Source organism: Thamnophis sirtalis, unplaced genomic scaffold (assembly GCF_051295495.1).
Source record: "Thamnophis sirtalis isolate CommonGarterSnake01/CBP01778 unplaced genomic scaffold, rThaSir2_p1.2 scaffold_1, whole genome shotgun sequence".
NCBI classification, from domain to species: Eukaryota; Metazoa; Chordata; class Lepidosauria; order Squamata; family Natricidae; genus Thamnophis; species Thamnophis sirtalis.
The window spans coordinates 123,930,193-124,002,281 of record NW_028261381.1 but is presented as its reverse complement, the minus strand read 5'-3'; the positions used below and the strand labels follow the sequence as shown (position 1 = coordinate 124,002,281).

Here is a 72,089-nt window from a genome sequence, read left to right as displayed (position 1 = left end):
CCCACACATTGGGGTGGGGTAAAATGAAGGGAGCTAGCCAGTTAAATTACTTTGAGATCCTGAAAAAAATTGATACATTAGAAATGCATCTAATAAATAAGAAAGTAAGCACATCAAAATCCACTGTAACTGGATAGTGAATGAAATGTTACTGTACAAAGCTGGAAATGAAAATGATACAACATTCTAGTATCTAATATCTTTAGTGAGAACTGCTTTGAGTTAATAACATCTCTGAATTGAAAAAAAAATAAACTTACATTATGCATTTCTCTTATTTCAGTTGAGTGTACGGGGAAAAAATAAGAAAGAGAAACTTGAAGACTTTTTTAAAAACATGGTTAAGTCTGCTGATGGGGTCATTGTTTCAGGAGTAAAGGTGAGCTTTTAAAATCCATTGCATCATTTTTAAGTATTGTTAAAAGATATGAATTTAAATAATTTGCAAGACAGGAATATATCTCAAGTAATTTGCAGAAAACTATTGTATACAAAGAGTAACTCTTTCCAACATACCATTGGTTTTGAATCTTTCTAGTGTTAAAAATTTCTGGGGGACTTTGCTTGGGACTCTTGCGGGGCTGGATCTTTTTAGCTTTTCTGAAGGAATTGACACCTGGTCTCTATCCTGGAAATAGAAATTGTAGAATGATTCTTGTGGTCTGTTTACTTCCTAGGACTGCTGCAGAGATGAGTCATAAATATGTAGCATATTTCCATATGAGATCATCTAATTTTGAAATGCTTGCCAAAGTAATATAATTTCAGAATTTTCTCATTTTATACCTGCAATTTAAATTATGTGGGCTAAATGGCATTCTCAGTCTAAGGACCTCCAACTTTGACAGGTCATTGGAAATAACTTAGAATTTAAAAGATACAGTATAGGCAATCTCACACAAGTGGTATGTTCAGTCACAAAGTACTAATACATTGAAAGTTGTTCTCCATCATTTCCTCTAGCCTTCTATGCAAGTGGGTACATTTCCAAACATTGTCATTCAAAAGTGTTCTATTTATACCATTCAATTGGTGCATGACTCCTTTAAGACAAAATGGATTCACATTTTTAGATGTGAACTGTAGAGGAAACACAGAAAAGGAGAAAAATATTTTCATATTTATCCTTCCTATATTTATACATTACATAGCTTGCTGGATTTTGTTACTTTTCCCAACTTGGTGTTCTTCAGATGGGTTGAAAATTTCAGGCTTTCAATGGTTATGCGGGAGTACAATTTTGAACAACGCAATTCCATTTTATCAGAATTGTTGCATCTGGTGTTATTTATCCGAGCTTTAGAAAAAGAAATCACCTAGAAATATATCAGTGTGTTGAAATGCTACTATAGTAGAATTTTGAGTTAAAATTATGGATATGTAACTGCTGTTTCTACCATTGATCTTTGTTTATCCTGAGGCAGTTACATTTTAACTTGTTCAATTAAAATTAATTGCTTCTCTTCAAATTATTCTGCTTACTTCCGATGTGTCTTGGCATGCAGGATGTAGATGATTTTTTTGAACATGAAAGAACATTCCTAGTAGAATATCACAACCGTGTCAAGGATTCTTCTCTCAAGTCTGATAAAATGACAAGATCCCACAAAAGTAAGTTGCCTGCTGATACCTAGAAAGTATTTTGGAGCCATTAGGATAAATACCATTAAGTTGTAAAATATTATTAGTTTGTAGATTCCATTTTATAGGATAAATCTGGAATATATGACAAGGATGGTTCCACCACAAAATCGCGGAGGACAAAATCGCGCTCGACGAAAGCGCGCATTTGACGTCATCACAGCGCGACGAAAACATCACGCTGTGATCGAAAAATGTAAAAATAAAGCTAAAACCTTACCCTAACCCCCCCAAACCTAACCCTAAACCTAACCCTTAACCTAACCCTAAATCTAACCCTAAACCTAACCGTTAACGTAACGCTAAACCTAACGCTAACCCTTAACCTAACGCTAAACCTAACACTAACGCTCTAAACCTGACCCTAACCCTTAACCTAACCCTAAACCTAACCCTTACCTTTATGTGAATCGGCTTGCTTTAATTTTAATTTTATTTCAATTTTTAATTTTTTTCGTCGCGCTGTGATGACGTAACATGCGCGCTTTCGTCGAGCGCGATTTTGTCCTCTGCGCTTTTGACGGGTCACGGACAAGGATAAATTTTGGAAAAATAGTGACAATGTGGAAGTGACAAACTCTGTTTTGTTATTTTTTATTTGTGTTTTCAGAATTTTCTGATGCCAAACAAATATTGCCTGAACTTTTGTTTATATCTTCCAAATAAGTTTTGAGATTTAAGACAGGTGTGACTTTAAAGAAGAATATGAATCACATGGCTGCTCTCAAAATTGTGGATGTACTTCATATATAAATATGATTAATGTAGAAAATCTAACAATATAAAATGAATTTAATGCCACATCTTTTTCTTTTCAGATGTTGCAGATGACTACAATAGAATTGGTTCTTCATTATATACATTGGGAACACAGGACTCCACAGATATATGCAAGTAAGTCTCTCTTAAAACATACATAGCTTAAAAAATGATAGCATATAATTTTGAATGTTTTTAAATTGATGTACATACCATGTAGTAATTTCAGCTATTTTTCTCTCAACTTTGCACTTGGCTTTATGAAAATCCCTGCCATAGTTCTTAACAGATTTTCTAAGTAGATCTTACATTTAGAGAATGTTACCTTTACAAAGTGCTACTTCTGTACATTAAAGAATTTATTATAAACAGGATAGCTATAGAGCTAAGTTGAAAAATCTTATAAAATAAACCAAATTATGTTTTTTAAAAGTAGTATACTATTATTTTCTTTTGTAACATCTTTTAAATAATAGTGACTGCTTAAATCAATTTAGATTAAATATCCTTTGTTGCCATTGCAAATACTTGAGAGATGTCTCCAGATAATAAGCTCTTGGTTTGTTTCTTTTTTAGGCTAGGTTTCTTTGGATCCTATTCCAACTACACAATATGATTTAGCAACAGATTCTGTACTGTAGTCTTTCTCTGCTCTAGTTGTTGTTTTGCTGTTTATGGTTTATACGATGTTTGAAAATGCCCAATGTTCTGTGATTAGAATTATTTCTCAGTCCATCACATATTGGGTCTTTGCTTCCTGCTTGAAGCTGATTGCATCACAGCATTGCTTTCTTCTTCCCTCTGCCAATTTGATCTTTTTTATTTCATTAGACTTAGAAAGTTTGCTTTCTCAGTTTTGAGTTCTGCTGTCTTCAGTCACCACCACTGCTACTACTAATTTATTAATTTTACATGCAGCTCAATTCTTAGTGACTGAGTGGTTTAGAAATTGTTAAAAACTTTAAAACAAAATAACAAAGCAAAATGGAACAAAGATGATAACATAAAAAACAAACAGATGGTTTGTAAGGTAAAAGGTAAAATAAAAAACAGTGTGCTGCAGTCATGCACACCATAGGCCTGGACAAAGAAACAAGCTCTTCAAAACAGTAGAGTAGGGGTTGCTCAAATCTTGAACTTCATTCCAGAATGCTGTAAAAGAATATAAAGATTCCAACATTTAAACTTTCCCTTTAAAAAAAAAAAATCTGTTCATCAAATTTATTACTTTCTTTTCCAAGATAAAATTGCAGTTGTGAACTTTTAGAACTGCTTGTAATCCTGACTAAACAGGTATAACCCAAATAGTGTGCTGTCTCATGTCTGTGTTGAACAGCTTGAGGAAATATTGACCTTTTTTAATTGGAAAAAGTATGTATGTAATAATCTTAATACAGTAAACTGAGCCAGATGGTCCAGTGAGATGTGAGGCTCCATTTTTTTTAAAAAAATCTTTGTTTAGTTATTTAAACATTTTACATAGCCTTGTATGATTTACATGGTTATCATCTTAGAGTCTGTTCTTCAGAAAGGTTTACAGAGATGAATTCTGCCCCCCAGTAAAAGCTTTTTGAGGGGCTTCAGAAAAAGATTGTTAATGCTTATGAGGCAACAACCATAAGTCATCCGAAGATATGTGATACTTTAGGAGATTGAAAAGACCCCAGAGCAAACAGTAAAAGATCTGCAGGCCATGCTTACATTGTTTGATGTCAGTATTCCTGATTCGATTCTAAAGAATACACTGAACATGAGTTGTGTGCATGGTAGGATGAAAAGCACTGTTGTCTAGATGGCACATTGCTGCCTATTTGAAGTTTGTCGAAGATGACTTGGATTTTCCAGCAGTCTTAGAGGGACCACGGTCTTCAAATTATAAAGTGCACTGGATGACATTCGCTCATATTGGATGGTTTCTCCCTATTATTTAGAGCTATCTTAAAGAAAATTGGGGCAGTTAAATAACAGTGTATGCCATCTTGAAGATTTGGGAAAGGGGTAACTGTAATAAATATTAAGGAAGTTACTTTGATAACTATTGAAAGTTAACATGATTCAGTAGTTTCTGTGTATCATTGATAATGTGATTCACCAGGCAATTATTAAAATGGAATGATCCCCACCATATACTACAAACAAAATTATGACCAGAAAACTATTTACTATATTTACTTTTCATTTACAGATTTTTCCTGAAAGTATCTGAATTGTTTGATAAAACAAGGGTATGTATTATGAAAGATTGCAAGATTTCAATTTGGTTAACTTACAGGTTCTTCAGATGTTGGTATTTTTCTCTGGTTTGGGGTCCTGTGACATCTTACTATTATTCTGTGTTACCTATGCTTCCAAAATGCCTCCTGTCCAAACCTCTAAAAACATTATTTAATTAACCAACAAAAAACCACAGACTAATGACAAATACAAATATAATAAAGACCATAAACTTCTACAAAGTAGTACCTTTTGTACCAAGGTGTACCAAGGTGGCGCAGTGGTTAAATGCAGCACTGCAGGCTACTGCTAGATCAGCAGTTCAGCGGTTCAAATCTCACCGGCTCAGGGTTGACTCAGCCTTCCATACTTCCGAGGTGGGTAAAATGAGGACCCAGATTGTTGGGGGCAATATGCTGACTCTCTGTAAACCGCTTAGAGAGGGCTGAAAGCCCTATGAAGCGGTATATAAGTCTACTGCTATTACTGCTATTACCTACTTTCAGTTTGATCAGAGGAATATTTGTGGGATCACCACTCTCAGTATTTTAGGAAATAGCCAGTCTACTTTATCCTCACCATGCATAATGTTATACACCTCAATCATGTCTCCTTTTATTCAACTCTAGATTCTTCTAGATTAAAAAGCCCAAAATGTCACAATCTTTCTGATAGGGAAACTCCTTGCTCACCTTAGTTGCCTCCTCTGAACCTTTTTTAGCTCTACTATATACTGTTTAAGTTGCAGTGACCAGGCATTTTAAGATGTAGACAATAGCTTTTTGTAAATGTCTGCTTTTAATAAATAAAGTAGGAGCATGCAATTGGGACACTATAAATGGAGATGGTTTGTACTACCTAAAATATTATCTCTGATTTGCTTTTCTTGTTTAGAAAGTAGAGGCCCGTGTATCTGCTGATGAGGATCTTAAACTCTCAGATCTTCTAAAATACTACCTAAGAGAATCACAAGCTGCAAAGGTAAACTGAGTTTCTGGTTGGAAAAGTGTCTTGTAAATTTAATGTAACAGAATAACAGCCTGAAAATATTCAGAAAGTAGAATTCAATGGAACTAATATTTGATGTGCTAAAGTGTTTAGATGGTCCCAATCATTGGTTTGTACTAAGCCATATTTGCTAAAAACTCATAACATATGATCCTTTCAGTTTGGGTGTGTGTGAGGATGGGGAAATGAAACAAGCATAATGGAAACATAAGTATTCTTGTGCTGTAGTTACTTTTTTTAAAAAGACAGGATGATTGATTCAGTTGGTTACTTTAGTAGTTACTTGTTTTTTGATATAGTTCCCCTTAAAGAAACGAGCTTTCATTTTTATGATAGGAAAATATTGTTTAGTTTTGTAAAATGACTATCTTAATAATAGATAGAGTAAAAATACTATTTGAGTAACATTGAATCTTCCATTAAAGTATTATTTGCAAAGTTAATACACACAATTGGATTTTATTCCTTTTTTATTTATTACAGGACCTTCTGTATAGAAGATCAAGGTCATTGGTGGATTATGAAAATGCTAACAAGGCACTGGATAAAGCAAGAGCAAAGAATAAAGATGTACTGCAAGCTGAAAATACTCAGCAGCTTTGCTGTCATAAATTTGAAAAAATATCTGAATCAGCAAAACAAGGTACCAAACTAGTTTTGGAAATTGTCATATTTTACAATGCATTAATTTCCAGAAGAGTAAGTCCTATGGCACCTTAAGGCTAATAAGTTAATTATGGTGTAATACATTGTGGACTACAGTACACTCCCATCAGACTTCAATCTTCTGAAATACAAGAATAGGCAGGTAGTCCTTGACTTATGGCCATAATTGAGCCTGACAATTATTGTTATAAATCAGGATGATCATAAAGTGGGTCATTATGTGACTGACCTGATTTTATAACAGTTTTTATGGTGGTCATTAAGCGAATCTGGTGATCATATAGCAAATACAGTGGTGGTTAAGTGAACCCAATGGTTAAGCAAACTGAAAGTAAACACCAATTTCTGGAAAAAAAATAAATTGTGGTCATGTAACTATAGAATACTGCAAATGCCTGTGGATGTGAGCTAGCTGCCAAGCACCAAAGTGCAGTCATGTGACTGGAGGGGCAGGGCAGCGGAACTTTGGAACCAGGTCTAAATAGTTTTTGGGGGAAGGGTCGGCCATGGTTTGAATGGTCAGTAAGTGATCAATTTAAGTTGAGGACCAAGTATGTGTATTTACATTTTGAGGAGTGGTGAATTTCTAAGAATTCAGAGGAAATGAAATGCAGGCTATATGGACAGTGGTAAGGAGTGATAATAATGAAATATCTCTATTGCATTTGATTTACTTCTAATATTGTTTACATTTCCCCTTACTCCCAGCCCCCCTGCCATCCAATACTTCTGTAAATACTAGTAGCACCATAGCATGAAATGGACCGAAATTCACAAAAGCTAATACTTTGTTAACATTTAAGATTCTGTAAGATATGGAAATTGTTTTTTTTAAATGCACTTAATACCTGTATTAAGTATTCTTCACTAGTCTGTATTCCTATAAGAAAATGCTTTTGTTATACATTTGTTAAATTGTCCTTGTAATCAGAAATTGTAATGCTGATTGATAGGTTTAACAAAATTAAAGTGTTTAGAATGGTAATTAAATCAATTTAGGGTCACTGAATGTTTAACCAGATTACCTGGCAAAAACTCACTCTGTTAATATCTGAGTTCCTTCTCAGTAGGATAGAAGACTGCTAGGCAATTGTAACTAGAAAATCTAAACCAGTTAAAATAAAAGTAAGTTTTTATCCTAGAGTGTCCAAATATGATGATTATGGATTGTAATATTGTTAGAAGTTTTTTTATCTATTACACAAAATATGATGACTTTATGATTTAATTACCATATTTTTGGAGTATAAGACACACCTTTCCCCCCTAAAATAGTGTGGAAATGTTGGTGCATCTTATACACCGAATAGAGCCATTTTTGGCCTCCTGAAGCCCTGCCCCCGCATTCCATTTTTGCGAAAAATGGGGTGTTTTTCACAAAAACAGGGCCTTTTTTTGCCTTCCCTCAGTCTCCAGCAGGCTTCAGCAGGGCTAGGGCAAAGCAAAAACAGGGGCGTTTTTGCTTTGCCCCAGCCCTGCTGAAGCCTGCAGTGCTGCTGGGGGCTGAGGGAAGGCAAAAAAAATTTTTTTTCCTTTACTACCTCTTTGAAATCTTGGTGCGTCTTCTACACCAGTGCATCTTATAGTCCAAAATACAGTATATAAAGTCACTTGGCTAGATTTAATGCTGTTAGATCTAATATTGTTGGACTTGATATATCAAGCTTATAAAAGAACTGCTGGATTAAACTTTATGTTTGGATCTAAGCAGAATTCTCTTAAATGTTACATTTTTATGACTGAAATGCCAAATCTTTTCATTTCCCACAGAACTTATAGATTTTAAAACTAGAAGAGTTGCTGCATTCCGGAAGAATCTAGTAGAACTGGCGGAATTGGAACTGAAACATGCTAAGGTTATTGTGTTTTTTTTCCTTGTAATTTAAATATTGTGCAATGTAGAAGCCAAAATAATACACAATATATCTTGATTTAAAATTTGAGATGGAAATTAAATATGTGTGATACATAGTTTATAGCCTTTTAAGACAAAGGATGAGAAATCTCAATTTGAATTAACATTTCAGGGTTACCTCTAATATAGAATATTTTTTTCTGAATCAATTTTGATAATTGAAGCAGCAAGTGTTGGAATTAATGGAAGCTCTGGCATCAGTTATATTTGCATCCTTCATATGTTGCAAGTTTGTGTGCTTTTTCTATTTTCCAACTCATTAACTAGAAGTAACTTTTTTAATTGAAAAAAAGGAAGATGGGGTTGTGGTTTTCATAGCAACAGTGAGGTACTTTGGATAGATGTTTTAGTGAAAAGGAGTAAGAGATGAAGTTATGTCTCTTAGATAAACTATTTTGTTTAGAGCAGATTATTAGTTTAATTTTTTTTCATAAACCCCTTTTGTAAATCGAAAAATAAGTCCATGCCCAGTTCCTTTTTTATCATTTTGTCACCTTTTTTCATCTTTGTATCATGTGTTTTCATTCTATGATACCTCTCATAACCCTTAATTTCTCCCCCCCCAATATTTCTCTATGAACTAATATTTGTATCCCATCTTCAACCTGTCTATCCATATATTATCCCATAGTTTTGTCTGCCACATATTTCATTTCTTCTTTATAATCTTCTTAAAAATACATTTTCAGGTACAGCGATAATTGCTTTCAGATTGGTTATAAATTTCTTTCACAGTTCTTAAAAAATATTTTAAAATGTGTCAAATGTCATATCTTTATTTCTCATTTTTGAAGATTTCACTTTTCTTTTTCTTGCCTGAAACTTTAATTCTCTCTAATGGTCCATCTCTATATTTAAATCTCAGATTTCATTACTGTTTCATTTTTAACTTATTTTTTCAAAAGGACTTTAGGAAAAGTCCTAATATTCCAATTTCTTTGGTCCCTTAATCCATTTAAAACTTTCCTTAAATTCTAATCCAGCATTTTTGCCATCAGTTTTATATTTTTAAAATTATTTAAGCTTCTAAATGTCAAGTTTTTAATGTTTTTTTTCTTAAAACAACTTTGAAAGCTGAGAGTCAACTTTGATTGAACAAGCGTAAAAGCCTAATAAGTAAAAATAACTACACTCAGACTTCCCCAGCCAGGGTATTCTTTTGCTGTGTGGGTTTTAATTATCACGATTCCTGAAAAACAATATGACAATTGCTGAGAATTCTGGGATTCTGGCAGACACTAATCAAATAATGTGTTGAAATCATTGGAATACTCAGAAAATGATGGCAGTAAATTTATTTTTAATCTTGTACATCTTAATCTTTACATTTTAATTGGTAAATTGAGTTATAAGTGTTGAATTTATTTTTTATTATATATTATCATTGCTTTCAGTGCCAATTTGAGACATTAACAGAATATTGCAATTTAAAAAATGAACATCAAATGGCTTCCACTTGCACTTTAGCTGAAAATGTCAGTGTTAGTAATGGGTAACAACAGTAAGAGCAGTTTATGAAAGTCTAGAACTACTAAATCCCAGTATGATTTGTTCAGAAACTGGATTATATAAAATAGTCTTGTCAATTCATTTAAAATGATGTGCATCTTTAATAATATTACTAGTTTGAGAAAGGAGGAAATCACAAATTAACAGTGACCTTTGTGTTTTTTTTCATTACTACAGGGCAATTTACAGCTGTTGCAGAGCTGTCTGGCAGTGCTTAATGGTGATACATAAACTAGAATCTATCATCCTGTTAATAAGGGCTGCCTTCCACTGGAGTTTACGACTTTGAGTTAATATTTACAACTGGGTGGATTTGGTGACAAAGGATACACAAACACGTTCCTTTTTTTCCAAAAAATAAAAACAAAAAACACATAAGCGTATCAGAATAATTCCAAATTATATGAAGCAACAATATATTTGCTAGAAATATTCACGTTAATTTAATCACTGTACACTCTTATTGTCCAAGAAACCAAATGTTCTGAGTCTTTCTTTTGTGAAAGTAGCCAATAGAATTATGTTTTTGTTTAAAGCTAGTGTTAAATATTGCTGCCATTCTTACTTTACTACCTTTGTAATGTCTGAAGCTGATTTGAAACATATGGTTTCAAAACAATTAAATATTGCCACTAGGTGTTTGGATAATGTTACTGTAAAGCATTGTTTTGGTTATTTCACATATTGTTATCAAGCATCTTAACTTTTTCAAATAACATTTCCTAGAAATTTTGGAGCAAACTTTATGTAATCTTTATAATACAACCTCAGAAAAAAAAGCAAATGCATTAGTATATTTGCCTTAACTTGTAGACTAATCCCAATTACTGTAAAATAAACAGCGCAATCATTGAATTTTTCTAAAATCACAAGTCATTGTATCATTGTAATTGTTAAGCCTGATGTTCTGATAATTGTCTCCACTTTATACTTTTTAATTATGTTTGTTTTTAAATAAATACTTGATTCCCTACTAGTACATATATAAATTGAGAACACATGTTTAGTGCATCATATAGAATACAGGGCTGGAAAAGATTTGGGGTCTTAAGTCCAGTCTCCTGCTCAGAGGAGGAATCCAAATTAAAGAATTCCACACAGATAGCTTTTAGTCGCCACTTGAATATATTCCACAAAACAGAGTCTATCAATTGGGCTCTAATTACTGGGTAATTAATTTCTCTGTCAATCTGTTATGTTAAAAAGTATTTTTTTTAAACATTCAATTAGAATTTGGCTTTCTACAATTGCTTCTGTATTTTATACCTTGGAATGAGAAAACACCGATCTTGACATCCTTCATTTCTTTCCTCAGTTGTTTTTTAAGGTTAAACATTTCCCAGTTCTTTCACTCTCTTCATATGGCATAATTTCTGGTCCATTGAACATGTCTTCCTCTGAAACTGTTCCAATTCTTCTAATTTTTTAAAGTGTAGGGTCCAGAAGTGGACACTCTTTAAGGTATGATCTGATCACAATATAGAGTAGTTCATTACTACTCTATGAACCACTTTAAATCATTATTTCCCATGATTTGGAAATTTCTGTTGACACTTGTAAAATTGCATTGCTTTCTTTGGAACATCATCATACTGCTGACTCAGGAAATTATTTATAAGAGGAATTTGCTGAGAAGTTAATTAGTAACAGAAAAGGCAGAGTTACTCAATTCCTATTCTGGTTCAATTATCTTCAACAGCATTATTTGCCAGTAAGAAACTGACAAAGAGAATGATTGGCCTAAATATTACTAGAAACATGATAAAAGTAGTCTTTGGAATCTCTAAATCAGTATGACTAGGATACTGAAGGAACTAATGGTCTGATCAAAACTTTCATTATCTGAGAAATTGGAATTGGGGTGACTGAAAAAGCGCTTATCCTCCCCCTCTTCAAAAAGGAGAAAGGGAAAATTCATCAAACTTCAGAAGTACTATTATAGGAATAAGACTGGAGGGAAAAAGAAGACATGTAAATGAGATTAATATTTTAAACAGTATTTCTAAATCTAGACTTTGAAATCTACTGTGTATGTATCTTAGAACTAACAGTACTTTGTGTTGCTAAACTCCTTGTAGTTGTCATACAAAATTCCCCATGCTGTATGATCTTTAAAAGTACCAAGGCTTAATAAAGCCAAGAAAAAATGTTCATTTCCCATTGTGCACCAGGCATGAAGGATTGCAAAAGCAGGCCTACCTTGAAAAGGAACTTGATTTTCATGGGTCCTTACACCCAGCATGTAGAAAACGCAACCATGAGCAGTGGTGGCGCAGTGGTTAGAACACAGTACTGCATGCTACTTCTGGTTGCTGGCAGTTTGAGTCTCACTGACTCAAGATTTATCTTTCTGAGATTGGAAAAATGAGAACCCAGATTGTTCGGGACAATATGCTGACTATAAACTTAGAGGGCTGTAAAGCAGTGAAGCAATATACATGTCTAAGTGCTATTGCTATCCAGCATCCTTCTACATCTAATTAAATAATCAGAACATGGTGGGAAATCTGGGAGTCCACAAATCTTTAAAATGCTGAGCTTGAGAAATACTGGTATGAGAGATGTTACATGTAAACGGCATCTTTATGTGCTGTTAGATGTGTTACAGCATCTTACTGGTATAATATAGAGGCTAGAATTTTTTGAAACACATTTATTAAGGAAAACACAAAATAATTTAAAATTGAAATGATTGATTACTCCATACCTAAGGAGTTAGAAAAAAACCTACCAGCATCCATATTCAGAATTGTAAGACTTAATAGGCAAACCCGTATTAGGCGATGTAGGAAAAACTCCCTGGGTTCTTATTATAAACCCAAAACACTTTTTCCTGTTATAAATGGGAAGTTTCCCCTGTTGAATCACATAGTCTGATAACTCCAGATTTTAATAGGGGAGCGCATTTCCCTTCTGCAAGTGTGGAGAGTTTGTTTCTCTCTTTTTTTTTCTCTTTCGAGCGAAGGCAGATTCGGCTTTTTGGAAAATTCGCGTCACTTTAATTGGCTGTTGTTTCCTTTTCCTGGTGTTTTTCCAAGATCAAATTGTCCCAAAAGTGCTTTTTCAAGAGGCAACTGGACTTTCTTGTTTTTTTCTTTGAAGACGTGCAAGAAATATAAATCCTTCTATTCCCCATCATCCAATCAGAGCTGAAGAAGCTTCCTGAATAAGAAGCGAACCGTCTTCAAAGAAAAAAAACCCAGACAGTCCAATCGCCTTTGGGACAACCACGACCTGGATGACTGAGAATCTCCATAGACACTTCCAAGATCAGGGATTTTGGATTGTAAACCCGGATGAGCACAGGTTATAGGGACAGAGAGGCAGATACGGGCGCTTGAACTTTGAAGCCGGAACCAAATGTTTTGCGGGTTTCTTTGCGGAATCAGGAATTGGTGGGACCAACCATAGGGTTAGCGGAACAGGAAGTGACGAGAAGGCGTTTTGTGTTAGTTGGGGAGGGGGGAGAGAAATAGACCAGGATTGTTTACTACGACGAGGAGGCCGGCATGAGTTCCCTGCGGGAAGAAGATGATCCTTATGTGGTCGAGGAGCCCAGCGATGAGGACCCAGCGCAGAGCAGGTCTTTTGGGTTTGGGAATGCAGCCGGCAATAGCTTTGCGTTTTCTTACGCCTTTGTGGGGTTGGGATGTTACGCGATCGTCAGCCGAAGGCGAAATCAGGAAAGGTCCTTTTAATTAGTTAGTGTCGAGAGATCTTTAGTTGCTTTTCTGAGATCAAGTGAAACTGCTGTGTATTGCAACCCGCAGCTTCATATATTTTGCAAAAAACAACAAAAACCAACCTTGAGATCTTCACGTTTTTCTTTCCGTAGTTATATCTTAAACGGCTTTGTAAATTTTGATTTTGAGAATCGCTCTTACTTATTTTTAACTAATAAATCCTAACTGCCCCTAACCTGTTTTGCACAGTGCTATGCTACTTTAATATTAGTATTTGAGTATCCCATATTGGACAACCTGTGCTCCTTTGGGTCATTGTTTCGGAAATATTTCCTTACCTGAACAGAGAAACAGAATGACCAGGGTGAGCAATAAAGCAGTGGGAGCAGGAGCAACGTTGGACTCCCTGCTCCTTGGCAGGGAGCATTTGAAATCTTTCTCTCTCCCTCCGTTCTTACCTCTTCCCGGCAGGCTGGCTGGGGGGAGGATGGGACTGTCTGGAAAACTGTCATGGAACATTGAAAATAAAGATCATGTCAACACAGAAGCATCCAGTAGCATTGAAGCAGGGATGTCTTTTCCAATTTCCCCAATATAACCTCATAAATAACCACTCCTGGATTTTGGACACATTCTGCAAGTTATCCCATTTGAGCTATCTTGGTTTAAAAATTGTTGCTGTATTATATCCAGTTTTGCCGTTAAAGGTCATGACAAGAGAGTATTAGTGATATAGATTGAAATACAATTCTGTTGTGAAAGGGCAGACATAAATTTACTTAATTACTTTTCATAAATGTTTTTTCAAATAATTGTCTCTCTGAGGTGAGATGAACCTTTAAACTCACTTTTTTTTCTTGTTAGCTGATGTTTCTAGCCAGTTGCTAATTAAAAAGCTACTTAGAAATACTTTAAGTAATGTTAAACAAGGGCAACCTGTGTCGTATTTATCTTGAAATAATGATCTCTAATATTTCATCATCTACATCACTGTGTAGTTCTGAAGATGAAGTGGATGTGCTTTTATATGGCACCCCAGACCAGAAGCGTAAACTGATACGGGAGTGTCTCACAGGAGAAAGTGAATCTTCTAGTGATGATGAATTCCAAAAGGAAATGGAAGCTGAACTTAACTCCACCATGAAAAATATGGAAGGCCAATGGAAGTCACAACTTCCAGGTAAACATTTTTCCAAAATTTAAAAATATGAATTGTCTTTCCAGGTTTTTTCAATCCTGATTAGTTTTGGGAGATCAGCTCATCTCAACTAATTTTGCCTATTTGCTGTAACCATGAGGGGATACTTAACTCTAAGTATTGAGGAATATGAAGAAACTGGATAATGGAAATGTAGTCCTGAGTCCTGTTGGGCTACAACAATAACAACCAAAATAAATCAAAGTGATTGTTTTTTAATTTATGCAATTATAAAATATGAGCAGGGTAACAGGACTCAAGATTGTATTTCCATATCCGGTCTCTTCACATTTTCTATCAATCAATGTAGAGAATATTAATAAAATTGCTAATATCCATTTCTATTTTACAAATATTTTTAATAATGCAGCTACATTTAAAATTTTAAACAACAGAAATCCCATTCAGACAGCTGTACTTTAGAGATTGAAAGATAATTTGCTGTGATATTTTTGTGTCAAGGCACTCTAAGCATTTGAGGCAGATTCCTGCCCACTTAAGATTTTAAGTCCAGAAGATATAGGGTTTCTCATATTCACTGAGAAATCAGTTTAATTTGTGCAATCACAAAATCATTGTAATGAGAGGCCAGGATATTTACTTGAATCAAATAGTTTCTCTTTTGTATAATTAATTAACAATGCAATAGTATGCTGGGATTTACCCCTGAGTGCATTTTGTATAGGATTGCATTCTAGGTAGTTTGAACAAATATATTCTTCCAACATAATCACTCACAGTATTGTTGGCAGGCTGATCATCTCGGTTTTTTTTTAGAGATGTTGGAATAAAGATTAATACATCATTTGCCAAACTATTGCTTAAAAAGGAACTATTATTAATGAATAATAGTTGCTGAGACCGACAGTCTGTTTGGTCCCATGTTCGGCTTGTAGGCTCCTGTAGGTATTTGGTTGATTACTGTGAAAGCAGAATGCTAATTGGGCAAAGTACAGTTGATCTTATATGTAAAGAATATAAACACAAAAGCAATTACAGTTGCATGGAATTTCTTTGTATAACTAGGAGGATATATACATATTTGCATATGTAGGGTGATCTCATAATTTTATGTTTTTTGTAACTTAGGTGATGCTTCTGTTGCTGGTCAGTCTGGAACTGTTTCCACTTCTAAGTATTATGATGACATTTATTTTGATTCCGATTCAGATGATGAAGATGTAGGAGGTAAATAACCAATAATTTTATAGCCTGTCTAAAAGCATAAACAGTAAAATTCCTTTGTCTTCCAAATACAGAATAAATTCTCAAAATCTGAAGTGCTAGTTATATTTTGTTTGCTAATTTTTAAAAAATGAAATGAAATGAACACATATACATCTCCATGCAAATTTAGTATACAATTCTATGGATGCTATCATGGATGCCACTTATTTATTTATTAAATTTATACATTGCCCATCTCACTATCCAAAAAGAAACAGTGAAGGCAGGTGATTTTGTGTGTGTGTGTGTGTGTGTGTGTGTGTGAATAGGGCTACTAATGTGTTCATCTTTCCTTAAGGATTACAATATTATCTTTAATCTATGAATTTGATCTGCACAAAAGTTGAATTTGTATTTCCCACTTCCCCCTCCAATAAACACACTTACAAGCCATAGCAAAATGGCGTTGATTTTAGCCTGTGAAAGTTGATTCTAGTTTTGTATATTTTTAACAACAATAGTAAATTAATACTGTGGATATATATTATTAATTTATTTTATTTATTAAACATTCATATGACTTCCCATCTTAACCAATATATTCTGGATGATGAAGATGAGCATATTATAAGCCATCTAAAGTCACTTTGGATGGTGAGATGGGTGGTATATAAATGTGATAAATAAATAAAAACACAATGACCAGACACAAGCAAATTGAAAATCTAATTCAAATCATTCTTAAACATTTTTCTAACAATATAAAACAAAGCACATATGCACCAAACTCATAGCCACTTGTGATGCTACATTTGTAATTGTAGTTTCCAAGTAGTCTTCAAGGAGAGCCCTATCTAGAATGCATTGTACTAATCCATACATGGGGTGCCCAGGTATTAGTACCTGAGAAAGAACTCTTAGTTCAGAAAATAGTATATCAAATTTGTGCAAAGGTCCTTCAGGCCACAGCTGCCACCTATTGAAGCAGGAACTAGCAATAGCAGGTAGACTTATATACTGCTTCATAGGGCTTTCAGCCCTCTCTAAGCGGTTTACAGAGTCAGCATATTGCCCCCACAGTCTGGGTCCTCATTTCACCCACCTCGGAAGCTTGGAAGGCTGAGTCAACCTTGAGCTGGTGAGATTAGAACCGCTGAACTGCGGATAACAGTCAGCTGAAGTGGCCTGCAGTACTGCACCCTAACCACTGCGCCACCTTGGCTCTTATGTTCAGAAGGAGTCCCAAAGTGTGCATCAGCTTGGAACAGAGAGTGCAACTCCATTAAGAATCAGTGATGGAAAACCACCAGCTATGTAGCCATATCCACTCAGTCTTGATAGGACAGAGTTTGTTTCTCCCCCAACCACATACAAAAACCTCAAACAATCAGATATGATCTTGATATCATAACTTGTTCAGTCAGGTATTGAAATATGTAGCTGAGTCTCATTAAAATATTGATGGTATCTGACACTTTGATGAATGACTTTATTCAGCCGTTGAATAGGGTGGCAATAGCATGAAACCATATAGTACCCTATAATCAAGGGCTTTTGATTCTTTAAAATGAAGTCAATTATAATATAGTTTTAAGACACATAATTGATAAAATGCTCAATAATAATCAAAAGACAGGAAAGTTGTTTGAGATTCTTTTAAATTGCAGCTATGAAACAATGTACTTTATGTCAATATTATTATTATTCTTTTTCACTGAAGTTACCTAGGTTTACAAAAATATAATACAAGGAAACTATTAGAACTGGGTGCTGTGTTTGACCTGAAATGTCAATGTAAAACTTTGCTATGTCCTTTTATACATGGAATGAGAAAGTATGAGCTTGAGATTTGTGGCCGCTGTTTATGATTACATTTCAGTGCTTACCTGAGGGCCATCAGCAATAAAGAACTATATACTGGGGATTTTCTGTGCCTAGCATAGAAATCAAATTGATTGCTAGAGAAAGACAATTGCTCTTTCTTGACTAACACAAGTATGTACGTGAGATACACTGTATAAATAAACTCTTATCCAAAAAAAGTCAATTCTCATCAAATGATATCAGTTAAAGATTTGGAAAAATTCATGGAGTGGCAGGTAGCCATGCTTGTTTTTGGCAATATATACCCACATCGTTAGATCTGGCAGAAGGAGTCCCCGTCCATGAGGAAGTTTCATCTGGCAGGACCCAAGGAAAGAGCCTTTTCTGTTATGGTGTCCGAGCTCTGGAATACCAGACTCATCATCCAAACCTTGCTGGCTTTTCAAAAAGCCTTGAAGTCCTGGTTTTCCCCCCCCCCTGTTAATTTTTAAGCACTTGTTATGTTCTTTTTTTAAAATAATGTATACCTCTTTGTACTTTGTTCCTTTTTTGTTTTAAAAGCAATAACAATATATAATTTTAAAAAGCTTTGAAAATCTGGTTTTGCGGTTGAGCCTGGGATCCTCGTACTATGTTTCTTTGTAGTATCTGTATTGACAGTGGATGTTTGTTATGTTACTGCCTGGCTGCAGTTTATGTTGCATATTTTAGATTATTTTTGTGTGTATGTTTTTAATTGTTAGCTGCCCAGAGTCATACAATTTAAATGAACAACAATATAAAAAACAAATAAACTTCTGCATATCAGTCCCTAGAAAATAAAGAGGTAGACTGTTGCTGTGACGGTTTTTGGCTTCTCAAGCTGCCAGACTATTGAGGTCTTTCCTTTAATCTGTTAGGTTATTTTATTCAGTTCTTCAGGTGGCTACAAAAGAACCTATACGTAGCAAGCTTATATCAGGTTTTATAAGGCTAATAACTCTTAATAATTTATTTAGATGTCAAGGCTGATCTTAAAACATTTAAGTCTGATTGAATCAGTATCCACTGATTAATCATTTTCTAGTCAGAAGGTAAGAAAATATTCTAAATGGGAACAAGCATTCAAAAGCTTACTGCTTGTGTTTGAGAAAATCTAGTGTCCATTTAATTATGCTAAATAATTATGCTAATTATGTCCATTTAATTATGATTTGTTTTAACAGAGATGAACAGTCATTGTTCTAAATTACTATACTTTGCTGTGCTTTGTGAAAACAGTAGCAAATTAATCTTCTTGCTTATGCTGTGCTAATTTTTAAGAGGCTTTTTCATTCTATATATGTGACTATCACATCAGACTGGGTAAGACCAAATTTAAACTATCACATTTAGGAGATACCTGTTTGGAATATTTTTCATAGATACCCATCCAGGAGATGTTAATTCAACAGGAGCTTCCGTTTTTGAGTTATACATTTTGTGTCATGACTACAAATATAATCTTGTCTCAAACGTGACAGGTTCTGCAGAAACCAGGAAAAAAAGAAAACATCACCAACGACGAATTCCAACTAATGATGAGTTATTTTATGATCCAGAAGAAGACAATAGAGATCAGGAATGGGTAGATACGATAAGAAGGAGGTAAGAAGAATGGTGAAACTTTATTGTGTGATTAAAACTAGTTTATATTAAAACTCAGAGCTTTAAAGTTATGCACTCAACTGGATTATGCCTTTAAATTTAGACACACCTAAAGTTTCCTGAATATGGTGGAATATAAATGGATACAGTAAATAAATAAATTGCATTTCCACCACAGTTTATGCATTCCACAGAGCATCTTATTGCCTTAACACCGCCTTCCTTTCTGAATCCCCAAGATAGAGATTAAACCTACCTTTTTTTTCTTAGTGTGAAGTCTTAATTTTACTTAAGGATGTTTAAATTTGCTTGTGTGCCATCAAATCATTTTAAACTCCTAGTGACTATATAAATATTCTTCATTGCAGTCTATCTCTAATCTATTCTTTCAAGTCTCCCCATGGTGCACTCATCTTTGTCACCAAATCCACCCACCTGCTGTTGGCAGATTTTTTTTAAATTTTGGAATAAATTATGATAAGAGTTTTACATATTTCTGATTTCCTGCCATTGTTGCAATTTTGTGTTTAATTATTGGTACATCAAAAATATATTAGACTCTGTCCTTTCTGCACATTCAGTTGGGGAAAGATATGCCAGTTGGAATCATATTTTGAGCTAGTTTAAGGCTGGAAGACATTTCATTTGCATTGCTGGATTTTCTAGTAATTATACAAATGTGCCTATGATAGAATTGCATTGAAATACATGCACCAGAGAGAATGTAAAGAATCAGATAATAATATATTTAGATCGGACTACCCTACATTCAGTTAAATAAGAACTGGGGTTTTTTTTTTGGTGATGGTGGGATTGTGTAAATACCAACTTTCCTCTTGCCTATCCAATAATTACTAGTTCTGCCAGTATGGGTCTGATGACATTAAACGCTTTCTTCAGGATGACATCTATTTGTGTTTCTGGAATGATGTGGTATTGTCCTGTTGGGTTTCTCATGTCAATTTGCTCCTGCTTGCATTAAATATGAATAATATGGGTAATCTGGAGAGAAATAAGAATTTGTGTAAAACCTTTATCAAAAGGGTTGTGGTGGAGGGTGAAGCCATTTCATTTTGGGTGTGATATTTGTGTAGTTAGGACTAAGAACATTGAACATTGAAATATTATCACCCACCATTTCTAGGTTTTTGGTATGCATTATTTCAATAAAGATTGCTACATTAATAGTGATGTTTCTTTACTTTTGTACTCTCTTGCTGTAGTTATCATAATATAAGAAATGTTCGATCACAACAACAAGAAAAACTTCCTGCCATTCCCAACAGTGATGCTATTTTGAACTGTCCTGCTTGTATGACAACATTATGCCTTGATTGTCAAAGGTAATTATTTGAACTCTGCATAATATAAGTTAGTATTTATTTATGTGGTTAGGTTAATAGTTTAATTTGCAATTCAGTTTCCAGAGGTATTTACCTGACATGTCTTCAAAAAATTAATAAATAGGGACTTAGTATAGATAGTCCTCGATTTACAACCTCAATTGAGTCCCACATTTCTGCTGCTGAGCGAGACAAGGAAGTTGTGCCCCATTTTATAACCTTTTTTGCTACAGTTAAGCTAATCACTGCAGTTGTTAAGCAAATCTGGCTTCTCCCATTGACTTTGCCTGTTGAAAGTCAACTGGGAAGGTTACAATTGGTGATCACCTGATCTTGGACAGTGCAACTGTCTTAAAAACTTGCCAATTGCCCAGATTTTTATCACATGACCAAGGGGATACTGCAAGGGTCTTAAGTAGAAAAATTGGTCATAAGTCACTCTTTCCAACATTGTCGTAACTTTGAACAGTCATTAAATGAATGGTCCTAAGTCAAGGACTACCTGTACATAGTTCTTCATCATTAGTTTGTCAGCAGTGAAAAAATGAACAATAGAAAGGAATACTTTCTTTACCAGTACATTTAGATGCATAAACCTATTCAGACCGATATCTGTTGTGTGGTGAAAGTTTCCATTCTTCATATGCAGCCTGCCCCAAGTCTGCTGTGATGGATTCTCCCATCGTGTACAGCACACTAGGAGAAGGAATCAGTTTCACTGGTGAATATACTTCTGCCAGTTCACTGATGCTGTTTACAATAGATTGAGTAAAATCAGGTGTTATTATCTAAGATGGCTCACATCGATATAGCAAGTCTCTTCCTACATTAAAGTTACAAATTAAAAGCAAACAACACATACAATGTAGAGACCGGAGATTCATTATTTTTGAAGTTCAGAATAAAATGATAATATGAGCTATACAGATAGTCCTTGAGTTATAGCTGTAATAGAGCCTTCAGGTTACAGTTGGAGGTCGTGATGATTGTTAATTGAGGTGCCCATGTGTGGGTCAGTAACTGGAGCACGGAGTGCCTCAGGTTGCATTCAATATTTAAAGGCTTATTAATTTTGAAATATTTAATCAGTCAAGGTCACTATGTTTTTCCTTCTCCCCTGTTGTTCTTTTTAGGCATGAATTATACAGAACTCAATACAGAGCAATGTTTGTGATGAACTGTACAGTTGTCAAAGAAGAAATTTTGAAATACAAATACCCACTGAAAAAGAAGACAAAGAGAGGACACAAGAAAATTAAGCAGAGTAATGAATCAATAACTGGCTCAGAAAGCCAGGAAGAAGAGATATATCACCCAGTTAAATGTACTGAATGTTCAACAGAAGTGGCTGCATTAGATAAGGATGAAGTCTTTCATTTTTTCAATGTATTGGCAAGCCATTGCTAAGGTGCACTATTTTACATCCTTCAAGATTATATTAAAATTTCAAAGTGAAAGATGATTTAATCTAAGACCCCTTTTATATTTTTAAAAACACAGCTTGGCTAATCCAAAATGAGATTATGCTATCTGTGTTCTTCTCTGTAAAGATAAAACAAGGGAACTTTTAATTTATGTACAGAAGTTGAACAGTTTTATTCTGTTAAGTAGAATCAAAACAGTTCTGAGTTAAAGAGATATCGGTCAATGTTCATACTTTATGGCTGATTTATAAAAAAACCATTTTCAACATATAATAGTCCAAGATTAATTCTCTTTAGTTATGAATAATCCAGTGTACATTTTCCTGCCTATTACTTCATATAATTCCTGAATTATGTGCTATCTGTATTAAAGTTGATCTATTAGGAGATGAAATGTTGATATCATCAGCAAATAATTTTCTCCATTACATAACACTACTTCTAAACCTAATTACACATATATAGTCATTAACAAAATATTTTCTGAAAAATTCTCTTCACACTATGTTTTTTGATTATGCATAGGTCATTAGGCTAGCATGAATACATCAGTTAAAAAGATTAAAAAATAATGTTTTGTTCAAGTTAATTAAAGTGTGGCTTGGAGCCCAGCCAGCAGCATACTATATTCCAAGAATGATAAAAGTATAGAATTCAGGAAGAACCTCCAATATGAAGACAATTTTAACCAATAAGAGGCATAAAGAGAAATGTAGAAACACTTGCTATCAGTTTTGAAGGTTTTCTGCCATAGTTAAAAGGAAATGAGATTTATAAAACACAGTATTCTCACATGGATGAAGTATGAAGCAGTACCTTTTCCTTATGTACCATTTCACTTGGGAACGGAGAAATAATCTTTCCTTTGCAACTGATGCACAGAAAACGGGGGAAACAAAGGAACCAGACTTCCTTTGATTAACATGTTATGATTGACAGAAGCAATTTGTTCAGGATATGTTCACATCTCTGATGATAGTACCTCATGGAAATATCTTTGCATCTGCTCCATTGTTTTACAAAACCCAATTCAAATGGGAGGAATTAATGGGTGATATTTGTACAAATCTCACTTTGGAAAGATCAGTATTTATAAAGAGCCTGTTTGATGTAGTGGTTAAAGCGCTGGCCTACTGGGTGGCATTATTTATTCATTTTATTAAAATTTATTAACTGCCCCTTGTTACCATAAGGTAACTCTTGAGCAGTTTACAATATTACAAAAATAAAATTGTACAAAATATAAACACAATAGGAATTAAACAATAATAGAAATAAATGCACAAGTATAATGAAAAGATGGGGAGCCATCTTTTTGTGCAGGCCAGTCAGGCCAACAAGATTCTCAGGACAACTCATCTCATAGGGTAGTGGTTGTGGGAAAAACTACAGTAAAGTATTAGGTATGTTTGCCTCAAATTATTTATAAAGTAATAAAGATAGGATAAAAATCTAGTAAGAATATTTGCAATGGTGATGAATATCTGTAGCTTGGGTGTAGAGTGAAGATGAAGGTTTGTTCTTCGAGGTTGTTGGTTGGTTTCCGAACGTTTCATTGCCAGGCTAGGTAGCATCTTCATTAGAGTTTAGGGGATGTCAGTGTCAGTGTTCTTTTGTTTATCATAAATATAAATATTTTTATTCTATTTTGCTATTAGTTTTGCTGTACCCAGAGTGCCACTGTAAAAACTCCTTTTTCACAATGTATTCTGTTGTCCTGCAAATTGAGATCTTCCCCACCAGACTCATAGTGCATAAGTCCATCAAATTGTACTAATTTTCAGCTTAATTGCTCAAAAAAGGTCACCTTAGTTAACATCTTCCACAAATTGTTCTCTTCATTTTATCACTTGTTGATAGAGTTTATCCAATATTATCAATCCCGTGTTTCTGTGCTTGAGGGCCAAACAGATATCCAGATGCCTATCTCATAGTGAAAGTCTCTGACAGACAACATTTCTGACCAGAATCCTTTACCAGAAGCTACTAGATCAACATGAGTTGTTGCACACATATCCTGAAAGTGGATTTAGGATTTTTATGGATTTGTTTACAAGGAAATTATAGGTTAGTTTTAAATATGTCCAGCTGTTTAGACATCTTCTACATAGGACTCTTCTAACCAGTGGTGGGTTCCGGATCCTGCTGCAATCAGTACGGTGCAACAGGGCTCGGCATCCACCACATGAACGCACGCAGCACGCACATGCGTCCTTACCTCCTGCGATGCTCCACAATGCCTCTGCGACACTCCAGCTGCTCGGGTGGAGCGTTGCGCAGGCGTCGAAGAGCTCAAATACCAGTAAGGAGAGCAGGCGGGTGGGAACAGTGTTCCTGGTAGGCACTGATACACCCATATTGTGTACAGGTCGTAACACACCACTGCTTCTAACCTTTTCTCAAACCACTGATGTTCCTGATAATATTCCTGGGCTAACTGGTTTTCAGACAAAACTCCCACTTTTAAAGAGCCGAGGTGGCGCAGTGGTTAAATGCAGCACTGCAGGCTACTTCAGCTGACTGCAGTTCTGCAGTTCAGCGGTTCAAATCTTACCGGCTCAAAGGTTGACTCAGCCTTCCATCCTTCTGCAGTGGGTAAAATGAGGACCCGGATTGTTGTTGGGGGCAATATGCTGACTCTGTAAACTGCTTAGAGAGGGCTGAAAGCCCTATGAAGCGGTATATAAGTCTAACTGCCATTGCCATTCCTTATATTTGGCCTTTGCCAACTTAGTTTTGGTAATAGTTGCCATGCCTGGTTGCCATATCTGGCAGTGCATCTTTGCATGCGGGTGGAGAGGGAAAAACAGGAAAATAGCTTTGGACCTAAACATTTTTAGAAAATGTTTTGAATAAAAATACAGCTAAAACAAGTTTTTGAAAACGTAGACAAATATTTGTTGCAAAATGAAGAGTTCATAATTAATAAAGTGCTCTCTTCTTGTCCCGGCCTTTCAGATAAACCCATCTAATTTTCCACTAGTTTCTTATTCACTTTATTATTATTTTTGAAAATAACTCAAGGCAGGGACATAATGTTCTCTCCTCATAGTTTTCCCACAACCCTGAGAAATGAGTTGAGCGGAGAGAAATTAGCCCCAAGCCACCCAGCCCACTTTCATACTTAATTAAGCTCCAAGTAACAGGAAGAACGAATACTTGTTTGTCAAACGGGAAGCGACCCTTAAGTCCAAGAGGTCTTCAAATTTGGAAACTGTTAAGACTTGTGGATTTCAACTCCCAGAATTCCCAGAAGTCCACAAATCTTAAAAGTTGCCAGGTTTGGGGATCCCTGCAAGTTAAGTCAATTTAAATAAACTGTTCCTGTTCAGGAAGGGATATTGTAGTAAAATAGTCAGGAGGCTGACAGGATGCTGGCTCTGGGGAGTTGTTACGTTCACCTGCCCCATGAAGTTGTGGGGAGGGGGCACAAAAGGGGAAAAAACACATTTATGTTGAAAGGCAAATAAAAAGTAGTTTCAATAAAACTATGAGGTCTGTCTTGTGGTGGGGAGACACTGGTAAACTTTTTTTCCCCCTTTTCTTTGAGGATAATAGAGATAAATGCACAAGTATAATGAAAAGATGGGCAGCCATCTTTTTGTGCGGGCCAGTCATGGGCCAACATGGTTTTCAGGCCAACTCATCTCATAGGGTGGTGGCTGTGGGAAAAACTACAGGAAAGTATTAGGTATGTTTGCCTCAAATTATTTAATTATTTATAAAGTAATAAAGATACCAGAACAGTAGGCACTGACAGGCACTGATACACCCATACTGTGGTGTACAGGTCACCACTGCTTCTAACCTTTTCTCAAACCACTGATATTCCTGATAATATTCCTGGGCTAACTGGTTTTCAGACAAAACTCCCACTTTCCTAATAGTTGGCCTTATGCCAACTTAGTTTTGATAATAGTTGCCATGCCTGGTTGCCATATCTGGCAGTGCAGATAAAAGGATAAAAGCACCCAACAAAACTATAAACTGGACTCCTTTCTTCTCAAGCTAGCGCAGGTACGGACCTTCAGGGGGAAAAGCCCCCACTGCGCCGCCTCAAAGCGGCTGAATGGCGCTTTCCCCGGCCGGCTGAGAAGGCGCGGTCGTTTCCCCCTATTGCGAAACTTGGCGCATGGATTTTTGCCTCTAGGCGTGGCTCGGTCGGGCCAAGAACAAAAAGGGCCCGTCGGGAAACGGCTCAGCCAATCCGCGAAGAAACTGGGGCATCGCACAAGCGCCTTTCCCCTTCGTCCTCAGCTCGGCGGTGGCTTTCGCTTAGCGCGCTCTTACGTATCGAGACGCTGCCGGGGAAATGGCGTTCAGCTCGGCCTGGAAGCGAATGTCGTGGCTTTATTACCAGTATCTGCTGGTGACGGCTCTCTACATGCTGGAGCCCTGGGAGCGGACGGTGTTCAGTATCCTTTACTCGCTCTTTTTATTGTCGTCCCAGGCCGAGGGATTCCCGTTAAACCGAATGCGGACTGCCGTAGCCGGTTTGGACTCGGGCGGGCGGATGGGAATGGGTGGCAATGGGCGGCCTTGGGAACTTGCTTTAGCTTGGGCTAAAGGTTAGGCCGGAGGCGAGAAAGGTGCTCTGTATCTGCGCCACTTGCTCGGAGAGGTTTCACCCGCTGCGGAGTGGAAGTTCTCCATAGAAAGCAGAAAACCACCGGCACGTAAATTAACTGCTTCCGTTACTACTCTATTTCAGAGGTCTTCAAGCTTGGCAACTTTAAGACTTGTGGACTTCAACTCCCAGAATTCTCCCCACAAGTCTTAAAGTTGCCAGGTTTGGGGACCCCTGCTCTATTTCCCACCTTTATTTATTCGTTTTTAAGGCATCGCTGCTACCTGAATACACGCCTTGTACTTTGACCTCAAAGGCTTTGGGATAAAGTAATACCAACAACACAACTAAGGATGCCTTGCTCAAGCTGCGTGTGGAAAACAAATGTTTCTGCTGTGGTTTAGAAGTGGATTATAGAGATGAAAATCTGATTGTATTTCAGGGCTATCATTTTACGCCTATGCCGCTTTAGGAAGAAGGTTGTGGCTAAGCTTAATGTGCTTTCAGGCATATTTTAACCTATCGTTTTTATTTTCCTATCCCATCTTGAAAAGCTGTTCGCTGTTAGTGCCTAGTATTTTACTTATAAAGACATTGTCTGGATTTGCACTGTTCAATTGCCTCAATTTAAGCACTTAGCAGTTGACAGTTAAAAGGGAGGCACAAAATGGAAATTGAAGCCATATTTCCCCACTTTTCCTAACTATGGAGGATATATTATGTGTTAAAGGACATATTCTCACTAGGTGACAATCAATTGGTAGTGTTCTGTCTACACTACCCACAGGCTTGTTGTGGGGATAGATATATCCAGTTCTTATATTAGTAAAGTTATTCAATCAAGATTCATTTTTTAAAAACTTTATTCCAAACTTAGGTCTTAATTACATGCTTTTGTGGCAATTTCAATCTCTTTTTTTAGGATTTAAAAACATGCTACAGATTTCTGTTATCAGTGCAGTCCTTTGTATTTGAGCAGAAAGAGCAGTTTATGGCATCTGTTACATCTTTCAGAATTTCTTGATTTTCTTGCCAGCCCCCAGACCGCTCCTTAATTTGGTTTTCTTTCACTGCCTAATTGTTAGCAAATGCTCCAGAACAATTAATTATGTTAAAAATAACATTTTAATTATTTGACCAAAATCTTTAAAGGCAGAAGTTAGACAATATGCACTTCAATGATTTGAAATTGATGGCATAACCAAAGCTTTTCTATAAACTCTGCAGTAAGAGCCAGGTGGTATAGTGGTTCACAGTTGAATAGGACTGGGGAGAATTCAATTCATGTAGTTCTTTAGCTGTGGAAGTCCATTTAGTGATTCTGGTCAGTACAGGTAGTGCACAACTTCATTTAGTGATTGTTCAAAGTGACATGACAATTTTTCTCATGGCCATTGCAGCAGTCCAATGATCAGGTGATCAAAATTCAGACATTGGCAACTGGTTCATATTTATAATAGTTGTAATGGTGTGTGATCACCTTTTGCAACCTTCTGACACATCAGTGTGGAAGACTCGTTCTTAACGACTGTGTTACTAAGTTAACAACCGCAATGATTTACTTAACATCTGCGGCAAGAAAGATCATAAAATGGGGCACAACTCACCAATTGTCTTAGAATAGAAATTTTGGGATTCAGTTGTCATAAATCAACGATGCAGACTTCACAGAATATTTTTCAGGGTGGTGAAAACATTGTAGAAGAAAGTGCTATGTATGCCACCTTCAGCTGCTGTAGGAAAAGTGGGTTATTTAATAATAAATTGTGCTTTTTAGTAAATCACAGTAGATGTGATTCATAAAGGTTCTTTGTTCCCTATCCATTAAATTTACATATTTTTAACACAGATCAAAATTTCGTTTCTAAATTAGTATGCTAATGATTTACATTAATATATATGATTATATATGCTGAAAAAAATCCAATGTAATCATTTTTTATTTTAAAAAATTGTTTTGTATTTTATGTCCTCCATGTACTACTCTGTTCTTATACTTGGAATTAACATAGTACTTGGTTGGCTTTCTATCCAGAAACAATTCCTCCTTTCGGAAGAATAATGCCTCTTTAAAGTGGTGCTTGCCACCTGTTTATATTTAATATCTATGTTGCTAAATAAGTAATTTGTTCATTCAGGACCCCTGTATACAATTCTTAGTTCTTGCAAATGATCCTTTCTTTTATTTTCTATGATCTCCCATGGAGAAAGTGAGCAAATCTTGCAGAGAAACTAGATCCAAATTTACTTGAGTGGCTTCAGCAATGCTCTTTGGTTTCCATTTAAGTTACTGTTGAATCTGCAAGATAGTCTTGTTTGAAATGTATCTTATGACATATATATATATATATATATATATATATATATATATATATATATATATATATATATATATATATATATATATATATATATATATATATATATATATATATATATATACACACACACATACATACATACATACATACATATACACACACACGTATGTGTGTGTATGTATGTGAGTGTGTGTACACACACACACACACACACACACACACACACACACACACACATATATATATATATATATATATATATATATATATATATATATATGTATATAATTATGCTAGCAAGGCATCTTATACGCCTTGCTAGCATAATTCCCTCAAATCTGGGTTAACAATTGTGTAACTCCCTTTACTAATTGTATTATTTATGTAATACTGCTAGTTCAGTTTCTCATAGTATACTGTTTGTACTGTTCTGTAACAGTGATACTGACGTTGTGGCTTTTATTACAAATGTGCTGAGCACTGAGTAAACAGAAATATATTTTACAGCTCCAGCATTTCTTCCCTAAGCTTTGAGAACAGGTTTTGAAGGAGAGGAGATGTGGATCCTTTCCAATTAAGTTAAGGAAAACTGTCCTATTGATAGAAATTTTGAATTGGATCCCACCTTCTAGTCTTCAGAATTACTTTTGTTGGTCAGAACTGACAATTGTTCAGCTTGATTTGTCCTGTTGAGAAGCAATATCCACTCCCTCTTCAGAGTCTCAGTCAAATGTTTCAAGGATTTCATAGAAGAAAAGACTCTTGCTTTCTTCCCATCTTACAGAAATCTTAGTGAAAGAGAAAAAAAGGAGGAGTGGTTGAATTACCTCTCTTCTGAAATTTGATTTAGTATGTCCTAATTGCGACTGTTGTTTAAACACATTCTATAATCCACATAAGTTTATGCAGTCTCTGCATTCATATATTCCTATCAGTCTATTGCTAGGTTGCTATTAGTGAAGAAATTACGCTGAGCCTGAATTTAAGCAATTATCTGAGATAATAAATGGGCTAAGTTTGCTTCTGAGAGCTGGTTTTTACTCTTACAAATGTCTGATTATTAGTCAATTTTCCCATCCGTCAAAGTTGCAAAAGCTCTTACCTTGAAGATTTGCAGTGAGTTGAACAGTTATTTGTTGATTCAGACTAATCGAAGACTTTTTTTTAATAGTTGTACCTTCTCTGTACTAAAAACCATTTAACTTCATAGAATTTTGATAAATATGAATAAGAATGCATGTTAAACATTTTTACTATATCATTTGAAATGTTGGTAATCCATTTTTGTAGCCTTTTATGCTTTCCTTTACTTTGCTTCAGATTCCATGTTGGTGTCTATTATTGGAATGGCACTTTACACTGGTTATGTTTTCATGCCTCAACATATAATGGCCATCTTGCATTATTTTGAAATTATGCAGTGAAGAATCTTGGAAAGAAGCCAGTTAGAAATGGAGATCAGACTGCTAAGAAAACTGATTATTTACAACTTAAGGAATCCTACAGATGGCAAAATGAATGCCAATTGATGATTGTGGCAGTCACTGGGGGCACATGGAGATGCAAATGCATTTTATTTATGTATAAGATTCCCTTGTATATTTTGTCTATTAATACTGTGTTTGTACCTTTGATATCAGTATTTTCTTAACTTTGTGACTGTCTTAGTATTATACTATAAAAGCTTTTCCTAATGTAACTAGGTACATTTTGCCTTCTATTTTTTAATCAAAAATTATCTTATTAAGTGGAGCTTGAAGCTTTTGCTACTGTATATTTACATCCATCTGGGTATATTTCTAGTAGAACATTTTGTAAGAAAGTTGTTTAGATTCATGTATAAATGTGGATATACTCATAAAACTTCCTTATAAAACTTACCCAGGTGCTTGAGTTGCTATCTGAATTGTTTAAAATTGTGGTGTAAGCTCTCTGTTTTGCTTTAACAATAAATAGAAAGCTTTTTCTTTGTACTTGGAGAAAAACATCAAAACTTACTATTGCATATATACAACAGTATGAAATACAAGAAAGTACTGGATTCATTCCTTATCTGTATGTAAAATGTTTGTTTCATGCATGTCATTTGGAATTTTATGACAGCACTTTAATGCTGCTACTATAATTTCTAACTAAAATATATATGTTTATTTCCCAAGGAACATATTTTATTACTGACTTCCGTTTAAAAGACTATGAGTATGGGTCTTGACTATAGTGTAATCATGTCTGTATTCTGAACCCACTGTTGACAAGTTTTCAAACTTTAGTGAATATTTAAATCACATCACTAAAATATGAAGTTTGGAATGAACTTGATTTAAAATATGCAGCAGTAAGGAGTTACCTACTGGTCTTAAAGTTCTTTTAGTTTTTATAGCATTTTTCAGATTTGTATTTTGGACTGTAAAATGGAAATTTTTAAGATGATATTCCAGAGATAAAAAAATATGAAAACAACATTGATACCTAATGTGTGTCCTTAATTTTAGAAGAACACACGGGTAAACTTCTTTTAGAAATGGACAATGCTATAGAAATTTACCAACACTTGTTAAAGAAAACTGGATAGACCAGATACCATAAGATGACAGCTGAAAGAACCAATTTTGAATTAGTTCAAAATTGAGATGTTCAGATCTCAGTTTTGAATTTTAGACAAGTTCTTGCCTTTATATTTCTCTCACCAGTTTCTTATATTGGTATTGGTTATATTGATTTGGCAGGATTATCAGAATAACTGTTTAGATAGTTTAAGTATATTGAGGGCAAAAGAAGAAGGGGACGACAGAATGAGGTGGCTGGATGGAGTCACCAAAGCAGTGAGCGTGAGTTTGGATGTACTCCAGAGGATGGTGGAGGACAGGAAGGCCTGGAGGAACGTTGTCCATGGGGTCGCGATGGGTCGGACACGACTTTGCAGCTCACAGCAAAGTATATTGAATCCTCAACATCCAAGATTCCCCATGGTATTGAGGGTGCATTGAATGGCATTTTCACAAAGTCATTGCTTGGGAGTATTGCTGTTTTACAGAATGATTGTCATGGGTTAGCATAATCAATTGATAATCAATTTATCAATTCAAAAGCTTGCTATCCACTTGACCCAGTCCCGCCTTCTATATGATGCTCCATTTTTAAAGGTTTAATTTTCCATCTCTGACTAAACTTGCACATTTCCAAAAATAGCATTAAATTGTGGACAGCTAGGGTTTCATTTCCTAAGAAATCTTACAGTGCTAAAAGGCATTATTGGAATAAATTTGTAAATCTGAGAAAGTCTGACAGACGTAATGGGAAATGTCTGGGCACACCGATATCCTAAGCGCTACATTGGAAACCCTAGCACTATGCAAATTTTATAATCTCATTAAAATTATCCCCTTATATTATTCTTTGTCATTTACAGTATTCTCTATAGACTTATCAGTTAATACCATGGTTTAAAAATATTGCCTTGCAGTCTCAATAAAGGCCACCAGTGAACCCAACCTGATGTGAAGATAGCAAATCCAGAGTTGGTTTTAATGGTGATTCTTACCAAATACTTTATGCAGTTCTAAGAAAAAGTAAGGGACGCAGACTTACTTCTATTCATTTGCTTCTGTGACATGGTAGTGTGGAATTGTACTTTCTTGACAAAATTATTGTCCTCTGTATGCGTTTTGCTAAAATCATCAGGCTCACTTATAAAAATGGAAATATGTTTAATGTAGTTTTAAAGTCCTACAATTAGAGGTTTTAAATTGGTCCCATGTGGTGTACTGAATTTGTCAAGTGGTATTAGTACCAGATTATAACTTTAAAAGAAACCATAGAATTAATAGAACTGAAAGGAATCTTGGTGGTCTTCTAGTCCCAACTCCCTTCACAAAACAGAAATCATCCTGAATAATTGTTTAATCTTTTCTTGAAAATTTCCAGCAATGGGGTCCCTCAATTTCGGAAACCAATTTGTTCCATTGGTTAATTTTGCTTACTATCAGGAAAATTCTTATTCTAGGTAGGATTTCTCTTTAATGAGTTTCCACTGATTTCTTCTTGTTCTGTCCTCAGGTCCTTTAGAAAATAAGTCGACCCCCTCATCTCTCTGACAGCCCCTTAAATATTGGAGATTGCTATCATGTCACCCTTAGTCCTTCTCTTCGTTAGGCTAGACATCCCTAGTTCCCTTAATAGTCCATCATACTGTCTAGTCTCCAGACCTTCGTTGCTGTCCTGTGCGCACTCTCAAGGGTTTCAGCATCTTTTTTGTATTGTGACCGGAGCAGGGCACAATATTCCAAGTGTAGCCTTACTAGTGCAGTATAGAACAATATCACAATTTTGTGACCTTGATGCTGTCCTGTTGATGCAGCCTAGAACTGCATTGGCTTTTTTGGCAGCTGCAGCACACCTGTATCATATATAAGTGGTGGTCCATAGGATAGCTAGATCTCATATTATTGGTGAGCCAGGTGCTGTCTATTCTATATCTCTGCATTTGATTTTTTCCTAAATGCAGGCCCGTACTTTTCTCATCACAGAATTACATCTTATTAGACTGCTCATTTCTCAAGGTCCTTCTAAATCCTGAATCTCTCCAAAATTTTAGCAATTCTCCTGTGCTTGATGTCGTCTGCAAATCTGATGAGTTCCCCTTTTATCACCTCATTTAGATCATTTATGAAGATGTTGAAGAGAACTGGGCCCAAGACAGAATCTTGAGATATTTGATTACATGATTTTCTTTATGTAGATGTAGTTCTGTTGAGAGCAGCACAATTGGTCATCGAATTGTGAATCCATTTGGTGATAGTGCTGTTTATCCCACATTGTTCTTACTAAAAAGTAGACTGTGGTCTACTTTATCAAATGCCCCACTGAGGTCTAGCTATATCCGTGATGGCAAACCTATGGCATGCATGTCACAGGTGGAACGTGGAGCCATTTGTTAGGGCACATGAGGTGCCCTGTCAGCTCCAGCACGTATGCCTATGCTGACCAGCTGACTTCGCCCTTCTTTTAAGGCTGTTTTTTGCCCTCCGGAGGCTTCTTTGAAGCCTATGGAACGTGAAAAACCAGCCCTACGGGCAAACCAGAAGTTCAGCAGTGGACTTCTGGTTTGCTCATAAGGCCATTTTTCGCCCTCTGGAGCCTTCAGGAGGCTTCCCTGAAGGGTCCGAAAGGCAAAAAAGGGCCCTATAAGCAAACCAGATGTCCATTCCCAAACTTCCAGCTTGTCTGTAGGGCTGGTTTTTCATGCTCCAGGGGCTTCAGGGAAGCTCCTGAAGGGCCTCCGGGGGGAGCGGGGGAGGCTGTTTTCGCCCTCCTCAGGCTTCTAAAAAGCCTCTGGAGCCTGGGGAGGATGAAAAAAGCGCCCCAAACGTGGGGGGGGGGAGGGTTGTGCTAGTTGCACACACATGTGTATGTGGGAAGGTTGTGCACATAGCATGAGTGTGCCATGCCCACGCATGACCGCCCCCCGTGTTCCCCCCCACTTTTGGCACGCGAGCCAAAAAAGATTAGCCATCACTGAGCTATACTATATCCACAGCATTTCCTTGATCCACTGATCACATTAGTCACTTTAGACACCTTATCAAAGAACGCAATAAAGTTTGTTTGTCATGACCTGTTTCTAACAAATCCATGCTGACTTCTGTTAAATCACCTTGTTTATTTCTATAGTTGTTTCATTTTCTAAATAAAAGGAAACAATAGTTTCCTTTTTTAAAATAGTAATTTCATTAAATATGATTACAATGATAAAAACATACTAAAAATGAAAGAGCAGAAGGTGCAGAAAAAACAACAACCAAGAAATATCTTGTTTCCCTGAAAATAAGACCTCCCTGGATAATAAGCCCAATTAGGCTTTTGAGTGCATACACTAAAATAAGCCCTCCCCGAAAATATTGCAACACAGCAGCAGCTATGAAGTGACTACTCTTGCGGCCTCCTGTACCTGAGTCCCTCCCGGAGAAGGGCGGCATACAAATAAATTAAATGTAAAATCTAATCTACCTCAAAAATAATAAGACCTCCCCAAAAATAAGGCCAAGCACTTATTTTGAGGGTCAAAAGAAAATACGACCCTGTCTTATTTTTGGGGAAACATGGCAGAAAAAATATAGTAAAATGATAAGTGACTTTTTTCCTTACGTGGAAAATCTGTCTTATTTTACATTTCAAACTGATAAAAGATTCCTCACTAGGGCACCAGGTGGAAACTCTAAATGAAATGTATGAATTGTGGATTTAAGAAGTGCTTGATCGGAAACAGAATAACAGAATTGGAAGATACCTTGGAAGTTTTCTAGTTCAATGCCCTGCTCCCTGCTCAGGCAAGAGACCTTATATCTGTGATGGCAAACCTATGGCAAGTGTGCCACAGTTGGCACATATCGTCTTCTCTATGCGCACGTGAGCCATCATCACAGTTCAACTTTGCCTTGCATACATATGCGCCTCCCGCTGGTCAGCTGGTGGTCGGGTGTCTGCCGTGCATGTGGGGGGGCATGTGGGGGTCACACATGCATGTGCAGGAGCATGGCGCATGTGGGGAGCCGCACAAACAAGTGCAGGGGACGGGGTTCATGCAGGAGTGTGCCTGCTTGTGCGGGGGTGGCGTGTATGCACAAGGGCTGTTTGCGCATTGCATTTTGAGGGGTTGGGCGTGCATGCGCTTTGGGCACTTGGTCCAGAAAAGGTTAGCCGTCACTGCTCTATACCAAGTGCAAGTGAGAGAGGAGGAGTATGAAGTTAGAGAAAAATGGACTTGGGAAAAAAATCCCAGAAGCATGAACTTTGCTAGAAATGAACTCTGTAGGTAAACAGATTTTGAATGAACAGGAGATTCTTTTTAAAAAGTGGCAAAATAACTTTAATATAGCAAATTTTGCTTTTGTTTTAAAGAAAGCATATTGTCAGAGGTGAAGATTGATTTGTCATAGCTATAGCTCAATCCACTATAGTAGAAACAATTGGTTTTTTAAAAGTATTTTAAGTATTCATTTAGCTTATGAGCAGTAATTTGATAAGAATATGCATAGGATTATTTATAGTATTTGTATTGTATTTTCTGTACATTACTGACTGAAAAAGTGGCATAGATTCTTTTTCTTTTTTGATACTAGATTTTATTTCCATATACTTAAAATTTTTTAGCTGCTTTGGACAGGAAAGCATCGAAATGGACCAGCATATCACAAAACTGAAATAATCTGGAACGTTGAGAAGCAGCAGCTGTGGTAAATCACTTTCACATTGTCACCAAAGGAATACCATTGACATACCTCTGTACTCTTCTAGAAACTTGACTTGAGAGACTTTATTTATAAATAATTTATCACCAATATAATATAATTGAAACAAATGACAAGAACAATCTAAAAAAGAACACTTGATAGTACAAAGAATGAGAGCTTAGAAAAGTTTATAAAATTCTTTTGTGTCTATAGTTTACTACGTAATGCTATTGAGTATCTTATGCAGTGAGCAGAGAACAAATTTCACAGAAAGCATAACTTCAAAGAGTTTTACATTTTACAAGCTCCCATCGTCTTCTAACACCATCTCTAATTTCCCATCTAAAAGCTTCAAAGTTTCCTGTGAATGTTAGCTATTCTAATCAAAACTGGTTTTATAACCCAATTTCTCCCTGCTGTACAGTCATGTTTTAAACGTCTTGATTAAGTTGAGACATCAAACATCTAAATCCTGTTCCTAGACTCAGAATAGAAAAGTAAGTAATCTATATGAAATATAAAATGCAAAAATTTTGTCCACTTCAATAGCTGTATATATAAAGTCAAGAGTTCCTTATGCAATGACATATATCACACACACACAAATCCATGGAAATAAATCCTACTCAACTTACCACTTACAAAGGTTAATATATTTGAAATCTTTGTGCTGGACTTCCTCAACTCTTTTTTAAGTACATGAATCTAAAACATTCTGTTCTACATATTGTTGAAAATACCTTTGCAAATAGGTTAAGCATTCAGTAGTTGCCACAAAGTGGAAATTACAAACAATCGAAAGGCAAACAAGTCAGAATGTAGACCACATGGACAAAGCCACATTTTTCCTGGTGAAAAAGAAGAATTGGATATCCCTCTTTAATGAAATGCTATAAGATTCTATTAGTATAACGCAGGAAGATTAATTGAGAAGGGTAAAAATAAGGTGAAAGCTTGTCTTCACATCATAGAAACTGAACTAGCATTCATGTGTGTGACCTTTGGGCACTACTGTATGCTTACAATTAAAGCTTTAAATAATAACAGGCTACAAGTAGGGTCCATTTTTAACATCTATCATGATACCCTCTGGCTTTTTCGTTGTCATTTTCACAAGTCCATACCCTTCTTTAAATTTTTTGATTATTAAAAAATAAATTATTTACTAGCTTTACTAGTTTCTTTTCCTATCCGACATCATACCAAATGCCACAGGAAGAATAATTTTAAACATTATACAAACATTTCATAAGGCCAAACTGACAACTGATATGAGACCACAGCTCTGTCCATCATATTGACAATATTGCTATAAACTGGACTGCAATGTGGATCAATTGCCATTTGTGGCATCCAGAGTTTTACAATCTGGTTTCTGTACCTCTAGCTCCGAGTTAGGAGCTAAATAATAATGGAATGTATGAATGATCTTGGGGAAAGATGGGAAGAGATGTTACCTAGGAATCAATCAGACGAGAAGGGTCTGACCAGAGCTCACAGTCATTTAATGGTGAAGCAAACTTAGGAAGGACTCACACTAATTCAAATAGTTTAGGCTTCCGGGGCAATAGCAATAGCAATAGCAGTAGACTTATATACCGCTTCATAGGCCTTTCAGGCCTTTCTAAGCGGTTTACAGAGAGTCAGCATATTGCCCCCAACAATCTGGGTCCTCATTTTACCCACCTCGGAAGGATGGAAGGCTGAGTCAACCCTGAGCCGGTGAGATTTGAACCGCTGACCTGCTGATCTAGCAGTAGCCTGCAGTGCTGCATTTAACCACTGCGCCACCTTGGGGCGGGACCTTGCTGATGGCGGTGGCTTAACGAGCTGCCCCCGGGTTCCTGGCTGCGTTATCTGCCTAAATACCTGGTAGATAAACTCATTCTTCAGGCAAAGAAGATGAGAGAGAGATCCAGCTGGCAAGAGCTTTTCTTTGAAGTTTGCAGCTTTTTTCTTTGCTGCGAACGGAAGGGGGGGCCTACCGAAGGCTGAATCACACCTCCGAGCCAGGAACTTCTGCCGTAACCACTACGGCGCAAAGTAAGGAACCCCCGCTTAGGACAATTTTTGATATATCTATTTGAGATTAATACAAGCAGAGTCCGTACCCGAGAACTTTATCTGTCCCCCTTTTTTAATTTTTTTTAAAAAAGAAAGAGCTTTCTTTGTGCATCGGGTTTCTAAAAAAATAAGCTCCTAAAATGGCGGATGCCACATTCTTAACTGTCCGACAGAGAGAAAGATCAAAGGAACAGCCAGATGGCATTCTCTGACTAATTAGTTTTGTTTCTCTAAAGACCTACCAAGATTTTTTTTCTTATCAACTTTTAAAAGCTGTAAAAGCCTCCTTGTTAATATAGAGACATTCTAAACAGAAATGAATATGAATTGTTTCATTACAATGCTAATCTTTTGAAACTTGCTTTGTTACAATGCTCTTTTCTGAAACCTTTTGAAAAGGTTCTAAGAACAAATAAAGGGGGAACCTAATACTTTCTTCTCTCGCAAGCTACACAACGGGCCAGCAGAGTTTGAATAATTGTTGAATAATTGTTTGAAGAAAAGAAATAATGGCATCAAAATCAAAGTCGGGGAGACGTCCTTTTAGGAATACACCTCACGCACTGGGCACAAAGTTGCAGCTTTCACCCTCTACGCCCCCTACTGGAGATTTACTAACGAAAGAATTTTTTTTTGAGACTCTTAGAGAATTTAGAGAGGAGATAAAGAAACTTAATGCAGACTTATGTGATAAGCTTGATACTAGGATTGCCAAAACAAAGGACGATATGGTGGGACTTGTAACTGTATTGACAGAATATGTTGCTGGAATGGAAGATAAGCTAGAGGTTCTTGAGGAAGCCAACACTAACTTGACATCCAAAATTGAACTGATGCAACAAAAAGTTGAAAACACAGAAAAACAAATTGTTATGATACACTACAAACAGATGGAGCTTGCATTAAGAGTCAGGGGGCTGCGTGAAAACGAACAGGAGAACTTGAAGCAGATTTTCTCAGAGGCCTTTAATCGTCTGGTGGGAAGACCGGGGATCAACTTTGACTGGCAGATCGAAAAAATTTATCGCATTAACTCTTGGGCGGCAAAACAGCGACAACTTCCTCGAGATGTAATTATATATTTTACTACAAGAGAGTCTAGAAACGTGATACTACAAGAGTCTTATAATACCAGGCTACAAATTGGCGGACAGGACTTGATTGTCTTGAAAGAAATACCACCCCAAATGCTAAGAGCCAGGAGAGATTATGCTTTTCTAGTGGAAGAACTCAGAAACCGTCAGATACAGTATAGATGGGATGTGCCATTTGGTATTATAATTACATTTGATAAGCAAAAATATCGTCTCAACTCTGTATGGGAAGCCCGAGATTTCTATCACAAGACCCTGAAGGTGGGACACCCTGAATCATCTGGATCTGGAGAAAGATTACGAGAAGGACAAGATAAACAGCAAATCACACAACTACCAGACAGAAAGCACCATTTCCTCCTTCCGGAAGGGCAAGGGACCAGAGAACAAGGACCTAGCCGTACGACTACCAGACGAATGGGAAAACAAGGTAGATTGCAACAACCTCAATAATCATCGGCCATTGATCAAGGAGTTATGTCTGAACTCTTTACAGAAGAGAAAGAAAATATTTTACTATTTCAAACAGTTCAAGAACGATATAACTTGTCTGCAAGAAATTCATATTAAATTAACTGATCCAAAATATCTGTTCAACCTCGAACTTGGTCAATATTTTGTGACCTCTGCTACGCAAAACAAAAATGGTATAGTATACTTAAGAAAAGACATTAAGGCTGAGTGAACTGAAGCAGATCCCTTTGGAAGATATATCGCATTAGACCTAATTCTAGAAGGGAAAAAGACTTGATGGACAACTTTGAATTTTATACAAATCACTAATGATTTATCTTCTAGGGTGAAGAAGACAAAGATTGCGGCGAGGGTTCTCTTGGATCATAACCCAGTCTGGACGGAATTGGGAAGGGTAGTGCAGGCAAGAAGGTCTTGGAGGTCGAATGGGAGTTTATTTTGATATGAAAAGTATATTAATGATTGTAAAAAATTGCTATCTGAATACTTTGTTCTGAATATGAATAAGGGTATATTCAGGGAATTTGTAGGAGATGTAAGTAAAGCATATATGAGAGGAGTACTGATGAATAAAATATATATATATATAGACAGAAACAAGGGTAAAAACGAAAAGAGTTGGAAGAGGATACCAAAAGAAAAATTTGAAATGTATCTAAATTGTGTTATAGAGGAAGGAGGCACAAAGGGGACAAAATTAAGGGTTTAGAAACAGACAGATACTTAGATAAAGAGATAAGGCCCCTAGCTGGAGAAGAGTACAGGCAAAAGTTGAATTAACAAATAACTTCTGGGGAAATCCTGCAGGTAATCAAACAATTAAGATTAGGAACAATGTAAACTGCTTAAAGTTTGTGTAATGGTAAGAAGCTGAGTTCAACACAGAGATTTTACTGACTTTTTTTCTTCTCTTTCTTTTTTCTCCCCCCCTTTTTTTTCTTTATTATTTCCCCCCCCCCAACTTTCTTGGTTTTAATACATCTTAGATTGTGTTTGATAAAAAGCTATACCGTGTACGGGCTCTGGGAAGTCGGGAGGGGGGAAGGGAGGTGGGGTCATAGGGGGGAGGGGGGAGGGGAGAAATATAGTATGTCCCAGATTTTAAAGTAACATGATTGCACTTGTATACTGTTGCTTTTTTAATTTTAGTATAAAAATAAGAAGCTGAATATATTGATAGATACTAGAAATACACCGAAGTGAGGAGCAGAGGGAAAGAAGAGGGAGGGGTAGAGAGGGTGGGAGAGAGGATCGGAAGGAGGGTGAGATGGAAGGGAGGGGGAGAAAGGAGTGACAGAGGGGGAGGGGAAGTAGGAGAGGGGAATGTTGGAGGGGAGAAAGGAAAGTTGGAGGGGGGAGTAAGAAAGGGTGTATGGAGGGTTGAAGTGGTATATTGGTTCTGTATTTTGGGGAGTACAAGGATGTCTGTGTTTATTGCCCAATGTTATATGGCCCCAATCATGCACAGTATATATGTGACTGTATGAAATGAAAATGAAAAAATGAAAATAAAACATTTGAATAACTAATTGAAATAGTTTAAAGTGAAGGCAAGAAGTTTGTGCAAGATTCTGTTAATGTAGCCTTACAAAAAAAGTAGCATTAGTTCATTTTGTTTTCTTGTCTGGTTTACTTGGGAGAGGGCAATATACTGACTCTGTATACTGCTTAGAGTTCAAAACACTATGAAGTGGTATATAAGTCTAAGTGCTATTATTATAAACTGCCCTAATGCAAACTCCAAATGCAATTGCAGTGAGATTTTTTGCTTGGAGGAGTGAAGATCAGTTCTTTGTTTAGAAAACTAAATGAAGATTTTGCTCCAACCCAGTTTCTTACAACATATGTTCAGCATATTGGTTGAATAGGTAGAGAGAGTAGCCTCATTTCATCCTTTGCTGACCTGGAGACAGTTTATTTGGAGCCAACTAGGAAACTATGGGCAAGCTAAATTTAAAAACACTAGGAATTTCTGGAACTTGGCACTTAGACATCTATAAAAACTTAGAAACCACATTTACCTACCATTCAAAAGAGACAATAAAAACCCAAAAAGGAAACAACAAAAAAAATCCTCTCCAGCAACCAACATCTAGATAAGCAGGAATTAACACCAGACAAACAATCAAGCAGAAAACTATTCTAATCAAGGAACTACCAAGGAGAAAATCATAGCCCCACCAACAATGGCAAGGCACACTACTGTACAGATGAAACTCGAAAAATTAGAATATTGTGCAAAAGTTTTATTTCAGTAATGCAACTTAAAAAGTGAAACTAATATATGAGATAGACTCATTACATGCAAAGCAAGATAGTTCAAGCCGTGATTTGTTATAATTGTGATGATTATGGCTTACAGCTCATGAAAACCCCAAATCCACAATCTCAGAAAATTAGAATATTACATGCAATCAATAAAACAAGGATTGTGCATAGAACAATATCGGACCTCTGAAAAGTATAAGCATGCATATGTACTCAATACTTGGTGTGGGCCCCTTTTGCAACAATTACTGCCTCAATGCGGCGTGGAATGGAATCTATCAGCCTGGTTTCCAAATGAGATGCAAAAGTTGCTCTCTTCAGAAAAGAGGACTTTGGACCACTGAGCAACAGACCAGGTCTGTTTTTCTTTAGCCAGGTAAGACGCTTGTGACGTTTGTTGTTCAGGAGTAGCTTGACAAGAGAAATACGACATTTGAAGCCCATGTCCAGGATCAGTCTGTGTGTGGTGGCTCTTGATGCACTGACTCCAGCCTCAGTCCACTCCTTGTGAAAGTCTCCAACACTTTTGAATGGCCTTTTCCTGACAATCCTCTCCAGGCTGCGGTCATTTCATTTCATTTATTCAATTTATAGGCCGCCCAATCCCGGAGGACTCTGCTGCTTGTGCACCTTTTTCTTCCACACTTTTCCCTTCCACATAACTTTCTATATTAATGTGCTTTGATATAGCACTTTGGGAACATCCAACTTTTGCAATTACCTTTTGACACTTTCCCTCCTTATAGAGGGTGTCAATGATGGTTTTCTGCACAACTGTCAGGTCAGCAGTCTTTCCCATGATTGTGATTCCTACTGAACCAGACTGAGAGACCATTTAAAGGCTCAGGAACCGTTTGCAGAGGTATGGCTTAATTGCTGATTAGAGTGGGACACTTTGAGCCTAGAATATTGCATCTTTTCACAATATTCTAATTTTCTGAGATTGTGGATTTGGGGTTTTCATGAGCTGTAAGCCATAATCATCACAGTTATGACAAATCATGGCTTGAACTATCTTGCTTTGCATGTAACGAGTCTATCTCATATATTAGTTTCACCTTTTAAGTTGCATTACTGAAATAAATGAACTTTTGCACAATATTCTACTTTTTTTTTAGTTTCACCTGTATATAAACAGGAAACAAACCCTGCATTTACTATAGTGATGATGTTACCTAGTTCAGAAAATGAAATGTCCACAACAAGGGCTCCACAGTTCAACCTAGCTATGTATATTCTCTTTGGTTGGTACTAGTTTTTTGTTGATATTTCTTGCCTTTATTTGATTGTCCAGCAGGCATTAACTATAATTTCTCTTGTTCCTTGGTCTTCTCTAAAATCATGTTATATATGGTGACATGACATATTTCTTTCCTTGTAGAACTCTAATCTACATTACTTCTCTTGCAAATGAAATTAATTATGTGATCATTTGCACACTCCATTAAGTCTCTTTATAAAGAGCAAGGAAGATGACCTTGGTGTAAATATGCAAAAACCTAACTAAATATCTATGGAGATTCTCAGCCATCCAGGTTATGGTTGTCCCAAAGGTGCTGAAGCTTCTTGGATGAGAAGCGAAATGTCTTCAAGGAAAAACAAAGTCCAGTTGTCAGTTGAAAAAGCTCCTTTGGAACATATGCAAAACCATTACCAATGCAAAACGAGCTGAAACATTTCTTAACTCTAGACTGAGAATGAGATAACATTTGGGAGCAGCTGAAACAGATGCCTTCTTAATTCATAGTATAAAGAGGAGAAAGATGGACAGCACAATCAGACTAGAAAGATTGATGTAAGCTCCACTAGGTAGACCAAAGCAGGAAAACATCTCCACAGGAAAGCTAAAATTATATTTGGCTGTAATAATACAACTGCCATGGTGTTTTGCACCAGTTGAAGCTTCCAAATACTCTTCAAGGGCAGAGCTCTGTAGAATATGTAGCAGTAATCTAAGTGGAAAGTGACAAAGTCATGAGTGATTATGAGCAGGGCCTCCCAGTCCAGAAATAAATAACTATTAACAATCTGTTGGCTAGACATTTTTACATTGTGTTTATTTTCCATACATGAATTCTTAATAGGTTTTACTAGAATTAATGGAGTTTTTACAAATTAAATATGCTAAAGCTTATATTATAAAAGTTTTCACATATCCTTATCTGGGATGAAGATCTTGGGCTAAAAGGAAATGAAGGCTGGAATCCAGCAAGGCAGACAAGTCATAGCATTTTCCTACAGCTGAAGACATCTGTTTAACTAGCTTTGCTCCCATTGAATGCTGAACCCTTAGTGCACTATTCTATAACTTCAGCTGCAATGTCTTTGAAAGGTCATAATAGCAGCAGCAGCAGCAGCAGTAGCAGCACTTTGTATAAAATTGGCAGGGTCTGCTTAAAAGCAGCAGGGGTAGTTTGTGCTAGAAATGAGTGGAGAGTTATCTAGAGGAACCTTTAAAGGCCCCTGAAGAGAGTTATTTCAAACAATTTCTTACTCTGAAAAGGAAAACTGCCAAGAGATTTAAAAAGGGGGGGGGTTGGCTGTGTGTGTGATCATATACTTCACATGTAAAGAACTCCAGGCTCAGCAATGGTGAGAAAGATTTTGTGCTTGAAATCCTGGAGCAGTACTATTGCCACTCAGTAAAGATAGTACTGACCTAGAAAGAGAATGGACATGGATGGATAAGCTACCTTTTGGCACTTCGAAGACTCTTAGCACTCCCAGGTGAGTAATGGTTAGTGATTCGGGAAGGAAATTGTAATTTCAGTAAAAAAAAATCTATAGTGTCACACAGATTGTTTATTCACATGATACTGATTAGAGCAACATAGCCACCTTCCAGATTTCTGGACTTTTAACTCCTGGAATGCTTAGCAGTAGTTCTGTTGATAAGTGGGATTCTGGGAATTGGAAGTCCACACAGCTGGAGAGTATCATTGCCTTGTGCTACTGAAGAAAAGGGATTTTTTTTAAAAAAAGAAACATAATCTATGCCTATAATCTTTACTTATAAAAGGAAATCTTTACTTATAATAGGAAATCTTTACTTATAATAGGAAATCTTTACTTATAATAGGAAATCTTTACTTATAATAGGAAATCTTTACTTATAATAGGAAATCTTTACTTATCAAAGGATGAAATAACTTTCTAAACATATTCCCAAAAAAATATATTGTACCTTTATGCATTTTTAATTTATCCAATCATGATTTATGAAATTTATTCTCACCATTATCAAGGTAAACAAGTTTCGCAGTTTGCAATGCATCACAAACCTATAATAATGGTTCTATTACAGTTAACCAAGGTAATTGTAGGAAACATGCATTTTATAAACTTTTATAAACTTCTGTTTCAAAAAGAATGTTCCTGGCTTTGGGCACATGTTCCCTTCTTGCTTAGTCTTGCTTAATTAAGATACATTTCTAACCAATTCTAAGAAACGTATCCTCCTAATGTAACCTCCATCTTATCCCCAGGCAGCCTCTCAATCAACCTAAAGCTGGGTTTAGTAGTTCCTGTTTGGAATTGGTGCTTTCTTCTTTTCCCAATGCAAATTTGCTCATGCATTGTCATGCAGACAGTCTAAGGTGCTTTAAGTCTAAAGATGATACAGTCGGGAACACGGATCTGCCCACTTTCAAGTAGCCTGAGAAGTTGGAAGCAGAAATGCCCCCAATCTGGATCACTGCTCAATGCGTTGCCATTGCCATGTTAGCTTTGGCTGGGAAGAGATACTATATATCTGGTTTCCCCCACCTCTTCTCATTGAACTATGGAACTCCAAGAAGATCAATTGGGTCTGTTAGATAGGGATCTTGGTACTGTATATGTGTAGCTTTATGTGCCGAATGCATCACCTGCTGGCCATGCCCGATTTAGTGAAGGGAGGTGGGGGAGTCCCAATATGTCACTGCCATGATGACGTGAGTTTGACATCCTTGTGCCAGGGAGAGTATGAAGTAGAGAATGTGTGTGACATATACATACATATGTAGATATGGGATTAGGGCTGTCAGAATGTGACTTCTAAGTTCTCCAAAGAGATAGCCCAGAGATGGGCAACCTCTTCCAGGATACTCTGCCACTGTGCAGTACATCGGGGTCCACAGGCAAAAGAGTTCCAGGAAGTAGCTGAAAAGTTGATATAATCAAGGCAAGAAAAGTAAATTATATTAAAGAGTCTTTTTTAAAAAAAGGATACAGAAAAATGATAGTATTACCATGATTTTAACCATACTCCTGGGGTTTTGGAAGCATACTGCATTACTGAATTTCACGGGTGGATGCATATGTCCTGCGGGTTGCATACTTTGGGGACAAAAGAGTTCCAGCCAGGGGTGGGATCCTATCGGTTTAACAACTGGTTCGCTGAGTGCACTCCAGGATGCACGCTGCACCTGCATGCACAATTTAACAAATACTTACCTTCCAGATTGCTGCTTGGGAAGGAAAACAGCTGAGGTGCAGAATCCACTCTGCTGCGCGATTCAGCTGAGAAGATAAAGATAGGTAAAGCGCAGGGGCGGGTGGGCGGAGCTACAGGTTCGCCAAAACCAGTCTGAACTGGTAGAATCCCACACCTTTTCCCCCTAAGGAAAACTTGGCACATTTGTACAAGTAGCCTTTGACTTCCAACAGTTCATTTAGTGACCATTCAAAATCACAACAGCACTGAAAAAAAGAGACTTATGCCTGTTTTTTAACTTTACAACAGTTGTAGCATCCATCACATGGTTATGGGATCAAAATTTAGATGCTTGGCAACTGGCATGTAATTGTGATGGCGGCACAGTGTCCTGCGTCATGCAACCTTTTGACCAGCAAATTCAATGAGGAGGCCAGATTCACTTAATAACCATGCTACTAGCTTAACAACTGAAGTGATTCACTTAACAACTGTGGTAAGAAAGGTCATAAAATGGGGCAAAACTGATTTAACAGCAGTCAAACTTAGTAACAGAAATTTTGGACTCAATTGTGGTTGTAAGTCAACAACTACTTGTATCTCCTACCTTAGTCTTAAAATGGGAAATTCCCCAGCTAAACATATTGATGTAGGGTGGGAGTGTCAAACTCACGTCGTCACGTGATGTATCATGACTCCCCCCTGCCCCGTCGCTAAACTGGGCATGGGTGTTGCCAGCTTGTGATGCATCCAACCCGCAGGCCACGGGTTTGACAGCCCTGATGTAGGGAATTCACGCATACACTTTTGAGAATGTGATCTACTATTAAGAATTAATCTCATGTATTCTCATGGCTTTGTCATACAGTAAAATAGACATGATTTGTCTTGACTGCAAACATCTTCTCTTGCCATATCCAGCTTTGTAATCTTCCAAAGTTCTAAGAAACCTTTCTGACCTTTAAAAATAATATTTTTCTTTGACATTTACAATCTTCAGCTCCCTTTTAGTTTAATCCAACACTTTAGCTGCAACTCCTGCAGCTCAAAAATCTAAAAATAAGTGTGCTCACAGACAGACAGTATTTGCTGAACTTAAATGATCCAATTTAAAAGGCTGCCTGCTGGTAGCCAATCATCCCTTTCAGTCAAATATACCCTTTATCCACAAGTGATCTGAATTTGGAAAGTACTTTTGCCATATTTCATCCAAAGATTCATTGAGTTACAACTCTTATCCAATTCTCTTTGCTAGAATCCAATTCATTATGGATGAACAGCTTCAAATCATAGCCCAGTGTCCCCCGGCTGCAGGTCAAATAATTAAGAACACACTTTTCAATTTGTTGTAAACAGATCAATGAAGGGAGGTTCATGCGGTAGGCCATAGCAGTAATCTTATGCCACAACTTCTGCCATAAGCTGTGCTGCATAACTAGCTATATAATTGGCAGGCTAGCTACTGAATAGGATGCTATGTAAGTATTACTAAAGACTATTACTAAAGACTTTATTAGATCATAGCTGAGTTTGAGTCAATTATCAGGTGGGTTTTTTTTTGAGACAGATACAACCTTCTTGACCTTTCCTTTCAACTTATTTCAGCAATTTTTATAAGTGTCCTCTTTTGAGGTTAAATATGTATCTGTTCAACATCCATGGCAATAAATTAAATATGATATATCTGCCATCCCTGATTCTAGTCAGTTACCATGCTCACATCACCCCTTTGGGCAGGAGGTTGGACTAGAAGACCTCAAGGTTCCTTCTAGTCGTATGATCCCATTCTATGCTATCCTATTCTATGCTATGCTATGCCATGCCATGCTATACTACTCCAATCACCATCACCATCCAATAAAAACACTGCTGTGCTGTTTTCTGCTTTTCCTAGAATTGCTATCCAGGGTTACCAATAGCCTATTGGTTCTCTGCATTCCTTCAGGTTACTATTGTGGCCAATATATGAGCACCTTTTTTATGAGTAAGTGTTGGATTCTTTCATGGTGTAGAACCTTGCAGCATTAGCACAGAAACATTAGGTTGCCATCCTTCTCAAAAGATATCTGTCATGTTCATTCTTTATCTGTCAGGAAAATAAGTAACATCATCAACTGAATGTGTAGGTTGATTCAGAAACAAGGGAATCAAGTTATAGAAGCAGGAGTAACTTAATATATTCTAAAACCAAGTAATTGCGGTAAATAACTATGTATGTGAACTGAATGAAAAGTAATGCCCCAATTTTCACCACTATAATTTTAGTGTTAATAGGAATATTTGAATAAATGAAGCAGGAACATAATCCTCAAAATCATTTTTTTTGTTACCTGTATTTATTTCTCCACATAATCATTAGCATTTACTACACAGTTTGTTAACAGTGGGGAAGCTTCTTAAAGCTATTACAAACAAATTGCATACTTTTTCTCTTCAACCAGGCCCTGAGAAGTCCTTTTTACCTCTTTATTGAATCGAATGGATGATCATGAAAGTATTCTTCCAGTTTCTGGAAAAAGTGATGGTCACAGCTTGCCGAGGTGGCGCAGTGGTTAAATGCAGCACTGCAGGCTACTTCAGCTGACTGCAGTTCTGCAGTTCGGCTGTTCAAATCTCACCGGCTCAGGGTTGACTCAGCCTTCCATCCTTCCGAGGTGGGTAAAATGAGGACCCGGATTGTTGTTGGGGGCAATATGCTGACTCTGTAAACCGCTTAGAGAGGGCTGAAAGCCCTATGAAGTGGTATATAAGTCTAACTGCTATTGCTATTGCTATTGCCAGATTTGGCCTGTATGATAGATGGAATGAAACAATGAGATCCAACTTCACAATGGCTTCTTGAGTGGCTCCTAAGGTATGAGGTCTAGCACTGTCATGTTGCAGCAAAATTTTCTTCCTGTGCTTCTGTACTCTGCTCAATTATTGTTTCCACATTTTGAGCATTGGAATGTGGTACTCTAAGCTGATAACAGTGCCAGGTTAAAGGACATTCAGGTGAATAACTATTTGCATTCTCCAAAGAATAACTACATGTTTTTCGGCTGAAGGCTGTGGGTTTCCGCCCCCCCCAGGTGAAACCTTAGAATTTAGAATAGAATAGAGCTGCAAGGGACATTGGAAGTCTTCTAGTTCAGCCCCCTGTTGAAGAAGGAAAACCTATACCATTTCAGAGAAATGACTGTCTAGTCTCTTCTTAAAAACTTCCAGTGATGGAATGCTCACAATTTCTGAAGGCAAGCTGTTCCACTGGTTAATTGTCCTCACTGTTAGGAAGTTTCTCCATCGCATGATGCTATTCAATGGACTGGTGCTTTGCTTTCAGGTAATGATGAGCCCATCTTTTCCCCCCAGCTGTACAATGTTCTGAAGAATGTTTTCATTTTCATTCTTGTAGTGTGACCTACACATTTCTATGAAATGCCAAGCTTTATGGCAATTTCCATTTGTATGATCTGCCACTTTTCTCAATTGGTTCATCAATTTCTCCTTTATCAGTTCATCAATCCTTCCCATTGCAAAACTCTCTGGTTGCTGTCACAAGTTGTCCACTGCATTTAGCCATTAATATCAGTTGGAGGGACTCCTTCGATTGTAAAAAGTTCAGTTACAGTGCATTGCTTAGTATTCACTGTTGGCTTCCATTTCATGAACAATGACATTGTTCATTTCATGAACAATAGCAACTTTCTACTGAGAGAAATGGGGTGAAAACACACCAAATATTAAAGAACTCATGAGAGCTTCTAACACACTATTGCTACCACCTTTTGGAAACTTATAATAGTGGAAGCATTACTTTTCATTCAGTCCTTGTAATATTTATCTGACCTTTTTTTAAAAAAGAAATCCAACATAATATTCTAACAAGAATTTTATCAGAAAGCTGTTGAAATTATATATATTTAAAATTGGGATACATTTTTGGCAGCCTTATTGGACACATACTTCTATAAGTGCATGATAAACATGAACAAATATATAAGCATTGGTGATGCACTATTCTCTATTCTTCTTCAGTTTTTGATCCCTGTGCCAGCTGTTTCTTTCTTGATTCCATTAGATTTTCTGCTGTGATGTCACAGCAATAGGATTTTGTAGGCAGAAGAGTCACACCCAATCAAAGTACAATTTTTGTAGTAACGAGGTTCCAAAAGAACTAGAGAAAAGTGAATACTAATGGAATATACCTGAGTTATTTTCGAAGATCCAAGGACATTTCTATTAATAAAACATATACAGATGATCTAGAAATGATATCTTTCTTTGTAAATGCATATTATAATTGTAGAGAGCTTTGGAGATTTTTGATGGGATGATGGAAAATATTTGGTGGATATGAATGCAATGTTATTCTTGTATCCAACACTAGATGACACCGTATTGTCAAATATATCAGCAAACAAGAATCTGTAGTATAGCCTTTATTTTTAAAAAAATCTTAATCAGTTGCTATGCAGGTCATATCACTAACACTTCTACATATGGGCATTTAAATATAATACATACCTAAAAATGCAAATTTGTTTATCCTAGAGATGGATAAGAGAATTAATACTCATTTTTTCTTGTCCTGGTGGAAGAAATGATTGACAGGAAGGATAATGGGTATGTGTTGGGGATTCTATGAACGCAATAGTCAGCATGTAGATAGCATCTTGCTAATGTCCAGCATAGGACTAGGCTAGCCTACTGGGGCTAAAACTCTCTAAAGCAGCCCCTTGAATATACATAAGAACAGCAATAAATTAAGGAGTGATGGTTCAATAAACTTGAAAGGAAGACGAATGAGTAGAAGAAAGATTGACAGCAAAGCCAAGATGAAATGATGGGTGGAGTTAGCATGTCTGTTGAGAAACAGTCAGTTAAGAAGCAGGATCACAGATAATTAGCTGAATTGGAAAACTGATACCTGTGGCTGGTTAGTGAGAATACAGAAAGTAGAAGCAGAGAAAATTAATGGATTAGAAGATAGGCTGGAAGGCTAGTGAGATCAGAAACATCCAGCATCTTATTAAACATTGTTTATTGTTCTCTGTTCTCTGTCCAATAAGAACCTAAGAATATAAGAATAGCCCTGTTGGATCAGGCCACTGCCCATCTTAGTCCTGCAGTGACCAACTTAATGCTGCTTGGGTACTCATGGTAGGAAATGAAGACATAATTTGGTCTTGCTATTATTACCCTGCCACAATTTAGAGGCATGCTGCAGCCAGCCCATTGGGAATGCTGAATCCTCAAATCTTCAATGTCCGTAAATTTATCTGGTCTTCCTAAAGCCATTAAAATAGGTAGTAATCACCATGATTCATCATAATGAATTCTATATGTTAATTATGTTTGTTGCAAAGAAGTGCTTTCTTTCCTCCATTCCAAAGTCTTACAATCAACTTCTTTGGATGAACTTTGGTGCTAGAGTTTGAAAAAGAGAAAAAAAAACCTTTGTCCTCTTTTCCCATCCGTACATGATGTAACACACTGTGATCATGTTCCATGTTAATAGCTTTTCTCCCCAAGCTCTAGGGTCCCAGATATTCTTGTTGGGAAGGAGTCCAGGGTGCCAATCTTTTTTATTGTTCTCATTTCCAATACTTCCAGTTTGTAATGTATTTTTCAAAGGTAATATAGATAGATCATTATCTGACATTAAAATGTTACATAAATATATTTTATCTATCTGCACTGTACTTTCTTTGGATTCTAAAACTGGCATAATTCCAGAAACAAGGCTATAAACAGAAAAGCTAAAGGACTTATCCTGCTGATCTGTGTTTCAAAATGAAAATCCTTCAGAATTTAAACAAATTTCATTTGTATCAATAAGCAAAATGTATCCTTTTGTTTGCCATATCTAAAAAAAATTCCTTTCAAATCTTAATGGAGCTCTGTCTAACTAAAGTGGGGGCGGGGGAATATCCAGATCAGTTTCCTGGTTTAATATTTGTTCTTCTCTTTTAAAGTATGAGTCATCCAACTGACTAGGTTGTATTACATTTAAATTCCCTTCAAATTAATTTCATGGACTTCCATGACAGCTTGTTCTTGTTTTACAACTTCATTAGAACATTCTCTTGTCAATTTTATCAAGCATTTGATCTGTTCTGTCCAAAAACCTGGCTGAAAGATATTCAAAGGTTTGCACTAAGGATTTCTGTTCCATTTTCTTTATCCTCTGGCTCTAGCGCCCAGCTTTCAAATCTCTTTATCATTAAAAAAAGAAAAGAAAAGAAAGCAACCTCAATTTTGCAATGAGAGAATATCTTCTAAATAATTCAAAACTATAATTCCAAATCTCTCTGGCCTCTTAATCTGTTGTTAACTCTCAAAAATCCATATATTAAGCACCTTTTTGCTGCATTGTCCCAAAACATCATATATTTAGAAACTCCTAAAATCAAATGTACATCACCATCTTTTAAGGAGGCAGAAACTCATGAATATAATAAAAACTTGCCAGTCTGAAAGGTCTTAAATCTTTCTAATATGCAAAAAAAGAAAGTGATTCTGATGTAAGGCTGTTTTAAACCAGGCCGCATGAGCAATGGGCAAGCACATGAAGCTTCACCTGCACAAGCAGTGGCAAGCACATACACATGTGTGAAGCTCCAGTTGTGCAAGCAGAGGGCGCTTGCTTAAGAGGAGTGTGCTTATGCTTGCATGCCAAACTCCATTTGCATGCATGTTTTGCATGCAACCACCCTCCACTTATCTGCCCTTCTTATAGTGTGTTTATAATGGAGCTGTGTACTCATGTGTGCACTTGCCACTCACACGCCCCAATGTCCTGGGCCAGACCGCCAAGCTGGAAAGGTTGGGAACCATTGATCTAGATCCATGGCCATTATGAGGGCCATAAATTCCCAAGCCACCTCAGGCTCCACTCCTAGAGAAGGCAGACGGAAGTTCTCATAACTAAAAGTTGCCAACCCAGAAATGGATTCAAGAAGCTCAGGAGGGAAATTGCTATGCAATGGGGAAGCTGGTACAGCACTACAGCAACAGTTCCAACTGACCCCTAGAGACCATCTTAAGAAACCAGGTCTCACATCTCAGAACCTGTGAGCCATGAGCGATTCTAGTGGTGGGTTTCAAAAATTTTTGGAACCTCTTCTGTAGGTGTGGCCTGCTTTCCGGGTCCACTGGTGGAACCTCTTCTAACTGGTTCGGTAGGTTTGACGAACTGGTTCTACCGAACAGGTGCGAACTGGTAGGAACCCACCTCTGAGCGATTCCTTTACCATACCCTCACTCCTGCTCCCAAGTCTTGGCTGATGCCACACCTGAAACCCAGCTATGCATAAATCTAAAAGGGTTATCCTCTTCCAAAGACAACCAGTTTTTGTGATACATGCCACATCAGCTTTCTCATCATTGATTAAATCACTAATGAAGGAGGCCGTATTACAGACTGGCTATGCATTTAGAAGCAGCAGCTAAAAGATTGAGAGAGATGAGATTGAGATGCTTTATTTGTATGCCGCCCTTTTCCCTGGGGGGACTCAGGGCGGCTCACAACTCAAGGGGAGGGAGGACAAACAAGTCATAACATAAAAAACAATACATCATTAAAAACACAACAGTCATACAATTCGAGTGAGGTTGAAATCTTTAGCCCCAGGCCTGTCGGGACAGCCAGGACTTAAGGGCGACGCGGAAGGTCTGGAGGGTGGTGAGGGTACGAATCTCCACGGGGAGTTCGTTCCAGAGGGTCGGAGCAGCCACCGAGAAGGCTCTCCTCTGGGTAGTTGCCAGCCGACATTGGCCGGCTGATGGAATTCAGAGGAGGCCTAATCTATGGGATCGTATCGGCCTAGTGGAGGTAGGGTTGCTGAAGCTCTGCTGATATTGAAGCTGAAACCAAGGAGCTAGACTGCAAAACAGCCTAAAGTATCCCTTATTCTTCGAAAACAGCCTATTTTGGGATGGGAGAGGGGAGGAGAGTGGGGGAGGGAGGGAGGGAGGGAGGGAGAGAGAGAGAGGGAGGGCGGGAGAGAGAGAGAGAACAAACAGTCTCTCCAGTCTTCCATCATCCTGGCTAGCATTTACCCAGCAAATTTTAACAGATTTGTTTCCTCCAGTTGTTCTGAGAAAATATTAGGATTGCATTTAGAAAGAACATGAAAATGAAAGGCATGTTGAAGTTCATGATGTATTCTGAATGAATCAGACAAGCCTAAAATAAGAAAAATAAAAGGAGACTTCCACTAATGTTTCATATCTAGAAAAACAGTTTGCAAAATTAAGATGACAACACAGAGAACTTAAATTTATGTTTCACTTTCCTATTTGAATAAGATTTAGCAAAGTAGATGTAAAAATTGCATTTGAAATGGAATCTTTTCTAGTGATTTATTCTCTAGGTAAGTATGGTATACACTTCCTTAATGCAATATATATGTTTGGAGAAAGATGGTTTGTGATGGTTTTGGGAACAAAAAGAGATAAATTATGAAGAAGTAAAGAGGAAAATAATTTCAGGAGGTAATGGATGAGCTCTGTCTGGAAGATTAATCAAGGCAGTTGCAAGAAAGTGCCAAAAGCATAACTGAAGTAGAACTAAATATCTGATTGTAATTAAAACTTTAGCCTTCTAATGGCTCCATGAAAGATATTTTAATAAACGTGAAATGCACTTTCTAAATGGCACGCTAACTTTTAATGACTTGGGTGTTTTGTTTGATTAGTAACCTGGACTGTTAAATTAAAGCCAACTGCAAGTGCATGATAAAATATTGATGGTTTCAGGCAAATGAATTGGGGGAGTTATGCTTGACAGATTTTTTTTTGTATCATTAAGGATTTTAACTGGTGGAAAATATATATTGCTGGTGCTTAAATATAGTTAAAGAGGATCTAGCCATTTATTTGCCCTCGTTTTAATTTTACAGTAATAATGGAAGGAAAATCTGAATTATTCACAGATGGCTGGTCAAGAGGGGTCACTTAATTTAAAAAGTGTTAGTTTAATTACACCTGTTTCTCATTTCCTGCATAGATAATTAAATATTCAGACGTATTTGGGTATTTCTTTTTCTTAAGACTGCCTGAAGCTTTTTAAATGGAGAAGTTTTTACAAAGTCAAATCTAGTTGACTGAAACAAATATTGTTATTATAGAAAATAAGGATATTCACTTATATTTCTTTCCCATCAAAATCTTGACAATTCTAGAATTATACTTGATCAAACTTGATGTCACTGCTTGATGTGTCTTAAGGTAGACTTTCCAATCTGGTGGATGGCAGATCTGTTTGACAACAACTTCTATAACTCCCAGCCACTGAGTTATAGAAGAATAATTTAATATGCTATTATAGTAATGGAGTTCGTTTCACTAATGGTAAATCTGACATATTGAAAACAGCATGTGGAGGTAGATATCATTTTCCTAGACTGTCAGCTCCATTATCCTCTAGGATTATTATCACTCTAAAAGCTGAGGAGCATTAAAGTGAATGCTGATACCAGTGTTTTTCACCTACAAGCAAAGATATTGAACTTTATCACTATAACTCATTATCATTATAAAAATGGAAATACAAATTCTAAAATGTAAAGCTAGGCATTGTATGTTGTTCTAGGGTTCTAAAACGACACCAACAGTAAATACGCAGTAGCTAGACTATTCTATTTCAGTGTCATTATTTCAGGCTTTCTAATTTTTTTTGTCAACTTAGTGCGAAGTAAGACAATATAGTCCTTAAATTATTAATACATATTACGGTATTACTTGGGAGAAGGAAATCTTTTGATGCTTATTCAAAGATAAACATACATACATACATACATACATACGTACATACACACACACATACACACACATATCATATGTATGTATGTGTGTTTGTGTGTATGCATGCATGTATGGAGAGAGAGAGAAAGAGAGAGACAGAGACAGACAGACAGAGGGATAGTCTGTAATTGATGATAAATTGATAATTCTTTTGTTGGAAAATAAAAGATCCCACATATGAATAAAAAGCTATGATGTACTTCAGAAGTACTGCTTATGAAAATATTTACCGACGTACCCTACTTTTCAAATTAGTGTGTGTGGAACAAGCTCAATCTTTCCCCCCTCAAACAGTTTCCTAGGGAACTCAAGAGATATAGTGGTGATATATAGTGGTGATATTTTAATGTGGTAAGTTGGTCAGAATCACTGTATGTGTGTTAGCTGGCTATATAAATTTGTTTAATAAATACATTAAAATAAATATTAATTATGGGGATTTTAACTCTGTTGACAATGGATACCTTTTTCCACAGATAAATATTTCTAAGGATCTCAGAATAAAAAATAACAAAGAGTAGACATATTAGCCCTCACTAAAAACAGAAATAGAACAAAATAGACATTTAAAAATTTTCATCAGAAGTGCAAGCACTGAAGACAATGTCCTTGAAAAGAAAACTAGCAAAGCATTTGCTAAACTGTCTTATTATTTATCATTATCATTGCCATTATTAATTATTCTTACTAAAATTCTGAAGGTACAGCCTTCTTTGCAAAAATAAAAATATTGGAAATATTGAGTGTTAGTAAACAGTGAGCCATGTAGCCTGCAGGCAATAATATACAATGAATAAATACTGTAACAAAAAGCTTCAAAGCCTCCTAATAGATAACCATTCCATGTCCAAGAAAAAATGATAGCTCTCAGCAATACATGTTTCTACAGTCACCCGTCCATTTTTATATAACTACAAGAATGATTAAAGTCTTCTCTGATTTCCTTTATTGAAGGCAAACACTACAAGCAGTGGCTGTGTTTCTCTTGATGAGAGAGCATGGTGTTTCTTAACTGGTCACGGAGGGGAATGTGATAAATTCACTGTGAAAACAGAGATCCTTATAGTGTGTTTATAAAACAATGTGTTTGGATGACACACCTGTAAGAACATTTTTATAGTGCTGGTTACATTATCCTACAGGCAAAGTGAAATTGCACACATATTTTGTATTTCCTTGACTCAAACAAATGCCATTTTTCCCCCTGCTGATTTGGCTCTATGCCTAGCAATATTCCTCACCCAAATTTGCTTTATTATTTATTAACTGCAGGCATTTCATTGATTGATTATTCAATAAAGTAGATTGATTGTAGAAGTGGTTGTGAGCAGATGCTGAGAAGGGTGATAAAACCATTTCACTGTAATCTTATTAATAAAGTTAGATGTTAGGTAGGGTCAGGTTTCTTACATTTGTAGCATTATTTTCATCATGACTTTAAAATGCCTCATGGTGAACGTTGAGTATGGTCAATGTTGATTTTTCCACCCTTGGAGTAAGTTCGATTGCTCATTAGTTTTATTTGTTATGTTTTTGTTGTGGTTAGATCACACTCCAGCAGGTGGCTTGTTATGAATATATTTTTTGTTTGTTATAGCAAGGATGGCTTGAAAGAAAGAATACAAGAAAATAGGGTGGGAAAAGAGTCTATTTGAAGAGGTGAAAGAGAAAATCATTAAACAACTGCCTTTGGGGAATGCAGTCCACATAAAGAATACTCTACCTGACCCCATTGTTACATCCTCTAACCATCACAATTTCAACCTTAAATTGTGTACTTTGGACCTCACCCCTTTCCTAAGATATATTTCCTACATAAGCGCACAAGTGTGCCTACTGTCCCCATTTATTTGTATTCATTTCATTCATTCATGTCCATGTTTATATTTATACCTGCTATTGTCTACATGTTTGACAGACTAATAAATACAAATATAAAGGATACCATGTCTGAGAAAGCTTTTCTCTGATTGGCTTCAGCCTTACGTACCTCCAGAAGTAGTAGTATTTACAGGAGATTCTTCATTTAAAGTTCTGGTTATGCAGTAGGTTGATGATTCTTCACAATCTTTGGGTTCATACTTGGATCATTAAGGATAAACAGCTAATTGAAATGAGTCCCAAATCAAACTGGGTGAGGGGGGGTCTGTACATGCCAGCTGAGCAATTCCGAGAGTAGAAGTCCACACATTATAAACTTGCCAAGGTTGAAAAATACTGACCTGGAATTTATCTAGAGATGGAGAAAGCAAAGGCATAAAAGATACAGGTTAAATAGGTAGGGGCAAAAAATAAGGTCCAGAATAAGGTTGAAACATTTGAGATTTTGAAAAGAGTAATCACTGTGGGGTCTTTAATATTCTTTGAACTTGGTTGTTTCGTTGCAGACATTTCATTACTCAACTAGGTAACGTCATCAATGCTGGAAGTGAGTGGAACTTGCTTTTTGGTTATATATAAGTGGTTTGCCCTGTTGGTGGGAGTGTCCTTAATGGTTCCTTAATTAGGCTGTTGTTTACTTTTGATTGTTAGTCAGAGTTGTAATTCCTTGATTGGAGTGTTGTTTGCAGTTTGGTTGTTGGTCTAGTAGTGTGAATCTTGATGTTGCTATCTGCTGATCTGGTTGTTGATTGCTGGCAAGGAGATGTTTTGTTCTTTTTATTTCTTTTTCAGTTTGACTGTCTCTTTTGAATGATATGTAGATGTTGCTTATCTCTATGTGCCTGTTGACGGTGGATTTGTCTGAGTGCCAGGCTTCCATGAATTCTGTAGCATTTTGGATTTAACTTGGTCTAAGTCATTATTGAAGAGCTATCAATTATTCCTATTTATTTTACTGTGATAAATTGTTAGTGTGCATCTCTTTTGCAAGTTCTTTCTCTCCACATTAAAACATCTATATAAAAGTGTATCTATTTTTCCTCCTCTGTTTTGGGGACATGCATGTTTGAGAGTTAGCAATGTTTTATTTTCCGATAATGGTTACTGTATATGTATAACCCTTCCCCCAATTTTCTTCTTGAACCCTTGTCTTCTTGACAGCTACTTCATGATGTTGTTTTTTGTTGCCTGGTAGACTAACCAATAACTCATTACCTATTTTCTTATCTTTGTTTCTCATGAAGAGTAGAAGAATCTCTGGAGAAAGATGTCTGGCAACTGATAAATGCTCACAAAAATGTATTTGTACCAATACATTTTAATAATATTAATAATTTTCTCTTCAGCCTGACACTTTAATAAAAAATAAGGATTTGGAAATCAATACATTGGCGCTTTCCTTAATTATTCCCTTACATAAAAACATCACTCATTTATCATAACCTTCCTTTTGGTAGAATCAATGTTCTCTATACTTATTTTTGTATATGAAAAAACTATTAAGACCACAGTGAAAAAATTATTTCCTTAGCTCTAGAGGGCAGTGCAATACAATGAAATCTGATTTTTGTACAGTTTAACCACTGACACAACAAAGGCCCAAATTCTATTTGTGCTTAAGAAAATTGCTCTGGCAACTATAGGATAAGAAACAGTTTGCTTTTCTTTCATGATTGACTGTTCTGTTGAAAATTTTCATCCCGCCATTGAAAATTATGCATATGTTGTAAAATGTGTGTTGACTGAGTACCTAATCGGTCTGATTGCCATTGGTCACCACTGTAGTTTCTATTTTTTTTAAAAAAAACAACAACAAATTTTTCATTTCCCCATTCCCTGGGAATGACAGAATAACACATAACAAGTATGGAGGGAAAATGATTAATTAAGAAGAGATTGGACAACAATTTGTCTGACATGGTATTGAGCAGGGAGTTTGACTAGAAGACCTCCAAGGTCCCTTCCAACTCTGTTATTCTTATTTTGAGTATATGAGGTATGTGTAAACTTTGGTGATTAGGAAATGAAACATTCTAGAGAACCCTTGACCATGGCTTTTCCCCCCTGTAATGCTATATCCAGGATAACTTGAACATGATTTACTTCTGGAAACTTATAATATCACTCCCAAATTAACATAGTCTAGGAGGTTCACGAACAGAAACATGTTCTGGAAAGATATGGAACATTTCATTTCTAATTTTGTATTTATCTAAGTGATATAATTATAAAATACATTTTTCTTTATAGTCCCAGTAAAAGATATGTCAAAAGTTGCCACTATTACATATAGGGTTATAAAGAAGTTATTTATTTAACACTTAATGTAATATTTCCTCTTTTTAATCCAGAGAATCAGGACATATAAAAACAAATTCAGGTTTGCAAATTTTGTTGTTCATTTTGCAGCTAATATTATGCTTGCACTAATACTTATCTATCCAACTCAAAGTCCAGTTGGCCAGGCTAAGTGAATTTTAGAAGCATCCAGATGGCACACTAGATACCTCATATGTATTGACTGTAAAGTGCTGTTGTTTCTATCACTTCTAACAAGACATGGTCAATTCCAGCTTGATCCTCTTCTCACATGTCCTTCAGGTGCAATCACTTCATAAGTCCACATAGGAATCATCTACTGTTTTGAAAGGGTTCTCTTTTTCAAGAATGATTTGAAATCTATTTTTCTCCCTTAAAGGTCTTCATTGAATTAATCTCTTGTACTTTCATGTACTCTTTATACATATTCATACCTTCATCACACCAAGTATAACTTCAGTTTATAATGAGATGGGTGGCAAACAAATTTAATAAATAAATAATATAATAATAACCAACTTTAGTAACTTATTACCACCCCCAACCCAGAAGAAATGATTTCTTATCCCAATATCCATCTCTTATCTATAAACAAATCTTTAAAATCTCATCATTTTAGTCCTGTTCAGCAGGTGTCTATTACCAGAAATATTTTAACCTTGAATAAGTAAACCAACTTCATATTTTATATCCAGGAAGGATTACTATTGGTGTATCAGATATAATTGTGAAAGTTCCTACCAGCTGCTGAAGCAGGAACTATGAATCCAGGAGAATCTTATCTTGTGAACTAGCTCAACTGTTGCCAAAAAGATTACATGGATAAGTCATTCTGTTGTATCCCTCCTGTCCAGAGTCAAGTTCAACCTAAGGAAAGTTTTATTATAGTGCAGTGGTTCTTAAAGTAGGAACAATTACCCCCAAGAGGGTAATACTGGCATGTCCTGGGTGTAATGGAGCAATTTGTAATTGCTTGCTTGTCAATCAAGAATCCAGTCTGGGACTGCCAATTGCTCAGATGTTGTGTAAAACAATAAACTTTGGGGTTTTTTTGTAGAGGTAATTACATTATTCAAGACAAGGATTAGGATAATTGGGTCAAACAGATTAAGAACTACTGCTATAGTGGTTAATAGAAATGGCATACCCTACAGAGGTATTATAAGGTTATAATTATAAGAAATACTAAGTAAAGTCCTTTAAAAGTTTGAAACATTTTTAAACAAATATAACGTATCCTCCTCATTTTTACAATAATAGTAAGCACTTTGAAACATGAAAATCAGTTTAGTACTGATGAATGATAAAGCCTTTAATGAAATGGTTTACAAAATGTTTCCGTCAGTGCTATTAGCTATTCATTATAGAATACATCTGCTGGTGTGGACAAATGCCCAACCAATACCCCATTTGTTGGTTAGTAAGTTATGTTATTAAAGATCTCTGTTATTGTTAACCAGCTGTTTCAAAATTAGAAATTAAAATATACCATTAGGCTTAATTGGTTCATGGGGACAGGTAGAATGAGATCACTAAAAAGTATACTATGTTTGGAAGAGAGAGTTTATCCGGGTGGTGTTTGAAATAAATAAGAGTAAATAATAATATAAGAAAGTATATTACACAGTATGTAGCAAATTCTACTTTATATTCTTTATGTTTCACTGTATTTATGTCTCTAATAAAAATATTATTGAAAAAATCAACATGGCTGAATTGCTGAATTGGTTTTGCAAACAAATCTTTTTATTTTATTTAACTCGGTTTCAATTTCCATTTTGGGTCCATTAATTTTTTTAAAATCTTATGGCTGCTAACTGGAAAAACAAATGTGTGTAGCCTTTTTTTTTCTTTCAAGAAAAATGCAGTGTTGTATTTCTTCCTTATTCAGTTCCAGGCGAAACTGATACATACGCATACTAGCTCTTTTATTGTACTACAGTAATTAAAGTAGAAAAGCCTTTGCAGGAGCAATACATAAATTAAATTCATCTGAATTAAAACATTAATGATTAATGTCAGTAAAATGAACAGATTTCATTTAATATGAAATGTTATTACATTTCTCTATAAAATAACAGTTATTTTCCTAACTTTAAAAAAAAACCCTCTTAAGTGGGATATTAATTAATGTTCATTAATAGGCTGAAGTAAAATGTGCAGATCAAGTCTATTCCAATTACTATGACTTTTAATTAATTATAAGAATTATTTTCATTTCCAATCTGTGAAAGCACAGGAAGTGCTATTTTTTTATGTTTATTAAATAAACGCTCTCTCACTTGAACTTTTTTTTCTGGAAACATTGCTCACACATATATTGAAGATTTTGAAATGACCTTAAGAAGGATAAATGTACTCACCAGTTATTTCTTGTAAGATTTAAGGCTTTTTGCGGTGGGCAGAATGCCTGGAAGTTGACAAGGACAGGATGTAAAGCACAGAACGAAGTAGACAAGACATCTATTTATTAGCAACACCAAGTATGCAATGAGACTTTATAAAAACACAAATAGCCATTGGGAAAACTTGATTTATACTGAAAGAAGGTGGCTTCTTTGACCACATGAGGTAGTTTAATGTTTCAGTCCTTGGAAAGCTGTTACAATGTCAAAGCACCCACATTTAAGATGGGAATACTGGTGTCACTGAACTGCTGGCCATTTGCCTTGCTCTACCAGGGAGAAATAATCTTATTCTTAAAGCAATGTAAAGTGTATATATTTCTAATGAGCTATTCTCTGTTCTTGCTTAGTATTCAATTCTTGTTTTAGCATTAGCTGCATAACTGAAATGATTTGAAATTCTAGGGTTTTTTCTCTCTTTAGTCCCACTATGCTCTCTTGCTAAAAGAAAACAATGCACAAAGAACAAAAGGGATGAGAAAACTGTAGAAATGGAAAATCTTTTCAAAGCATTCACTGTAGAAGTTTGTAATAAGGGGTCTAGTGGTGATCATTCCCTGCTGAAAAGTGTAACAAATATTGCTATTCAAGTAGAATGAATTTGAACTGAATGCTAACAGTTTTGGCAATAGCAATCACGTTGTGAGATCATGGTCTCTTAATAATCACTTTCTTATCTGGGGCTGTGGAATTTCTGCAAGCATTTCCATAGACTTCCTAGCCTTCAAAGGCACTTGAAGGTTATGTAATTCAGACAGTAGGCTACGAAACAGGACAACATATCCAAGCACTACAGTGAATTCATTTGTAATGGTGTAATTGCAATGTCTCTCTAAGAGAAAAGACATGGGTGTTCTAACATAGGAAAAGAAAACTGATTTTGGTCTTCTGGCATAGCAATAGCAATAGCACTTAGACTTATATACCACTTCATAGTGCTTTAGAGCCCTTCTAAATGGTTTACAGAGTCAGCATATTGCCCCCAACAATCTGGGTCCCCCGAAGGATGGAAGGCTGAGTCAACCTTGAGCCTGGTGAGATTCGATCTGCCAAACTGCTAGTAGCCAGTGATCAGCAGAAGTAGCCTGCACTACTGCACTCTAACCATTGCACCACCATGCTCATTACTAAAGCTCCTGAATAAATCTATAGCCTTACTTGTTATGAATTATTTAATTACTGAAAATGCAAACAGTTAATGGAAATCAACTCAGGTTTTCTACCTAATTCTCCTACTATATGGTAGCCTATCAGATCTAAGCAGCAAAAATTTAGAGCACTGTAAGATAACAGCAAACAAATACAGATATCTCTAACTTCTTAGTGCCAACTACTTCCACTACAGATCCGGTCGCCCTATTCCATGTAGACAAGACACCACAATTTATTTACACTTCTTTTTCTTTTTAGAATAAATGTGTGAGATTTATTCCCTAGAGGCTCTATGTTGCATTGAGAAATGTATTAATACTGTATTGTTATTGTTGAATACTAGCGCGGGAAATACAAGCGCGGGAATAAAGGACTCCCTTCTGATTGGTTCCCGGGCGGAGCCGGTTCAATCCTCGCCCTGATTGGTCGAGCTACTCGACGCCCCATTGGCTCCTCGTTCAAACCCGGAGGTATAAATGTTTGGCGCGAACCACGCCACGTTGAATCGTAGTCACTCTGTTCTCAATAAAGGTTGCTGTTTGCATACCCGTTTGTCGCGTCCTTTCCCTTCGCTCCAAGATGCAAAACTGGCGACGAAGGTGGGATACCGATTCCCGCGACCACGGAGAAGAACAAGCCAGCTGCCACCGCGTCTGAACCAGCACGAACACTATCCTCAGGCTGAGAACTCCGGCAGCGAACGCAAAATTTTCTCCGCCCTCTTCCTCCCCCTCTCCGGCCCCACACCACGATGGCATCAGCGCTTCCTCCTTTCGCGCCATTCGGATCCGCCGGAGAATCATGGGACGGCTTCATGGAGCGCTTCGAGTGCTACTTAATCGCATCGAAGAACCAGGCACAGACCGACGAGGAGAAATGCAGCTTCTTCTTGTCCTGCTGTGAGCCTTCCATGTTCGCCTCTGCGAGAGCCCTGGCCGCCCCGAGGCCAGCCTACAAACTTGGGTGGGACGAGCTGATGTCCAGGCTGAGGAACCACTACGCTCCCTCACCCTCTCTGATCGCACGCCGCTTCACCTTCCGCCGCCGAGTGCAGAAGCCCAACGAATCCATCAGCCAGTTTCTAGAGGTTTTGCGCACAGTGGCCGCCCAGTGCGATTTTGCAGACCTGGAGGAGAACCTCGTGGAGCAGTTTGTATGCGGGGTCCGCGACGTGCATTTGCGCAGCCGCATGCTCCGGAACCACAAAATCACCTTGGTGCAAGCCGTGGAGACCGCGCGAGCAGCGGAGCTCTCCGAACAATCCACGGCCGACATCGAACGCCTCCAGCTGAAAACCCCCGCGCAAACCGCCGCGGGGCCTTCCACCCAGACGAACCTCGTCGACGACCTCTCTCCTGCTGAAGACGAAGAGGAGGAAACCGTCGGACAAATGAGGACGCAGCCGAAGCGGAGGCCACACCAGCAACCACCGACGCCCGCTCAGCCAGTCTCAAACGCACCTTGCTGCGGATGCGGCGGCCGCCACAGCCGCGCATCCTGCCCGTTCCGTTCCGCCGTCTGCCGCCGCTGCCGAGGAGAAGGACACCTCGCCAGGGTTTGCCGGGCTCTCGTGCCAGCCCCATCGTTCATGCAGCCCAGCGACCAGCGCCAGGCACCGCAACGCCGCCAACAGCCACGTCCTGCGAGGCGAGCTGAGGACTGCCACTCAACCTACCAGCCCTCCAGCGCCGACTGCGTGGTCTACCAGGCTTCCCACGTTCCCGCCGGCGATCGCAAAATCAGCACCGCCGTCCGACTCGAAGGTCAGCTTTGTCGAATGGAGGTGGACTCCGGGTCTTCCCGTTCTCTCCTATCTTGGGCCCTGTTTTCCCGCCTTTGTCCCGGGGTTCCCCAGAGCCATTTGCGCCCCGTCGGGGTCTCCCTCCTAGACTACCAGGGAAATGGGATTCCCACGGCAGGAATATTCCACATCCAGGTGGAATACGGAGACTTTAAGGGGAAACTCCCAGTTCTAATCGTCAGGAACGATCTGCCCGCTCTCCTCGGGTTGGATTGGTTTCCCGCTTTGGGCCTCACCATAGAGGGGGTGCACAGGGTAGTCCCCCTCACCGTAGATAGCGTTCTAGATGAGTTCGCAGATGTGTTCGATGGGAAACTGGGCTGTTATAAGGGCACCCCCATTTCCCTCTGCCTCGATCCCCAGGTCGCTCCCATTAGGCTGAAGGCACGCAGGGTCCCCTTCGCATTGAGAGCAAAGGTAGACGCTGAACTTGATAAGCTTATAGAGCAGGGGGTAATCGAGCCCGTAGATCACGCCCATTGGGAAACCCCCATAGTCCTCCCGGTCAAACCCGACGGATCGGTGAGAATATGTGCCGACTATAAGTCGACCATCAATTTGGCCCTGCAGGCAAATCCATATCCGGTTCCCGTAGTGCAACACCTACTCCACTCCTTAGGGCAAGGCCGCATTTTCGCCAAGCTAGATATGGCACAGGCCTACCAGCAGCTTCCCGTAGACGACGATGCGGCTACAGCCCAGACCATCGTCACCCACCGCGGGGCCTTCCGTTGCCGCCGCCTCCAATTCGGCGTTTCGGTTGCCCCGGGGATTTTTCAGAGCCTCATGGAGCGGTTGCTCCACGGGCTCCCAGGCGTCGTTCCCTACTTCGACGACGTCCTGGTCGCAGCCCCCAGCCACTCGGAACTCCTGAAAATACTGCGGGAGGTTCTCACACGTTTTAGGGAGGCAGGACTGAAACTAAAGCGCAGCAAATGCGAAATTGCTGTTCCCAAAGTAGAATTCTTGGGGTTCCTCATCGATGCCCAAGGCATCCACCCCACTCCTTCCAAAGTTGCCGCCATCAAAAACGCACCTGCACCCACCTCTAGGGCGGAATTGCAGGCGTTCCTGGGGCTTTTAAACTTCTACGCCCCTTTTATTCCCCACAAGGCGTCGCTAGCTGAGCCGCTACACCGACTGCTTGACCGGTCAGCGGCCTGGCAATGGGGTAGCCGTGAAGCGCACGCGTTCGCGGCTATAAAAGACATTTTGACCTCGTCGGCAGTCCTAATTCAATATAGCGATAGGATGCCCCTAGTCCTGACTTGCGACGCCTCTCCCTATGGCATAGGGGCGGTCCTGAGCCATGCCCTCCCGAACGGCTCAGAGGCCCCCATAGCTTTCTATTCCCGGACACTCTCCTCCACGGAGCGGAACTACAGCCAAATCGATAAAGAAGCCCTGGCTGCAGTGTCCGGCATTAAGCGGTTCCATGACTACCTCTATGGTAGGAATTTCACCCTTGTCACGGATCACAAGCCGCTCCTGGGGCTACTGGCAGGCGACAAGCCAACCCCCCCCATTTTGTCTCCCCGCATGACACGCTGGACGGAGTTCCTAACGGCGTATTCGTATACGCTGTTATACCGTCCGGGTAAGCAGCTAGGGCACGCAGACGCCCTGAGCCGTTGCCCTTTGCCAGAGACGGACACAGCCCACGTGCCCGCTCTCTCTATTTTGTCCATCGCCGAATCCGACCTCCCCGTCTCTGCCGCGGACGTCGCAGCTTGCACAAAGGCTGACCCCGTCCTATCCCAAGTAGCTTCATGGGTTTTGAGGGGTTGGCCCGCGGAAAAGGTAGCGGAAGGATTCCGACCATTTAAAGCACGACAAGCCGAACTCGCCCTTCACGGGGGTTGTCTTGTCTGGGGGGATAGGGTAGTGATCCCCACAGCCCTGCGGGCACGAATCCTGCCCGCACTCCACAAAAACCACCCAGGCATAGCGCGAATGAAAGCCTTAGCCCGTAGCTATGTGTGGTGGCCCTTGCTAGATTCGGAAATTGCAGACTACGTAGGCCGATGCAGGATCTGCCAAAACTCTAGGCCGAATCCCCCCACAGCCGCCCCTCGTGAGTGGGAAATCCCTAGAGGCCCATGGTCCCGTTTACACATTGACTTTGCCGGCCCCTTCCACGGCCGAAACTTCATGATAGTAGTCGATGCTTACTCCAAGTGGGTGGAGCTGGTAATCATGACCTCCACCACAGCAGAGAGTACAGTGAGGGCCCTTCGTAAGATGTTCGCCACCCATGGGTTACCGGATGTGATAGTCTCAGATAATGGGCCCCAGTTTACCTCCACCACATTCCAAGAATTCCTGGCCGAACAAGGAATTAGACACGCAGCCACAGCCCCTTATCACCCAGCTAGTAACGGCCGGGCGGAGCGCGCAGTTCGCTCAGCCAAAGAAGCTTTGGGCCGCATGGACCAGGGCGACTGGCAAGAAAGAGTGGCGGCTTACCTCTTGAGCCAGCACTCCATACCCTGCCCAACGACTAATAAAAGCCCCGCGGAGCTCTTGATGGGTAGGAGATTGCGAACCCCCCTAGACAGGCTCCATCCACTTTACGCAGGGGATCTGCCGAGCAACCTGGGGGCCCTCCCTTCCCACGCGTTTAAGTTAGGGGATCCTGTATGGGCCCGCTCCTTTTCTGGGGATCCACGGTGGGTTCCCGCAACCATCACAGCTCTGACGGGCCCCTGTTCCTTCAGGGTCGGCCTGGCCGACGGAACACAATGGAGGCGCCACGTGGACCAGTTAAGGCGACGCCTCCCCGCGGAAACAGACGGCCCGAGCCTCTCGGACACCCGCTCTCAGCATGAGCCACCCTCGATGACCTTCCTCCCAACGGACCGCCTCCACCCGGGGAACGGGGGACAAGCCGATGCGAACCTTTCGGACAAACGCGCCTCACCCGGCTACTCCCTTCCTCGAAGCCCTTATCGAGACTCTGAACCTACACCCCAACCAGACTGCACGGGGCCACTGTTGGACACTCCTGTTGCCATGGAGACACCACCCCGGACAAATGGACATCGGGCACGGGGCCCGGGGCCAGCGCCATCTCACGGGGCCGCGTCGCAGATTCACCGCCCCGCCACGGACACACCTCCGCCGGCGGTTCCCCCCCCGACGACAACCGCCGGGGAGCCACGAAGGTCGGGACGAGAACGTCACCGTCCCACCTACTTACAAGACTATGTTTGCCCTTCCTAAGGGAACTCGTTGACTAGGGGGGGAGGGGTGTTGAATACTAGCGCGGGAAATACAAGCGCGGGAATAAAGGACTCCCTTCTGATTGGTTCCCGGGCGGAGCCGGTTCAATCCTCGCCCTGATTGGTCGAGCTACTCGACGCCCCATTGGCTCCTCGTTCAAACCCGGAGGTATAAATGTTTGGCGCGAACCATGCCACGTTGAATCGTAGTCACTCTGTTCTCAATAAAGGTTGCTGTTTGCATACCCGTTTGTCGCGTCCTTTCCCTTCGCTCCAAGATGCAAAAGTTATCAGTGACTTGTGTGAGGTTTATGGCTGGTGAGGCAGTCCTCTCCCCCGACACCCCACTGTCTAAAGCACTTTCTTTCTTTCGCCCGCCTGGGGTCTGACAGGCGGGCGAAAGAAAGCGGTAGCCTGCCAGCTCAGGCGGGCGAGCTAGCAGGCTGTTGCTTTCTTTTGCTTGCCTCTGTGTCTGGGGCTGCCGCGGACACAGAGGCGGGCAAAAGAAAGAAGAAGCCTGCCAGCTCGCCCGCCTGAGCTGGCAGTCTGCAGCTTTCTTTTGCCCGGCTGCCACTTTCTTTTGCCCGGCTGCAGCTTTCTTTTGCCCGGTTGCTGCTTTCTTTTGCCAGCCTCTCAGGCAGGTGAGCTGGCGGGCTGCCGCTTTCTTTTGCCCGCCTCTGTGTATACGCAGAGCAAAAGAAAGCAGCAGCCAGTCAAAAGAAAGTGGCAGCTGGGCAAAAGAAAGCAGCAGCCCGCCAGCAGAGGCGGGCAAAAGACCCACCTCTGCTGGCAGGTTGCCGCGGACACAGAGGCGGGCGAAAGAAAGTGACTTTCATCCACCTGAGGTGGCAGGCTGCCCTCCCTGCCTCTCCTACCCCCTTCCCCATCTCTTCACTGATATTGAGAGTTTGTTTGAGTGAAGAAACAAACACACACACACACACAAAGTTGCACCAGGAGGATTAATTTTGAATTCCTCCCCCTCCCTCTGACCCACATACCTTTTCCAGCTGTTTCACAGAGGATTTCAACTCTGCTCTTGCCTGCCATGATGAAAATGTAAAAATGTAAAAGGAAAAAGGCAAGAGCTGCTGATGTCAGGCTGGGCTAGTTGCTGCCAGAGTCCCCATGGATGACTCTGCTTAACTGTTTAAAAAAGCCTCTAAAAAGTGCCCTCTGCAGGAGGAGACGAGAGAACCACGTGCCTCATCTACATAAGGAATTTTTCGGCTTTTAACCCTTGCTTAACTCTGCTTGAGTGATCATAAAGCCAGACTAGATGAGGCATGTGGTTCTCCTGCCTCCTCCTGTAGAGGGCGTTTTTTAGAGGCTTTTTTAAACAGTTAAGCACTAAGCAAAGTCATCCACTGTGACTCTGGCAGCAACTACCTCAGTCTTTTTCCTTTTACATTTTCTTTTCTTTTCATGATGACAGTGGTGAGGCTTTACCCTGCCTCCCCTGACTGCACGTCACTGATTGTTATTATATATTTATTATTGCAAACGTCTTAAAGTCTTTTGCTTTGACTTCAATAGTAAAAGCAAATGCAAACTAAATTCAAAGAGAAAAAGAGATTAAAAGAATAAAAAGTGCAAGTAAAGAAAAAAAGAAAGATAAAAAAGTAATTTTTAAAGAAATGATTTCTAATCTTCATCACAAGTTTAAACAAACTTAATAACTCTTCACCTACTATATCATTATAAACAAATTAATCTTCTTCCTGTAACTGTCATATATTGGTATGCAAATCCATAAATCATCAACTTTTCAGTGAAAAGTGTCAGCAAAATGTCTATAAAGGGTCTCCAGAGCATTATAGGAACACGTCTTCCCTTTACTTCTACTTGATCTTTAATTCATTCAAATGTCGTTGTAGGATTTGATCAGTCTTCAATTTTTATTTCTCCCATTTCAAAGGCTTCTTTGAGGCTTTAGCAAAGCCCTTTTATAAATCCAACAAAAAGTTATCTAGGTAGTTCTCTTGGTTTAGCATTTGTTTTTCCACTTTAATTGTCAAAGCTTTTGTATATACAGTAGAAAGTCCTTATAAAGCTCATTCTCTTGTCATTTGTATTTCCACTTTAATTGTCATCATTGTTTTATAATCCATTGTGTTAAAAATTATTATTATCATCCAGTATTTCTGGTTCTAATATTTCTACATCTAGCAAAAATTATTTTACATTTGATAGTCCTTCATTGACATCTTTTGGACATAGTTTTCCACAGACATAAACATCATTGCTGATACTGTAATTTCTGACCCCATTCTTCAAAAATCTCCTGGAGTATTTTAAATATGGTAATATTTTGTGTTATTTTGTAAATTCCAGGGGTAACTAAATCAAAAGGCAAGCTACAGGTTTTTTTTTCTGCCTGGAATTGTTAGTCTCTTCAAGTATTCAATTTCTGAAAGCATAAAGTCTCAAATCTCTATTTTGATTTAGGACAGACAAAACAATTTAGTTCCCATGAAAGGTTGCTTATTTATGTAATTATTTCAAAATCCTTGTAGTAAAAATTTTAGTATTCTAAATTTACCCCTTAACCCATTTACAACTTCTTTGGATCCAAAATTTCTTTAGCTTTTTGCTTTTTATTTTCAATTCTTTCAATTTTAAGGGCTTTTTTTGTTGTTCAAGAATAAAGATAAACTCACTAGGTGACTTTTCAAACATCTTGATCTGAAGAACTCTAAAACAGTTAAAAAAGGCAATTTCCAAATTGATTAGAAAGTGAGGTTGGTGAACCTTTAAAAGGCTTTGCTGGATGATAGCGTGATGGAATATGTACCCACAGGAGCAATGGGAGACTCAATAAAACAGAGCTTTCCCAGAAAGAGGCACAGATTAAGAGATTGTGCAGTCCTGGGCTGGATGTGGGAGGGAGGAAAAGGTTCAGGATAGCCACACCTTAGATTTTCTCAGGATATATCTAGAACAGTGGTACTCAACCTGGTCCCTACCGCCCACTAGTGGGCATTCCAGCTTTCATGGTGGGCGGTACGGGTTTTGTCCGATATTGAAGCACTTTCCTTTTTAAAATTTAATTGACTTCCCTATTTTATAAATCACCATTACTGTGGAACCAGTGGGCGGTTAGAAAATTTTAC

At 38.1% G+C, this 72,089-nt stretch overlaps 3 protein-coding genes and 1 long non-coding RNA gene across 5 annotated transcripts in view; 3 read left to right on the top strand and 1 right to left on the bottom strand.

The window, feature by feature from the left end:
• SNX6 (sorting nexin 6) overlaps positions 1–10,701 on the top strand; it is a 24,286-nt gene extending 13,585 nt beyond the window's left edge. For both annotated transcript variants that reach the window (XM_087723531.1, XM_087723537.1), the window contains 8 exons: positions 284–379; positions 1,506–1,611; positions 2,460–2,535; positions 4,586–4,625; positions 5,509–5,595; positions 6,106–6,265; positions 8,059–8,144; positions 9,890–10,701. In XM_087723531.1, coding sequence (XP_087579657.1) covers positions 284–379; positions 1,506–1,611; positions 2,460–2,535; positions 4,586–4,625; positions 5,509–5,595; positions 6,106–6,265; positions 8,059–8,144; positions 9,890–9,943 — 705 coding nt within the window. In that variant the 3' untranslated portion in view covers positions 9,944–10,701. The remainder of the gene's footprint in view (positions 1–283; positions 380–1,505; positions 1,612–2,459; positions 2,536–4,585; positions 4,626–5,508; positions 5,596–6,105; positions 6,266–8,058; positions 8,145–9,889) is intronic.
• A 2,438-nt stretch (positions 10,702–13,139) lies between these two features.
• EAPP (E2F associated phosphoprotein) lies at positions 13,140–22,015 on the top strand. Its single transcript, XM_087723550.1, has 6 exons — positions 13,140–13,295; positions 14,394–14,575; positions 15,683–15,781; positions 19,087–19,210; positions 20,434–20,553; positions 21,687–22,015. The coding sequence occupies exons 1-6, from the start codon at positions 13,222–13,224 to the stop codon at positions 21,958–21,960; spliced, it is 873 nt and encodes a 290-aa protein (XP_087579676.1). The 5' UTR covers positions 13,140–13,221; the 3' UTR covers positions 21,961–22,015.
• A 4,155-nt stretch (positions 22,016–26,170) lies between these two features.
• Positions 26,171–31,027, top strand: SPTSSA (serine palmitoyltransferase small subunit A). Its single transcript, XM_014066424.2, has 2 exons — positions 26,171–26,392; positions 30,186–31,027. The coding sequence occupies exons 1-2, from the start codon at positions 26,290–26,292 to the stop codon at positions 30,287–30,289; spliced, it is 207 nt and encodes a 68-aa protein (XP_013921899.1). The 5' UTR covers positions 26,171–26,289; the 3' UTR covers positions 30,290–31,027.
• LOC148049716 (uncharacterized) lies at positions 28,139–45,403 on the bottom strand. The gene is made up of 3 exons (XR_015697762.1): positions 44,833–45,403; positions 29,491–29,653; positions 28,139–28,277 (listed from the first exon to the last, which is right to left on the bottom strand). It is a non-coding gene; the product is annotated as an uncharacterized LOC148049716 (long non-coding RNA).
• Positions 45,404–72,089: the final 26,686 nt, after the last annotated feature.

Bases quoted from the DNA above. Each gene is read 5' to 3' on its own strand.
- EAPP (XM_087723550.1), top strand. From the start codon at position 13,222: ATGAGTTCCCTGCGGGAAGAAGATGATCCTTATGTGGTCGAGGAGCCC. The intron at 14,576-15,682 runs GTAAACATTTTT...TTTGTAACTTAG, and splicing joins ATGGAAGTCACAACTTCCAG to GTGATGCTTCTGTTGCTGGT. The intron at 19,211-20,433 runs GTAAGAAGAATG...CTCTTGCTGTAG, and splicing joins GTAGATACGATAAGAAGGAG to TTATCATAATATAAGAAATG.
- SPTSSA (XM_014066424.2), top strand. From the start codon at position 26,290: ATGGCGTTCAGCTCGGCCTGGAAGCGAATGTCGTGGCTTTATTACCAG. The intron at 26,393-30,185 runs GTATCCTTTACT...ACTTTGCTTCAG, and splicing joins CTGGGAGCGGACGGTGTTCA to ATTCCATGTTGGTGTCTATT.